At 37.4% G+C, this 72,089-nt stretch overlaps 1 protein-coding gene and 1 pseudogene across 4 annotated transcripts; both read right to left on the bottom strand.

Annotated features, from left to right (window-relative positions):
• Positions 1-19,939: 19,939 nt before the first annotated feature.
• CPSF6 (cleavage and polyadenylation specific factor 6) lies at positions 19,940-53,596 on the bottom strand. 4 transcript variants are annotated; one of them, XM_043564961.1, is made up of 11 exons: positions 53,313-53,450; positions 45,143-45,352; positions 42,946-43,049; positions 39,679-39,824; positions 38,597-38,770; positions 38,356-38,466; positions 37,404-37,908; positions 35,061-35,176; positions 34,398-34,551; positions 31,459-31,648; positions 19,940-24,794 (listed from the first exon to the last, which is right to left on the bottom strand). In XM_043564961.1, the coding sequence occupies exons 1-10, from the start codon at positions 53,370-53,372 to the stop codon at positions 31,462-31,464; spliced, it is 1,767 nt and encodes a 588-aa protein (XP_043420896.1). In that variant the 5' UTR covers positions 53,373-53,450; the 3' UTR covers positions 19,940-24,794; positions 31,459-31,461. The 4 variants fall into 4 exon arrangements, with proteins under 4 accessions (XP_043420896.1, XP_043420895.1, XP_043420898.1 ...); XM_043564960.1 differs by having other exon boundaries at positions 31,459-31,651; positions 53,313-53,445; XM_043564963.1 differs by lacking the exon at positions 38,356-38,466 and having other exon boundaries at positions 53,313-53,596.
• A 12,431-nt stretch (positions 53,597-66,027) lies between these two features.
• On the bottom strand, positions 66,028-66,508 carry LOC122473974 (annotated as a pseudogene).
• Between the last annotated feature and the right edge of the window lie 5,581 nt (positions 66,509-72,089).

The following is a 72,089-nucleotide window of genomic DNA, read 5'->3' as shown; positions in this document are numbered from 1 at the left end:
TAGTGGTTCACTATGAAATTAATGTTTTCCCCTTTATAATTAGTAAGTAGTTTGTGGGGAGCTTTTGAATCTATGCAAATATCCCATTCCTTATCAATTTAACCTTCAATTTATTTGTTTTCATCTGTATAGGCTCATTCTTATTTTTACAGTGTGTTAAAATCTTTTATTGTCACATTTTTTTTTGCAGTTTAAAAAATCTGGTAAAATACATAATATAAAATTTAACTAACTGTACAATTCAGTAGAGGTTAACTATATTCACATTGTTGTATAACAGATCTCTAGAATTTTTTTCCTTTTTTTTTTAAAGTAGGCTCCAATGCTCAATGTGGGGCTTGAACTTACAACCCTGAGATCAAGGGTCGCATGCTCTACCAACTGAGCCAGCCAGGCGCCCTTCTAGAATTTTTCCATGTTGCAAAACTACACAACTGAAACTCTATACCCACTGAAAAACGACTCTTCATTTCTCTCTCTTCCAAGACCCTGGCAACCACCATTCTACTTTGTTTCCACAATTTCAACTGGAAATTTGGAATCACGATTGTGATTGGGGATTACTCTAGATATCTCAAGTAAGTGGAATCATACAGTATATGTCCTTTGGTGACTGGCTTATTTCACTCAGTATAATGTCCTCATATGTTGTAGCATATAACAGGATTTCCTTCTTTTTAATATCTGAATAATAGTCCATTGTGTATCTATACCACACTTTATTCATCTGTTGATGGACATTTGGGCTGTTTCCACCTCTTGGATATTGTGAATACAGCTGCAATAAACATGGGTGTACAAATATTTCTTCAAAATCCTTCTTTCAATTTTTTGGATATATACCCAGAAGTGGGATTGCCAGATCATATGGTATTTCTATCTTCAGGTTTTTGAGGAACTTCCATGCTGATTTCCATAGTGGCCATACCATTTTACATTCCCACCAGCAGTGTACAAGGGTTCCTATTTCTCTACATCTTCACCAACACTTGTATTTTGTATTTTTTGATACTGGTCATCCTAACATGTATGAGGTGATATTCTATTATTACTTTGATTTGCATTTCTCTAATGACTGGTGATGTTGATCATCTTTTCATATGCCTGTTGTCCACGTGTATATCTTCTTTGGAGAAATGCCTATTCAGATCCTTTGCACATTCTTTTTTTTATTTTAATTTTTTGGAATGTTTATTCATTTTTGAGAGAGACAGAGTGTGAGTGCGGGGAGAAGCAGAGAGAGAGGAAGACATAGAATCTGAAGCAGCCTCCAGGCTCCAAGCTGTCAGCACAGAGCCTGATGTGGGGCTTGAACACACAAACCGTGAGATCATGACCTGAGCTTGGACGATTAACCGACTGAGCCACCCAGGCAACCCTTTTGCACATTCTTTATTAGGGTTAATTGATTTTTTGTTCTTGTTAGGATTATTTGTTCTGGATATTAACCCTTTATCAGATATATGATTTACAGTTGCCTCCCATTCTATAGGTTGCCTTTTTACTATATTGTTTTCTTTAACGTGCAGAAATTTTTAGGTTCAATGTGATCCCATTAATCTATTTTTGCTTTTGTTGCCATATCCAAGAAATCATTGCCAAATCCAATGCTATCAATTTTTTCTCCTATGTTTTCATCTAGGAGTTCTATGGTTTTAGGTATTACATTTAGGTCTTTAATCCATTTTGAGCTAAATTTTGTTATTTGGTGTAAGAGTCCAACTTGATTCTCTTGCAGGTGGATATCTAGTTTTCCTAACACCATTTGTTGAAGGGATTGTCCTTTCCCTATTGTGGTCCAGGCACCATTGTCAAAAATCATTTGACCATATATGCGAGGATTTACTTCTGATCTCTCCATTCTGTTTCATTGGTCAATTTGCCTGTACTATCACTTTTTTTATTGCCTAAACTGTCCCCAATTTGGCCAGGGTAGCACCCATTCTAGATGGCTTCTGGGTCATGTTGGTATGTCTCCATTTTTTGAGAGCTTCCTTGCTTTATGGCACAAGACATTCTGTTATTATTCACTTTGCCTGTTGCAGACTCAAAATCAGCCATTTCTCTAAGAAGCCCTAATTCCTTTAGTGGATATGGCATTTAGAAGTCAAGATCTAAATACTAGATATCTTCATTGATATTATATATACATAAAACTCCAATAAAAAACTCCTCAGGATTCATTCCATATTTCATCTTTTCTATACTTTTAACTTTCTTCTCAGACAGTGGAAAACCTATTTTCTATCTTCCTTTTTCCTGTTTAGTCAGTTCCCTCATATGTAACCCACCTCCCTTCTCCATTGCAACCCTGTTAGACACACAGATCTCTCCTCTCCCTGCTTGAGTTCTGCCACTCCATGCCAGGCCACATTCCTGCATGGATACCCTCCTCACACCTGCTCAACCTCTGACTCCCCATGTTGGGTTACTCCCATACTCAGATGCCCCCCAACCCTGGAGGCTGTGGCAACCCACAACAGGCATTCTTCAAAGACCTCACTCAGGATCTGACTCCCCATGCCAAGGTACAGCCCATCATGAACCTTTTCCTCATTTACTTTGGGGTGTAATGCTCTAAAAGGCTATTCCTTCATGTGGATACTTTGGCCTCTATTCTCCCTAACCCACCCCCCTGCACCACACACACACCCCAGCCAGGCTATTCCTTCCATACTGACACCCTGCTAACTCCATTTGGGCTCCAATAGCCTCATCACCCTGCCTGGCTCTGCACCACACACTGGGCCAGCTACCTGCACAGACTCCCTCTTCATCCTGCTCAGGTGAGGCCAGGTCACCCTTTTCTATTCTCTGGAAGGTTTTATGTAACTGGTGTTATTTCTTCCTTAAATGTTTGAAAGAATTTGGCCGGTGGCTTCTTTGTGGGAATTATGGAATTCGATTTCTTTCATAGACAAAAAGGTATACCCACTTTTCTTCTCATGTCAGTTTTGGTAAGTTGTTTTTTGCCCTGTGGAACCTCTATCAATTTCTCCTTTTTCATTCCTGATGTTGGTTATTTTTACCTTGTCTTTCTCAATCTGTATCAATCTCATTAGGGGCTTAGCTTTTAAATTATGTTTTGGAAGTACCAACTGTTGACTATGTTGATTCTCTGCTTAGTATTTTACTAATTTCTGCATTTATCTCTGTAATTGTCTTCCTTCTATTTTTTTAAAATTTCCTGTCGTTTTGGTATATCATCAAGGTAGCTCAGATTAGGGGATAGCAAACTTCTGTAAATACTTTTGGTAAATACTTCAGGCTTTGTGAGCCATAGAGTATGTTGCCACTATGCTGTTAGAGTACCAAAGCAGCCACGAACATGCCTATATGAATGAGTGTAGGTCTGTTACAATAAACCTGTATTTATAAAAACAGGCAGGGGGCAGGATTTGACCTATGTCGCTGACCCCTTGCTTAGATCATTTGATCTCTTATAGGCCTGTTTCCATTACCTGGCATTTCTGTAAACATTTGTCTGTTTCTTGTCTTCTAGTAGGTAAATCACATTATTTTTGACTGAGTGCCAGAACTGCACCTGAAGAACTGTAGATAGTTTGAAACTCTGGACGATGTTCATCTTCCTCCAGATAACTACTCTTGCTTCTACCAGGCAGGTAGACTACCACTTGCAGTACCTTTAATTCAAACAGGGATTGAGAAAATTTGAAGCTGGATGAGCCCTTTGGGGTCCCAAGTGAAAACCTGATGTGTATACTTTTTCTTTGCAGCCCTCAACTCTAGGTTGTGTCTCCTTAGCCCTGTGCATCTGTTAAAAATTGTGTTTAGCATCCAGACCTCTTGGCGTCTACTTTCAGAATTGAAATTTTAGAATACTTTTCAGAATGTCAAATGCCAGACTCGTATTTCCTTTTCTAGATTTTAACCCTGCAATTCTTCATGCATGCTTGCTTTTGATGCTTTCAAACAGATACACAATTTCTCCAGCTGTTCCAGTTGTTTTCAGTGAGAAAGTAAGGCCTCGGCCATTTATTCTGCCATTGCTGGAAACAGGACTCTCTTTGTACTAACCCAGTACACGGTGTGCCTTTTCAAAGCACAGATTTGAGTCTCCAGTTCAGAAAATTATGTTCATTTTTTAGAACTTCCATTATGAATGCTAGGCTTTTTTTTTTTTGCCTGCCTTTCTAATTCTGCAATTTAAAAATTCTTTTTTGAAAGCAATACAATAGTTCTTAAACCTTAAAAAAAACCCACTTATTGTGCTCTTCACTTTTATTTTCATTTCATTTTCATATGGTGCTTTTTCTCTTCTTTCCTCAGTCTGTCATTTCACATTTCATCCTCTTCTGCTATGTGGCCACTTATATTTTTTATCTTGACACTTTCTTCTACCATAGCAGTAACTGCTTCACTGTAGCTTTTAGTCCATGGCAAATGTTTGACAGGTTGATTCCTTTCATTTGCAGGGTATGGGGCAGGAATATAAACAGGAGCCCCAAACCGTATGTCTAAATTTAAAAGTTATTAGGTTAAACATTAAAACTGTTAAATATACTCAACTCTTCTATTTGACAAATACACCTTCAAAACATCAAAGAAAGATGTGTAAAGCTATGGTTTTAATATGAACTGAAATTCAGTAAACATCAGATAAGTAAATGTAATTATTACTGTACATGTCTAGGTGTTCTCTTGAGGGACCAGGAATTCTTGCATACAGCATAAAATAAGCACATATTTCATAAGTTCTATCACTTATCCCATGAATTTTATTTTTTGCCTTTATTTCAGCACAATCCTTAATAATGTTATGCTATTTTCACATAGTTTGTGTTCCATCGACAGTAATGATCTACAAGATCACAAATTTGAACATAACCTTATTCAAAGTATATCAAATTTGTACACACGTGTGTACACTTTGGTCATAAAGAGAAGAAAATCAATGCTTGGCACTTAGGGGGAAACAATGCTTTGTCATGGGGGAATCTTTTGCATTTGTGCGAAGGGGGAACTTGACAAGTTAAGTCTTTTCTGTGTCCCCATACTTCTGACACTCCCTGCTCTATGAAGCAATGTCAGTAGCAGCACGATCCACAACCTACACGGTATTTGGGCACACTTGTCTTTTGAAGATACTCGGCAGAGGATTTGGGAAAGCATTTCCCTAGGCCCTTAATGGGTTTATTCACAAGAACAGAAGTTTACAGTTACTAAGTGCACTGTGTTGGCACTGAGCATCAGATTCAAAGTGACAGCGCTGCCTATGTGTTCTTTAAGAAATCTGTGTGCTAATGATACGTGAGTTCCTCTAAAGTGCGGGATCCACAGCAGAGGCTCCTTTTGTCTAAGGGTGGTACTGGAATTTGGTTATAACTTTCATCTTCTCTACAAAATTTTTTTCTGGTTACTTTTTTTGTCTGATGCCAAGTTTTACCCTTCTCCTTGCATTTTTTTCTTTAGTATCTTTGTATCAGTGGAATGCCAAATACTTCACACCGTATATCCTTGCTAGTAGCTCTTTTAAAAACTTTCTACCCCTCCTCCCCCACGACTCCAATAGTCTTGTCTGTTCACACTTGTTTTCAATACCACTTACATATTTTGTCATTTATGGATTTTGATCTATAATCCAGTTTTACAGGTCAAATTTTGTGCCCTCCCCCCCTCCCCCCAAAAAACCAGGTATGTTGAAGCCCTAACTCCTAGTAACTCAGAATGTGACCTTGGAAATAGGGTCACTGCAGATGTAATTGGTTAAGACTGAGTCGAACTGGAGTAAGGTGGGCCCCTAATCCAACATCACCGGTGTCCTCATAAACAGACAATTATGAAAAGTCGGAGACACACAGAAGAATGCACGTTGTAATGAAGACAGAGATTGGAGCTATGCAACTGCAAGTCAAGGAGTGCTGAAGTCTGCCAGCAAACTGCCAGAAGCTAGGAAAAGGACCGCCCCACCGCTTTCAGAGGGAGCATGGCCCTACTTACGCCTCGATTCTGAACTTCTAGGCTCCAGAACTGTGAGTCAATAAATTTGTTGTATTGCAGGTACCTTGTTACAGCAGCGTTAGGAAAATAACATGCAGGGTGCCCTCCTGCCCACTTGTTGCTCTGGTTGGTGTCTAGCAGGTGGAGGGAACTTTGAATCTAAGCTGTCATGAAGTTCACTGCCTACCATCCTCCACATTTACAAAAAGATTCTGTCACTAGAAATGCCTACATGATTACCCCAAAAGGAATGGGCTCCTATTCCATATGCTAACCTATAAAGGATCCTGAATAATTATATATAAAGGGTATTTTCCTACGTGGAGGCAAATGAACTTCTCCATAGTATAAGTATGACTGCAATATATAAGACTTTTGACTTACCGCAAGCTAAGTGCTTGCACTGTTAGGAACAAAGGTTCTCTATAAGTAGATACACAATAAGTTCTGGTAAAAGTCATTATGTCCTCGAAGTCCCATATGAGACACAGGCTATGTGAGAGAAATGGGAAGCTCCATTGCTAGAACTGCGGAGGCCTCGGTGAGGTCACTACTCCAGACCTTTAGATACTCCTGCTACTCCCTAACCATCAGTAGCTCACTGGAAAATAGCTATTTTGCAAAACTGTGTACTTCGTGGGGGCTTCCAACTTTATATAAGGCAACAAGTGCAGAGGGCTTGGACACTCTGAATAAATCATCATGACCCCTGGTTTGTGCAACAGTCCAAACATCTACTGATTAATACAAACATCCCCTCTCAACTACTCTCCCATTTATTTGCTCTTCATAGTATTCTTTTAACGACTATTGCCTCTCTCCCCTCCCATTCCCTTCCAAATTCACTCCAATCATTTTTATGCTCACCACCCCACTAAATCATACTATTCAAAGTCACCAATGAGTTTCAGACTGTCAAATCAAATGGTCAACTCAGTCTTCATCTTGCTGAACCCCTCAGTAGCATGTGACACACTTCATGCCTCTTTTATGAAATGTAGCCTGAGACACCTTCCTATTTGTCCCTTCCTTCCTCTGTGCCTTCCTTTACCCTTCCCTTCCCTTCCCTCCCCTTCCCTTTCGCTCCCCTTCCCACCCTTCCTTTTTTTGGCTCTCTCACCTCACAGGCTATCCCCTCTTAGTATTCCATGTTGCATCATCCCATTTTCTCTATTTCTAGCCATAGAAGCACCCTATAGTTCAGTCTGCTCACCTTTTCTCTTCAGCCATCATCAACCTCTTGGTGATCTCACCTGGCCCCACTGCTTTAAATACCATTTAGACACTGAAATCTCTCACAATTGTATCTCTGGCCCTAACATTGTCCCTGAATGCCAGATAAGTATATCCAAATGACTACTTGATGTCTCCACTTAGAGACAAACTCTAAGTTTCCTCAAACTCTACCTCTCGATTCCTGTTCCCCCACCCCCTAGTCTTCTTCATCTCAGTAGAAGACAACTGTGTATCTTGTTTGTTTCTTAGGTCAAAAACTTTAGAGATCTCTGGATTTTTTTTCTCTCACATTCACTTCTTGTCCATCAACAAATGAAATTGGCTCTACCTTAAAAATATACTCAAGATCTACTGCTTCTCCACTGCTATTACCTCAGTCTAAATCACTATAATTTCTCACCTACACTAATGCAAAATCATTCCAATCGGTCAGCCTGCTTCCACAGTTGCTCCCAACGGCCTATTCTTCAGACAGCAACCAGTGATAAAATGTAAGATTATGTTGTTCTTTTGCTCATACTCTTCCACGTTTCCTGTCACACCATGAGTAAAAACTAAAAATTTTATCATTCCCTATAAAGCCCTACACAAGTCCCCAAATACCTTCCTAAATCTATTTCCTACCATTCTCTTCTTTTCTCATTTTACCAGCCTTTGCTTCCTCAGTTACCCTTCAGGGCCTGTGCACTTATTATTTCCTCTGCTACAATGGTCTTCTCCTTGATACCTTCTACCTGACTGACTTCCTATCTTCAGATCTCTCTCCAAACTGCACTTTGCAAGGGGCTTCCCTGATGAACCCCTTACAAAAATTCACTTTGTTTCACTTAATAATGCTAACACCAACTTATCTTTCCTCAACAAAAATGAACTCCAAGAGTGATGTTGTCTGTTAGTTACATTCAGTGCTGCATTTCTAGCACCTACATGGGTGCTCTGGGTGTTCTATGAACAAATGAATCCTACCTAGAGATGCTAACCATAAAATGTGCTGATTCAGACACCATATTTGACCTCACATTAATCCTCATTCTAAGACTTCCTGAGTACTGAAGCACAGCCTCTTCTGGAGCTAACCTTGAAAAGTACACATATAAAAACACCTGAAAAGTGAAATTCCTGAGCTGTATCTTCTTCAACCAAGGTATCTCCACCATAATCAACAAGAACTCAAGAATAGTAGATTGGGAGCCCTCCAAATTGATGAAAATATCCCATTGCTTCATGGAAAAATTAACTGCTCATCTCTTCACTAGTTTTGAGATGAAGGTTTTTGTTTTGTTTTAGTCTGGCTCTAAATGGTGCCTGGCATCTAGTCGGCAACTCGGTAATTCCTGTTAAGAATGAATGGACGGAACCCATTGGTAATTAAGGCCTTTCAAGTATTGCAAGACACTATTCACTACCATCCAATACTAGTTTTCCTAACCCAGCCTGGCCTGCCACCTAATGGTAGTTGCTTCTAACACTGTGCTAGGTAGGGCCCATTCTGTCCCATGAAGACTCTCGTTCTGAGACTTCCATCTTAGCCAATTTTTTTTTTTTTTTTTAGGAAGCAGACTCCAAATAATGTCAACATTCCAAGATTTGGGAGATGTTAGCACAAATAGCTATTTTTCAAAACAGTACTTGGAAAACTGGAGGCAGAGCAGAAATGGATTGGCACAGGCAGAGAATTGTCCAAGTTGGGCTGAGATACAGGCTCACCAGAGTGGCTCTAGAAAGCATAAAATTCTAAACATTCTGCTCAGTGAGGGAAGGATGGCTGTTGAGACTACATCTAAGTACATTTATCATTGCATCACATCCAAGACAATACATGCACTTTTGTGTAGCCTCATGTGCAGTTCAAAATGTTTACCTTGTTACTGACCATCATTGGTAACTGTACTTCTCCCAACACCCACTCCAGTACCCTGGACACTGGTGACCAAGCATTTGGCTTCCTTTACCCAGTAGTATGTGAAGTACCATGTGAATTTTAAGGTTGTTTCAAGGGAAAGTGGTGTCATGGACTCACTTCTGATAATATAAACCTTAGGCTCTCCTTTGATGTTATCTGAAATTTTTAAATAGAACATATCAAAGCAACCATTCTGATGAACAAATATGACACCTTAGGAGCCCCTTGAAATATCTCCCTTGATTGTATTCCTCTAGCTCCCTGCCCCCAGAACTACCATGCTGAATATTGGTAATGATTTCCTTGTATTACTTTTCTGTTGTTTCCTTAATATAGGAATCCCTAATACACTCACTCACTCACTCACTCACTCACAATTTTGCCTGTCTGGGAACTTTATATAAATGGAAGAACACTGTGTGGATTCTTCTGTGACTTGCTTCTTCCAGTAAACATAATTTTAAAATTCACTTAATGTCGCTTCATGCACCTAGATTTCTTGTATTTTTAGGCCAGGGTATTTCATTGTACAAATGTCCTATTTGTGTATTCAGTGGACATCTGAGCTGTTTCGAGGTTTTTTTGCTATTAAAAATGTTGCAAAAAACATTCTTGTAAATGCCTCCTAGTGCAAAGATACAAGTTTCCCTGGGGTATATATGCACATTTACTTTACAAAGTAATGTTAAACTGGTTTCCAAAGTGGTCATACCAATTTGCACCCCTTCCAGCAGTTATTTTTTATTGCTTCATATCCTAGCCAATACTTAGAACCAATTAAATATTTTTTGTCAATTTTGTATATATGAAATGGGACCTATAGGGGCACCTGAGTGGCTCAGTCAGTTAAGTGTCTGACTTTGGCTCAGGTCATGATCTCGTGGTTTGTGGGTTCGAGCCTGATATCGGGCTCTGTGCTGACAGCTCAGAGCCTGGATCCTGCTTCAGATTCTGTCTCCTTCTCTCTCTCTGTCCCTCCCCAGATCTGTCCCTTCTCAAAAATAAATAAATGTTAAAAAAAATTTTTTTTGCAATGACACCTATGATCTTAATATGCATTTTTTAGATTACTAATGAAGTTAGTATATCATTTCATATACTTATGGGACATTCTGTGAAATGTCAGTTCATGTCTGTTGCCCATTTTCCTGTTGGGTTTCTGTCATTCTTATAGATCTGGTATTTTATATCCTTAAAATATGGGGGGGGGGCACCTGGGTGGCTCAGTTGGTTAAATGTCCAACTCTTGGTTTTGGCTCAGGTTCTCATGATTCATGGGTTCAAGCCCCACGTTGGGCTCTATGCGGACAGAGTGGAGCCTCCTTGAGATTCTCTCTCTCCCCCTCTTACGGTCTATCTCAAAAATAAATAAATTAAAACACTTTTTTTTAATGTTTATTTTTCAGAGAGACAGAGGGTGAGTTGGGTAGGGGCAGAGAGAGGGAGGGAGACACAGAATCTGAAGCAAGCTCCAGGTCCCGAGCTATCAGCAGAGAGTCTGATGTGGGGCTCGAACTCACAAACCATGAGATCATGACCTGAGCCCAAGTTAACCAAGTTAATACTTAACCAACTGAGCCATGCACACGCCTTTTTTTTTCTAATTGTTTTTAATGGTATTTATTTTATATTCTTGATAGTTCCTTTTCCAGACTGGAGCTTCTCTTTGCACTATCTTTGTGGTATCTTCTAACAAGATGTACTTCACGTATTCACCTTCATCAATCTTTCCCCTTTGATTTATACTTTGCCCTAAGAAATTCTTCTCTAATTCAAGGTCGTGAAATTATTTCCTACAGTTTCTTATATTTTCCTACATTTTCTAGCCTTGCCTCTCCCATTCAGTCCACATTTAATCCACTTAGAACTCACATTTATGTATAGCACTAGGTAAAAATCTAGTTTTTCTCAGTATAGTCCATAGTAATTTCCATTCTAAAAATCCAGTTTATATATTTGTGGTTTTGGTCTCTCTATACTGTTCAATAGTTTATGTATTCCTGCTCTAAGACTTACTACACTGCACTATCTTACAATTTTTGACTGACAGGGCATCTTCACCTGTCTCATTCTCGTTTATCATTTGCCTTTAACTTCCACATAAAGTCTAGAAACAGACTGTCAAGTTCAATTACAAAAAGAAATCTCTTGGAATTTTAATTGAATTTGCATTAATGCTAGATCAGTTTGGAGGAACTGTTCTATTTATAATACTTTTTGTTCATGAACATGGTATATCCATTAAGTTGGAGCTATAGTAATGTTTTCCAATAATGGTTTAAAACTTTCTCCAAAGAGGACTTGCACATCTTTTATTAAATTTAATACTAGCTACTTTATATCTAATTTCTATATTGATTTTGTGTTCACAGAGCTTGCTAATCTATTAATTCTAATAATTTATCATTGGTGTTTCATTAGTCTATAATTCTTCATTAGTCTATATTATCTCCTATCATCTGTAAACAATGGCCACTAGGAAGACCCACTATCACATTCTCTAGAGTGGCTCTTCTGATTCCATAGTAAAGTGGATTACTTTACTTTGCTGCTACTGGATCTTTCTAAATTTGTTTCCCTGTGAAATGAAGTACTCCAATAAGATTGTTTTGACACCTAAATGAAATAACACATGGGAAAGTGGCCAGCATATATTAGTTTCATCAACTCTTTTCTTCCAGACAGCCCATTGCTTTCTTTCTTTGTATGCTCAAGGTATTTTGCACACTGCAATAATTTTGAGTATTCATTGAGTAGAAATTATTCTATTTCCTGGCTCCCAAAAACAGAAGAATGGGCCCATTCCTGAATCCCATACTTGGTACAGAGTTGGCATTCAAATGCTAAAAAAGATAGGCTTTCACCTAGGGTTAAAAACAAAATACAGTATTAAATAACTAAATAAAATTAAGCCCACTCTTATACCTACCATGAGAATTCTATTCAGAATAACATTAGGATACTATACACTTCTTCAAAGAAATGTTAAATATATTCTCTAATTAATGGTCTATGTATAGAATTACAAAATTTGTTAAGTACAAAATACCTTCCCTTCAAATGACATAGTGTGCATTGGGCAAATTCATATTTCAGTACCTGGGTGGCTTAGCTGGTTAAGCGTCTGACTTTGATCAGGTCATAATCTCACAGTTTGTGAGTTCGAGACCCACATCAGGCTCTCTGTCAGCACAGAGCCCACTTCAAAGCCTGTCTCCCTCTCCCTGTCTCTCAAAAATAAATTAAAAATTTTTTTCAGTCTAAAAAGGCAAGTAAAAAAGGTTTCAGTTGATTCCATAGGAAAAATAAGAGTATTATTTTTATGACTTCATTTTGGTTTGATTGTACTTCTGTGACTTAACAGGAATATTGGATCAGAAAAGAATCGTTTAGCTCTCTTTTGGATATTGGAACTTGGCTTGGATCTCTCAGTTCTTGTGTCTGCCCTTTATTGTTGTATTTGGGTATGAATGCATACAAATGAACTCAAGTATAAAATGGAATTACTGAATCATGACTTATTCTTTCCTTATATAAAGCTATCACTAGATGGCAGCACACTAACCTTTTAAAATGTTTTTAAGTTTAAAACTTAAACATTTAAAGTCACTGTAAAAATCACAAAACACTTAAAAATAAGACACCAGTTTTCACTTCCAAAATGGGTATATATTTTCAAAGCAACCATTATTGAAAAGTATGTGGAGAAATATGATTTTTCATATACAGTTGGAGTGAAGGTGATCAGAGGGCAACCTCATGTGTCAAAAAACCTCAAATGTTCATATTCACTGAATCAAGAATTCTAATAAACGACTTTCTGGAAAACAGAGATATACACTTAGATTTACTTAGGAGAGTCACTGCCATATCCTTCATACTAGTAAAGAATCAAGTGAAATAACCTGAATATCCAACCACAAGAACCGATTAAAACCATAAGTTGAAATATCAGGCAGCCAGGCATTAAAAGTTTAAAAACCCAATTTATTGATCAGTACTGTGCATAAGTCACTTAGGCATCTTGTCCAAATGCAGATTCTGATTCCCTAAGTCTGGGGTGGGGCCCGATTCAGATTTGGAACAAGTTCCCTATTCAGGTGATGCTGACATCGGTAGTCTGTAGATTACACTTTTAGACCAATTAATAAGAAAATGTTGATACTGTGAAAACACTCAAGTGACCCCATATAACCCACCTATACATTGTCTCTATAAAAGACTTATTCACAGAACACAGATGTCCAAAACCAACTACTTTTTAACTTTATTTTTTTAGTAATCTCTATACCCAATGTGGGGCTCAAACTCATGACTCCGAGATGAAGAGTAACACGTTCTTCTGACTGAGCCAGTCAGGCACTGGAGAATTTCTGCTCTTACTAATTATATGTTTACTATGAATCAGTTGTGTTCGCTTTTAGACTATGTCAATAATACTTTTTCCTGTGACTTCATGACCTTGTAATATATAAACCAATGAAATGTTGAGTGCAAATAGAATTGGTTCAATGAAAACTAAGTTTAAAATTTGGTAAGACTCAATAAAGATGAGTCACTTTAAAAACTGCAGTTGACAAAGACGCACCACTTCATACCCAGTAAGATGGCTATTATCAGAAAAACAAAAAATAACTGTTGGCCAGGATGTGGAGAAACTGAAATTCTCATGTATTGATGGTAGGACTATAAATGGTGCAGCTAGTGTGGAAGTTTTGGGGTTCAGATTCTTGTACACCAATATTCACAGCAGCATTATCCATCGTAGCCAAAAGGTGGAAAAACCCAATGTCCATCGACAGATGAATGAATAAATAAAATGTGGTATATACATACAATGGATCATTCAGCCATAGAAAGTGATGAAATTCTGATACATGCGATACAACATGGATAAAATTTGAAAACATTAAGTGAAATACGCCCGTCACACAGGACCACATAGTGTATGACTCCACTTATGTGAGGAACCTAAAATAGGCAAATTCATAGACAGAAAATATAGTAGAGGTTGTCAGGGGCTGGAATGAAGCAGGAACGAGGAGTTATCGTGTAATGGGTACACTGTTTGCTTGGGATGATGGAACAGTTCTGGGAATGGATAGTGGTGAAGCTACACTTAGTGAGTGTACTTACTATCACTGAAATGTACACTTCGAAAATGGCTAAAATGAGATTTTAAAAACTGTTCTACAATTTGAAAGATGCTGCTGAATCAGCTCTTACAACTAGTATTACAGGTTTCCCCGCTAACCAAAAATAGAGGTAAGATGGCATAAAGTGAAGGAATTACCTTTAATTTATATGGGAAACTTTTTGAGCATTCCCAGGCCCAAAAGATAACCTCAGGCTTAGGACACGTTTTGCTAGAGGATGTACAAAATAAATCAAGATGAAACACAGATGCTCACAGTTCAAAGCATTGGCAGTTCGCTGTGGAGCGTAGTTCCCCGGGAAGGAGCTTCGCAGTACCACTCAGCAGCTCAGGGTGCATGCAGCCTCTTTAATGGCTTGTAAAACAAATGCTCAACACTATTTTCACCTTTTGCCTTTTTTCACCAAAGCAAAAATCTTCAGATTTCCTTAGGTTAGCAAAAACAGGCACTAATGTAGGTCTTTCACAACAGTGAAGCAGCATAAATGCAAACTTTTGCAAACTGGGGGATACCTATTTAGGCTTTGGCTAACAAGGTAATGTGGTAGACCTACACTTGAGACATTTAATTCATTCAAACATTTATTGAACATCTATGTGCCACACACTGATCTAAGAACTTGGAACTAAAGTGAGGATTTCTGCTTTCGTGGGCTCCTATATTCTAATGAACAAACATACCATGTATTGTGTTAGGGAACATATGTTAATAAATGCTTGGGAAAATAAAGCAGAGTAAAAGAGTTATCGTTTCTGTTCTTTAATAGAAAGGTGAAAATAAACCTCATTAAGATGACACTGTTTTGCAGATATCCAAAGCATTCCAGGCAGGGGAAATGGCCCCTGCAAAAAGGCTGAGAGGCAGAAGCATGTCTGGCCTATCTGAAAAAAATGAGGCCAAAGTGGCTGGGATGCAATGAGCAGGGAGTACAGAGTAGTATTGGGAGATCTGGTCAGAGAGGTAACAGGGGTCAAATCGTGGAGAAACTTTATATAAAGACTGGAGCTTTCCTGATAAAAACGGAGACACTGTAGATTTTGAAGAGACATGATAAAAAATCGACATTTGTGCTGAGAAAAGATTGTACGGAAGCAAGAACAGAAAGCGGGAGACCTCTTGGAATTACTAAAGTAATACAGGCAAATGACGAAAGCAGTGGAAGTGGTAGTGGTCAGATTCTTGGTATCTTCTGACTATAGACAAAAGATCTCCTGATATACTGGATGTGTATATCCAGAAGACTGATTTCAAAGTTTGCACCTATGCAATGAAAATGATGGTATTGGGTGTTAACTGTTGAGAAAGACTGAGGGCTTAGCAGATGGTGGGAGAGTGGTGAGGAGTTCAGTTTTGGCATGTTGCTGGACATGCCTATTAGATATTGAAGGTGTCTAGTAGACAGTTTGGGGAAAAGGTCTGAAGTTTGAATTGGAAATCTAAATTTAGAAATTGACAGCATACTAATACCCAAAGCCAGGAGACATCAGGGAGGCTAAACATCCTCGGAGTACCCCCAATTAAACGTCTAGGGAAGAAAAACAGCAAGAGACCAGGAAGGATGTAGGGAGTAATAAAATTTAAATAAAGTCTCCATTTATGACTCCCAGCTTTATCTGCTTATTTATGCTAACAGATCAACTTCTGATAAAAGGGCATGTTCTCAGTATTTGTGTAAGCAGGGGTAACAACTGGTAGAAGGTAACTCTAGGTAGGATCACTACCAGGTATCCTCAACGGAGATGAGAAGTTGCTCCTTCCATCTCCATCCTCCCTTTAGTGTCCATTCACATACTCAGATCATTTAGAAAGCCCAGGACAGCATATAACAGGCTGCTATGGAAGCTTATAGGTAGGCAGTCTCCCAGTGGGCAGATACACACAGCATTTTCACAAGTAATGTAAAATATGAAAGAGCTTAAAGTTTACAAATCCTGGAATAATTTGAGTTGCATAAAAATAACTGCAACAGACAAGTGTTTACAATGGATATACTATTAACTGAAAACCAGCCATCACTAAATTCAGTAACAATTAGCTCTAGCCTTCACATTCTGCAAATCACCTTCTAGAAAATTGAGCACATTCTTAGATTAGATGAGTAGGAAAATTCTTTAGTTTGTATTTTCATTTAAGGTGATTCCCCACCCAACCCATCCCCTACCTGTGGAAATCCGACGAGGCAATAATGTAAAATGACTTAGTCAGTGTGGGGGATAAAAAAAACTAAAGTGATACACAATGGTACCAAAGTTTCTATACTGCACTGGGGTGAAGCCCAATTTCTTAGTCGATGCCCAAATTATACACATAACATAAATATTTAACATATATAAATATATATTTAAAGTAGGCTCCATGCTCTATGCCCAGTGTGGAGCCCAACACAGGGGTTAAACTCACAACCCTGAGATTAAGACCTGAGCTGAGATCAAGAAAGTCAGACACTTAACTGACTGAGCCACCCAGGAGCCCCTAAAGAAGTATGTTCCTAAATGTTTACAGTTCAGTTATCAATAAAGCTTTTTAAATTAGCACTAATGGCAGAACGGGGGCATAGTTTGATAGCATTCAGCAAATAACTGAAAAGTCATAAACACATCCTAACTTCGACTCACCATTCTGCTAGCAGTCAGGTAACTCTTCAGAGCCTACTGGCTCACTTGAAAAAGAATACTATCTATCTTTTACAGTGATTTAATAAACTAAGAGAATAGGTACTAGAGCCATTTCTAAAAATGCTGATGGCACCTTTCCCCCTATCAAACCAACCAACCAACTAACCATCAAGAGGGTAACTCTATTCTGCAGCTGGGTTGACAACCATTAAACAGAAAAGTGATAAAAACTATTATTAATGCCTTTCCCATCCCAGAGCTTGACCCAACTACCTACCTTATGGGTGACTGAATGTGTTATTAAGTGGACTGCCACCACAAAAATGGAGGCTGCTCTCAGCTAGACTAAGTCCCAACAAACCTATCAACATCAGTTTATTCTCCCAAACTTAAACCACAAACCCTTGCACAATGTCCTCAACTGTTTTGAAGTCACTAGACAGGTCTTAAAATCTATACCACCTACTTACACGGCCCCCAAACTTCTGTGTGTGTGTTTTAATGTTTATTTTTGAGAGAGACAGAGCACAAGCATGGGAAGGGCAGAGAGAGAGACCAGAATCCCAAGCACATAGCCTGACATGAGGCCCAAACCCACAAACCGTGAGATCATGACCTGAGCCAAAGTAGGACACTTAACCGACTGAGCCATCCAGGTGCCCCTATTTTTATCTGTTATCTTCCCTCCTGAGGAAGGAATGTTTCTCTTCTAATCCAAAGCTACTTCCTCTGGGCGCCTGGTGGGCCTCGTTCATACAGCACAGGACTCTTGATCACAGGGTCATGACTGCAGCCCCGTGCTGGGTATAGAGCTTAAATTTAACAACAACAAAAATTAGCTACTTCCTCTCCTACTGCTGATCTCAATGAACATCATTTCCTAAACCAGAAACCTGAAGTTGTATCAGACTCATCCCATCTCGATGGTTTCTTCTCTATTTAACTTACTACAAAGTTATGGCTTTAACCCATGTCTTCAAAACTCCAGAACCATGTAACAAATTACTCTTGCTATTTCTTGGATCTCAAAAGGCACTAAATTCATACTATCTCCACATCTTTTTCCAAAACTTCCTGACTTGGGCAATGACATAGCATTACATAAGCTGTCAAAGTCATTTTTCTCACCTCCTATCTAAACATCCACTAAGTATATCAATTCAGTTTCCTAAGTCTTTCACTAAATCAACTTTTCTCTATTTCTATTATCCTATCTCCCTGTAGTTGAAGATTGCTGTAATGGCTTCACTGGTTTACCTGATCTATTCTTTTACTGATTTAATTTTATAGCCAAAAAGTTTTGAAATGCTAGTGATGGGACACTTCAAACTTCAACGATTCCACGTCATTGGGGGGGGGGGCAATCTTTTCTTTTTTTAAATTTTTTAATGTTTATTTTTGAGAGAGAGACTGAGTGTGAGTGGGGGAGGGGCAGAGAGAGGGAGAGACACAGAACATGAAGCAGGCTCCAGGCTCCTAGCTGTCAGCACAGAGCCTGATGCAGGGCTCAAACCCACAAACAGCGAGATCATGACCTGAACCAATGTTGGATGCTCAACCGACGAGGGGGGGGGGGGGGGGAAGAGGGCAATCTTTACTGTGATTTACAAGCCCCATCGTCTTGGCTCTTGCCTTTTTCCTGAAACCCATACACAAGCTAATGATTCTCACTTCCCACTTGCGCCAATCTGCCATTCTTCCAATTCCTACTAATCTGCTCCCTCCTGCCAAAAGCCCTTTTGTGCAAACCTCTTGGACCAGAAGGGATCTCCTTTCCCCCTTCACCAAGTCTTATTCGTTCTTCAGGTCTCGGTGTTAACATTAAGGAAGTAAACCCTACTTTCTAAAGTTTTCGTATAAAGCTAAATATAGATTTTTGAAAGGTAAGATATATAATGTATATATCCCTTATCTGGCACTGACAACAGCAGTTGATGGGAACTGATATAAAAATCCAACCGCTCTGTTAGTGAAATATAAAAGGGAGACAAGAGGGAAACAAGAAGCACTGGAAACCATTTCTAACAATTTGTTTCATGGTAATGGTTAGGTAATAAAACTAGATTGGGAAAATTCTGTCTACAAATCCTTTAAAAGAAAAGGTCCATCTGGGGAGCCTGGGTGGGTCAATCGGTTGAATGTCTGACTCTTAGTTTTGGTTCAGGTCATGATCTCACAGTCGTGGTTGATCAAACCCCATGTCAGGTTCCACCCTTAGTGTGGAGCCCACTTAAATACTCTCCCCTCCCCTCCCCTGCTCGTTCTTTAAAAAAAAAAAAAAAAAAAAAAAAAAAAGCCACAAGTCCACCTTTCACTAAATGAAGGCTTGACTGACTGCTATGGAGTCTTATGTGGCACTGGGTTAAAAAATGTTCCTAACAATCTTTCTTTCAGTCAAATACTCTCTGCAAGAGTCTCAACTGAATGAAAGGATGATCAATGCATGCAATCTTCTTCAAAATGTAAACATGTAACAGAGTAATAGGGAAACTAACAAAACCCGAAACACAGTTTTAATGGGGGCATGGAAATGGATCCTGGTAATGGTAACTTATTTTCTCATATGGCTAGGACTGTATAGACTTACTACCTTCAACATACTTTGACGCATGCAGGTTTTCTAACCTGGGGCCTAATACCTGGCATACAAATCCTTACTGAAATCACAATTTGTTACTGTTTAAAAGTACTCTATATTGTCTCCAAGCTAGCTGGTAAAATATTTTTGCTGTGATCTAGAAACATTTTTACTTGACTTGAGTCTAGGAAGGTCAATAATCCCCTAAAACTAGACAAACGTTATCTGAATCTTAGGTTTGAGAATAAAACAGCCTAGAACTGTTTTAGGTTTCTAAATCCTAATTTTAGGTTCCTAATCCTAATCATCTGCTTTAGAGACCATCAAAATGCCAATACAGAAGAAAATAACCAACTAGGAGGCTGGCTTAAAGACAAAATACAGATGAGAGTCCAACTTCTGTCATACTGTGTATTGCCAAAAAATATGAATTATTCAAACCAGACACAATGGTTAAATTATGAATCAAACAAAAGGACAAACTGTAAAGTATTATCAAAACCGTGTTTTATTTTTAATACAAGATAAATACCATGCTTGTTACTAGTGCAGTTTAAGGCCAACAATGGCCATATAGCAAACTGCTGAACAGTCGCCTAAATGCTAAAGAAAGAAAAGACAGAAAATAAACATTAAACACAAAATTGCAATTACAAACATTTTAATAAAATGGAATGAGCTTTTTAATAGAAGCTAATATGGAAGTCTAGTTCTCATGGACACCAAAAAGATGTCTATTTGATCAAATATCACCTTACCTTTTGCACAGAAATCTTATTGTGAAGTCACCAGAGTCAATAGCTAAAATTTTAAGACTTTCTTTGGCCTTCTGGTATTAGACAAATTATTTACAAACCGTGATTTCAGTTAATTCATGGATACTGGGAATATGATACAATTTTTTTGTTAAGGGCTTTCCATTAAAAATTGTAAAACAACTATATAAGGCTGTACAAGGCTGTAAACTACTTTGCTAATATACCATGGGATGAAGAGGAAGAAGAGTAAGAATAGACCTTTTTTTAAGGCTAAAGTCATCAATGTTATAGATGCATTCCTTAGAATACATTATGATTTACCCCAAGGATCCTTTCCCATTAAATACCACCTGAGTACTACAATTTTCAAAGTAAAAAAATAAACATGAATTCACCATTGTATTTTAAAATAATATAACTTACAGAATGCTGAGAAGTGTTATGCAGTAACAGTGTGACAAAGAAAAAAAAAAAAACCACATCTTCAAAACGAAATGTTTTTACTAAATGCAGGGTCTGTCCAATTATGAAATTAATGCAAACATTTACACCCATGGCAGAGTTTTAGGATGCTCCCACATGAAAAACTTTCTGTAGTATTTACTATCTGCTAATACCATTTCAAGATTTGTGTGACTTCAGTTAAATTCTATCTAATATTTTAAAAGACTCCTATGTTAATATAGCAAGAAGTCTTTAAAACATTAAAATCTGTCTATACCTAACCAAGTGTTTGTATGTCCCATACAAAAACCACAATAGCTGCATACTCAGAGTGAATGCCAACAACCTGAAATTTTAAAGAACATCGGTTAAGACAAACCTAAATCAATCGAAACTGGATACAATTGCCTGAATATTCATAAAAATCCATATTGCTTCTTTCTAATGCCAAGAAAGAAGAGTAAAAGAACTTCCTCCCAGAAGCCTAGACATTTTAACACATTTTCTATTTCAACTTACAATGAAACTCTAATCCAGAATCTTTTGATTTCTCTAATCAAAAATCTCACATTACAAACACAAGGAATGCTATATGTAAGGCCACATCTTAAATTTATAATTTTTGGTTGAATATTTATTAAAAATTAGTCTAAGGCTTCTAAGAGTCAAGTTGCTAAAAAATGAAATAAATACTCCAGTGTTTAAACTGAAGGTTAATGTAAAAAAAACAACACACACACAGAGTAAGAACAGAAAAATAGAATGCTTTGCTACAAAAATCCCACTTAATATACTTTAGCACAAAAAATGTCTAATATGTACAATGGATAAGCGTGCATTTGAGTACATACAACTGCAGGAAACATTTACAGACAGCTATGGGATGCAAATGAACTTAATGAATAAAATTTAAAAGGCAGTTATCTGTAAAACAGTAAGACTCTCAATACTGTATTCTCAGTAAAGAATCAAAACATAAACTTCCTCTTAAAATAACAGGCTGAAGCTTAAAACACAAAATTGGAGTCACCTTATAAAATACAGAAAAATGCAATGACCATTCAGGTATGAAAACCAAAATGTTGAGAGCACTCCAACAGAAAGTTTCGTAGTAAGTAGCATTTCATTGTATAAAACAGTATGTATTTAGGTTATTGGCACATTTAAATACATGAGGGAAAGAGACGTCTTTACCCTTCCAACAATTTCCCCCTTCCACTATAAAATGTTATACAACATTCATTAAAATCCTGTGTTTGTTTTAAGAACTGACAAACTAGTAAAAAACAAAGCAATATTCTCCACAGGAGAATTAAATGAAAATAATACCTTAAGCTACAATCCATAAGTTATCTGTGAACTTCAAATTGTAGTTAACTGCTTAAGAATATTCTACGGAAAGGGGCCATTAAATGGGCTAAACTATGATCAACAGCCACTGCAACTTACTCCAAATCTTGGTTATGAAAACTGAAAAAATAAACACTTCCAAATTTACAATGGAATATCCTTTCCAAAATGTATGTCCTTTAACTAAAAGCAGCACATTCGATTGAGTGTTGCTTCAGAAGCAATACCACGGAGGTGCTGCATCAGTCATTCGTAACTTTACTGGCTGAAAGGAATGTCACTGCATAGCACTAATAAATGCCTATGGTTCAAAGTTAAACTCAAGTTTGTTTTCATATTCACTACAATTATTATTAAGAAATGAAAAGGTCTCTGAAACTCTCTTTCTCTCTGTCTTTTTTTTTTGGTGATGTATGTAATGATTTATCTCTTTGGATTGTTTTTACATGTTAAAAAAAAAAAAAGAAAGAAAGAGTTTTTGAATAACATTAGCCCAGACAACAGAAGGGATATGAAGAATAAAACAAGGCTTGCAATTTTCACCTTTACTGCTATACATTCATGTGTTACCAGGTAGAAAAAGACTAAAAATTAATGGGCCAAACCAAAGTTGTTTCCTTCTGACATCATTTAAAAACAATGGGACTAGCAGCAAACAATTCTAGTACACTCACATTGTCTGCAACAAAAGTCACGTAATGAGATCAGCCACGTAGGGAGAAGAGTGAAACAGAATGAGCAATTAAAGGGTTCCACTGATAAAAAATGAAAAGGTAAATGAAGGATTTAATTAGTACAAAATTTCCAGTTTCATCTCAAGTTCAAGCGGTTAGATTTTTATAATTCCATTTAAAAACTCAGAGAATATCTTATTCTCATGGACATTTACTTACCTTTTAAGCTTACTATTAACTAATTTCCCTTGTAATATACTTATGTCCACACTTCTTCACATTAGGGCATTGTAATTAAAATATAATAAAGCTAAGGAATGACAAAACAACACCTATGCACAAAACAAGAAAACTGATTTTGATACAACTCTCAAATAATGTTAAAAAGGCAACTGCATTTTCAACAAGATAGAACACTTGAAGAATCTGAGAGCAAACAGTTCTGATGAATGCCAGTGATCTCATGCACAAATACTCCAATCACAAAATGTTTTAAAATAAAACTAGCAATAATACGGGTAATTTTGTGAGAACTAGTGTGATAGCGGACAAAATGAACGTGAAGAACTGCAGTGCAGATCTCTGGAGGGCTTCTACAAGTTGCACATGACATCATATCTAGGGTACCTAAATACTTTAAGCACTGTCCTGAAATTTGGCTATCTTTTTAAATACCCAATGCGTATTACCAGATCTCTCAGATAATCAGATCTTAAAAACATTAAAAACAAATTAACTTGCTTAGGAATCCAACTCAAATTTCTGAAGTAATGATTCGGAATGACCTTCCTATACAAGTGTCTCATCAAGTTGACACTCTGCCTATGCTAATTTTGCAATTAAGAACACATGCTAGCCAAGTGCTTTTAATGTGGGCCTATATGCAAGGCAGATTTGAAAAAAATCTTTAAGTAACTCTAGCATGAATCAAAAGGCTGCATGAACACACACAAGACTCCTTAAACTGTGGTGACAGGGTACACCTATAATCACCCATTACACATACAGGAGAATACAACTCGAGATCAGTAAGCATCACGTCCTTCCAAAATCTATAGTAACCAGAAAATAAAACTAAATGCTCTCCTTACTCACATTTGTCTGCTGCACGGCTGTATTTACATTGCTCATGGCTTCAAAAATAAACCATAAGCACTATTAATATAAAACAGCAAATAACTGCCGCATCAAATCAGAATTGTCAAAATATTTCTCCAATGCTAGCAGTTTACAATTAAGCATTTCAGTACATCTGTGTTGTAATTAAGCTGCATTACTGTAGCAAATCATGTATGGGTTTTTACTAAAATGTTAAAACCACAAAAATTTTTTTGACCCCTAACACATCGACTGGATTGCTATGTCTGTGAAACTTTACAAGTTTACATACCATTCAGCAAAATCACAAGCTAACTAGGTAAAAACAGCTAGAAAAGCAGAATATAGAAATATTAAATATCCATGTAATTCACCTATTCTAATATCAAAATCAAGGGCAAGAGACACTTAATTAGTATGTTTAATTCACTGAACGCAAGATTAGATTGGTGCATATCCAAAACCGCTATTGCAATGCTTTTTTAAAGGACAGTATAAATGTCATAGTAACATTATCTTTAGATATTGCTGAACACAAGACTTTCCCTGAGGTGTAAACATCAAATAACTTGAACAGCTTTACACATCAGCCCCATTGAACAGTTTATTACAACACTACATCTATTGTAATCAAAGTGGTGCTGTTTACAGACATTATCATATGAACATTTTTAACAAGAACAAACTACTATAAAAACAAGCATTTACTTGACGTTTTTTCCAATTGCTTGCACATTAGAATGGCCAAATGTATATAACCAGTAATAAAGTTGCAAAAGCTATAACTTTTTTTTAAATCACACAGGTTTCCTTCAAATAAAACAGTTAAGCAACATAAAAAATAAAAGTAGAGCTACTGGTTACCATTTATGCAGATTTGCTTTATTCAGATCTATTCCTGTTCATTTTATCCATGAATCCTTACAGGTTCAGTTCAATCACAAGAAGCAAACTGCTGGACAAGCGTCATTTTTCCCCCATGAAGACTGTTTTGTCTTGGAAGGTGTTCCTCTTCCTTCAGCTGTAATGTGTCAAAATTTGTGATGTAGATTTTGCTATTCCCCATAATACACAGAAAAACGCTGGCTTAACTATACATACACAAGTCGTGCATCTACTTCACTGTTACGTATTCTAACACAATAAAAGTTAACTGAAACAGTAGCTGCCTTCATGGTGGAGAAATGCTCCCAATTTATGTGATGATTAAAACGGACACATTCTCATTTCATTCTTCTTAGTTATTACTGCCTTATTAATTTAATGACTGAAACAGAAAGGAAAATATAGCAGCTGCTGTTTCTGTGATGATGGAAACATTTATAAGTCATTTTCTAAAGTATGCATACTACAAAAATAAATGGAAATGCTCGAATGATTTTAATGTAAATATTTTTCATTCACCCACATATCAATTCTATATAACTCATTAACAATTAAATGTGAACTGAATATAAAATGCAATAAATTATTTTACAAATTAGTTGTATTTATTTGACAGCATACAGGAACTTCTGCAAATTATAAATCAAACTGTTCCATGTTACAAAATTTATAGATAAAATTTATAAATATATAGCTCAATATGCACATTTAAATAAATATGACATCCACGTACAAATCTTCAGACGTGATACAAATTTAAAACATTACTTTCACTCTAAAGTTACCTAACGTATTTAGATAAGCTAACCCAAAACACACTAAATAAGAATCTACAATGATAAATTTCATTGAAAACTCACATAAAGAAAAAAAACAATAAATTTGATAAACTGAAATTTCAAGAATACATAAATAGCAAACTTCAGGTAGAGGTTCACAAAAGCAGCATTCAATTAACTTGCATGTAAGTGATCACTGAAACACGAGGTATTTAAAATATAAATTCCAAGAGAGCATTTCAGCAAGATGATGTAGTAAAAGGTAAAAGGGCACAATATTTAGTGATATTCTTGCCATAAAAGTAATTGGAAAATACTTTCTGCTCTATAATTAAGAGTAATTAATACTGTCACAACTATAAATGTTTTATTTTATGTCCTTTCCTCCCCAACTAGGCTGTAACCATCTTAAGAGCATCAATATACATATGCATTCACATTGCCTAGGAGTGAAAACCTAAATTTTACAACTGCAAAAGAAAAAAACAACCACTAGATGTTATAATTCTGGACCTTTTCTTTTAAATAATTTCTATTTGCCCATATTTTTCAACGAGATACTTAAACCATTGCTAATGTTACCTTTTATTATACCTTTATGTTGATGAAACTTTAGGTAGAATTATTTCATGAAAAAAAAATCTAGAAAGGCAGCTTTTATAGGTTTTATTTTTATTCCTTGCAATGCATAAAAAAAACCCTGGTATTAAAGCATTAAAGAAAAGATAAGAAATATGTTCTAACCTGAAAAGATGCACTACTCTGAAATTCATAAATCTTACTACCAAAGTATGTTATCTCCCTAACCTTTTTGTTGTGATATGAGAGATATAGGAGAGAGATCTGGTCATTAAGAGGGGAAAATTATTTAAAGTCACAGTGAGCAAAACAAAAATACCCAATCCTTCCAAAAAACATATGGCATACACTGCAACTTTATCTTATTATTAATCACTCCAAAGGAGAATTTTACTACATTTTATGTAGAGAACCCTGTTCGTGAAATCGTAACACACATCTTTATGCAGGACAAATGCACTCATCTTTTGCTTGATTATACTTCATAGGTAGACCTTTACTATTAATAAGTCTCTCATTTTCACCATACAGACATAAAATCTGGGGGATAGTCTGACAGTTTTTATTTCTATTTCTAAACACTTTACATTTATCCATTTGGAAATACAAATTTTACAAACTCAAACGGAAGCAAATTTGAAGGCAATACAACCCATTTCCAATAATCCAATCCCATATTATACTCTCAAATTTCTAGGACATCTACATGAACAAAGATATCAAAAAAGAGTGACAAATACATTCAATGCTCATGTTTTCAGAATACCATTTAGTCAGATATGTTAATATCAAAGCCACACAATTACTAGTTTTAGCTATCAGTTATAAAAGGAAGATCTATGTAAACAGTTGATAAGAAATTAAGAAGACAAATGGAATCTACAGCTCTTTAATGAAGTATATAAAGTTAAGCGCTAAGTAAAATCTCAATTCAGAGAAGCACCTGTATAACGAGATAATGTAAGATAAAGCCAATACTAACAACTCAAATTATGAGCATTTCTGTTAGAAACTTATCTAAGAAAATTTGTTAGCATCAATATTCCTAAACTTGTGGCAAATTCACCTTTCTAGTAAGATTAAAATACATACTTGACACAGATCTTTCATAGATTTTCACATTAATATTGAATTAAAAGAATTAACTGAATAGAATTCTACTACAATTTTAGAGATGTGATTCTATTAACTCAGTGAAATAAAATTCACTTTTCTCTTCTGAAAACTTCTCCTTAATGCGAGGAATAGGGAAGGAGTGGGCAAAAGAAATATGAAGTATCTGAATATAAAATTCTTCTTGTGCTGACTAAAACATATTATATAAAATTCTGCTTATTGGAGATATTTACAAAAACTCCCTTACTACCACAACATTTGGTATTTCCTTCTTTCTACCTGTGGACATAGTACTTACCTCATTTTAACTAAAGTCTTTCATTACACTATATATAAAACATACAGGATTGTTGCTCTAGCCAGTTCACTATGGAAATAAACTTCGCCACAAAGAAAACTCATCTTTGCCCCCCAAATTTCACAAACAAATTTTTTCAAATTAAGCTGTTTATGTGATTTAGAATTTCCTCTGAGGATTAAAACAAGCTACCACAGAAGGCAAATTAGTAAATTTAGATACCATATATGGCACACGTCCCCCTTTTTGGTTATTAGGTTTTCTTTAAACAATGCTAACTAAATATTCATTCAAAACATTACTTATTCAAAATGATCTAGTTTACAAACTACAACAATGGTAGTATATTTCACATTGAGATGAAGGTGAGAGCAAGGTGACTCACATTGGCATTGAATTTTCTTTTAACAGGGAACATTAATCATTTGTAAACAAAACCTATTCTTAAACCACAATGAGCAAAAACCACACTACACATCCATTCAAGGGATTACTTCCTACCCTCTGTCACTTCAATTAAGATAGCCATGTAGTAAGATACTGCAAATACTAAAAGCAAGGAAACTCAGAGCAAAAGAAGAGAGAACTAGCATATCCAGATGAAGCAGAGCAGTTAGGATATATGGGAAAACACAAACACAAGGCTGGACAATATGAGGCAGATCTCAGATGACTTAAGAGTTGCAGAAATAATTTTTAAATATCATTTCCACCAGTATCATTCATTAGATAATTAAAGATAACTTAATTTTCACATTAGCCTCTAAGTAACACTACATCTTAAAGACATGAAACATCTTAGCATGTAAGAAAAAACTTTTTATCTTTTGGCTCCCCCCCCCCAATTAATGAGAAACTATCAATTAAAGACTGCGAAGCACCCTAAATCTTGTGCAATAACAACACAAACTTAAAACATAATATATATGGGAAAAAAAGCAATCTTACCAAAAATGTGGTTATTTAATTCATATCTCATACAAGATGCTTAAAATTTTTATCAAAGAAATGGATATTGATTTGAAAATATGTAAAACCTCATGGGAGGAAATGCATGAATAAAGAGTATTTTGAAAAATAATCTGGATTCATCACTCTTTGTACACAAAGAAAAACTGAATCAACAGAAATTTGCTGTGTGGCATTTTTCCAAACAAGTAATAAGAGGAATGCAGTCTAAAAGAAAATAACTCAACCATGAAAGTAAAATTATTTCTATAAGAAGTGTACAATCTTAAAACACTGAACTACTTGTGTTTTGCTCAGAGTGGTCTGAGAATAGAGGCAGCAATTACAGAATATGAAATACAGTGTATTTACATACTGAAAATTTACAATACTGATATTCCCATTAAAATATCACCTACTTGAACTTAGATACTGAATGCTTTCAGAAAAATTAATACATATTTAAATGAGAGAATGCAATTAACATTACCAACAATTCAAACACAAAAAAAAATTAAGATGGGACAGACAATAACAGCTTACCAACATCATTAAGTTTCCAGTTAAATTAAGAACTTGCCCTTTTATAGCCATTCATCAATTTAATAATAAATTACATTACTGTTTTATTTATATACACGCTTGCTTACTGACATTCACGTTAGCTTCCAAGTTACTTGTATTCCATTTAGTCCGTTTAAGATTTACATGAAAGCTCAAAAGGACTCATATTTTAAAACTTCTAAAAAGGTCAACAGACCCTATTATGGTAATAATTAAATGTGCAGGTTTGTTTGTTTAAAAGTTTTCCACTTGAATATATTTAATCCTAGACCCCACCCCTCTGATTCACAACTATATCCGCAATAAATACTGTTTGGTATTGCAAAGGTACAGTAATCCAGGATAACAGAATTTTTTGCTCTAGAAATGCTTATGTAAATTTTTGCTTGGATGAAGGCACATAACAATATTACAACTCAATTCTGATTAATGTACAAACAAAACATGGGAATTCTGGTATGGTACACATCAGTGATTAAGAAAAATGTCAACAATAGTTTGCAAGTTAGGAATTCATAGTTAATGTCTGAATGTAATGAAACTCAAGCCATGGTATAGTTAGGTGTGCCCATTACTGGAATGTAATGTTAGTTAATTCAAAGTATTTAAAATTAACAATGGACTTTTCAAGGAGTTTACTTGGCTGACTATGCTAGTTTAACTAAAACCAGGAAGAAACTAATTAACTTTGAGTCTAATCCGGTTCAGAAGTCCTTGATGGGCACATCCAATCTTGGAGAAGACTAAAGATGTATGCAGGCTTTGCTTATCATGCCTTCAGGAATTAGAAGCTTGTTGAGAACTAACAAAGTCTAAGTAAAAGCGTAACTTCTTTGTAGAAACTGTATCTTACTATAAGTGAAATGGTTGATACAATTAAGTATTTCAAGTAATAAATTGGCTATAATTCACCTTAAGCAACAGATGGACTGAGAATTTTTTCATAATATGGTATTAAGATCTATTCCGGCCAAGGGGGAAAAAAACCTACATTTTTAAAATTTAGTGTTTAGATTTACATGACACAACACTTAATCCTTACATCCAAAAGCAGTATTAATTTCAATAAGCCCAGTTTTAAAAGTGAAAGATGCTTTGGCTATTAAAGAAATGTTTCGAGATTTTATTAAGTTCTATAATACCATACATGGAAAACTATTTTAAAATTAATGTTTTGATAAATATTCAAGATGCATACTCAAAATGCTAGAAAAGTATTTAAACTGGTCTTTTCACTTCAAAAAGCCCTTAATCTGTAAATAATGTAATAGCTTACATACCATAAAGACTTACATGCTTATTTTATAAATTGTATTATTTAAAAAGGATCTCATTTGCTAAAATATATTTATTAAAGAAAATGCTATTGTCACAGAATTACATACACTTTTAGTCTTTGATTCTGCCCATAACAATGTAAATACTAACAACTGCATGAGTAAATTTTCAGTGTTTCCCATGACTATGGAAAATAATTGTGTAAAGTGCAGTTACCTATAAGGGGTTTGTTTTCACCTAATTTAATTTGGATATGCCACCAACACATAAAGAAAAAGTTTTTGTTTACAGAATAAACTGTGTCACATGCACAAACCTTATAGTGCCTTGCCCCTACTTTTCACATGAATAAATGCTGTTCACAAATATAAAAATAAAATTACACGTGAAAATGAAGTATAAACAGACAACTTCCCACTTTATGAAAAATGTACACAAGAAATAGTTTTAAAATACAGAAAAAAAGACACAATGATTATGATTTATGAATGAAACATCAAAGAAAATTATTTCAAGGTTATTCTAACCTGGGATGCATGATTTGATACAATTTAAAATTCTTAGATATGGAGTATCCTGAACCCGTTTTAATTAAGTTTCGTATCTTCTTTGCAAATTAAAGGATATGGTTTTTTTTATTTTAAAACAAAAACTATATGCCAGGAAAAATGTCTTTTCTAAGGAATACTTTTTTAAGTACAAAAGCGCTTTCAATGCTAAGAAATCATCCTTCTGTATTATAAACTATTATAGTGTTAGGTTTTCTTCAAAAGTTTTAGGGATAGAGTTAGTTCAAGAAGAGAAACTTTCAATTTAAAAGCCCAAGCACATTTTGTGTGTGTGTGTGTGTGTGTGTGTGTGTGTGTGTGTGTATGGATTAACTCCTTGTATTTTATATTTCAAATTACATGCAAACTATGTAATTATGACAATTCCCATTTTTAGATTTTAGAAGTAGACATGAGTCCTCTTGATTATTTTCTTGCTAAAGCAAGGCCATTTAACAATCTAAAAGTTTGAATTCAGCAATATTCAAGGGTAAAAGGTCAAATTTTTTTTTTTTTTTACCTGTCATTACTTACCTGTCATTTCTCTGAGAGGTTTCCAGAAGATTAAATTCAGAACAAGTAGTTGGACCATTTAAAATGTAGGTATATACTGTATAAACAATAGCCTTGGAGTTATAATTACTGTTAACAACACATATGCTACATATAACAGGAACAAGAAATACCCACCTTCTAACGATGACGATACTCGCGTTCTCGGTCACGTTCTCGGTCCCGGTCTCGGTCCCGGTCCCGGTGTCTCTCTCGTTCTCTGCTTCTCTCTCTATAATAATCATCATGACGATCTCTACTACGGGATTTATGACGCCGACTCTTTTCTCGTGATCTACTATGGTCCCTCTCTCTTGATCGTTCACGTCTTCTAAAAGAAATTACTGGATTAATGCTCTCTGTAAGTGGATAGCAGTATTTACTACCTAAAGCAAAATATTCCTTGTAAATCTAGTTTAGACTTAGGATATCCTGAACTTCCAATAATGACTTACCGACTCACCTGTAAGCATGAATGAGAAATCCCATTTTTGGAGCGCCTGGGTGGGTCAGTTGGTTAAGCAACAGACTCTTGATTTTGGCTTAGGTCATGATCTCACAATAGTGGGATCAAGCCCCACCCATGTCAGCCTCCGTGCTGAGCATGGAGCCTGCTTAAGATTCTCTCTCCCTCTCCCAAAAACAAACCAACAACCCCCCCCCCCCACCACCACACAAACAGAAATTTCAATTTTAAAAATATTCACCCCCAAGTTGGGATCCAGACACACCAGGGCAATACATCTTATCATCTATTACATCTAATAGCCTGCATCAGACATGTAGTGTTTACTGAAGGAACACAGAAAGGTAAAGGGAGAAAACAACTTCAAAGGACAACTTGTTTCAAACTAAAGACTGCATAGAAGATAGTTTTTTTAGGCATAAAATTCATGAAACTATTCAATACACAATGAGATAAGTATATAAAATTACCACCCATTAACAGGTTACCTAAACCTATATGTAGTATCAATTTTAGACTTATAACTAACCCAAATATGATTTACCATGAGTGCTACTCCACTAAGAATTTTTTTTAATATTTTAAGTTTTTATTTATTTATTTTGAGAGAGAAAGAAAGTGCAAGTGAGGAGGGGCAGAGAGAGGGAGAGAGAATTCCAAGCAGGCTCCGCACTGTCAGCACAGAGCCTGATGTAGGGCTTGAACTCAAACTGTGCGATCATGACCTGTGCCGAAATCAAGAGTCAAACACTTAACTGACTGAGCCACCAAGGTGCCCCAGAAACTTTCTAATAATATATATGTTTGCTTCAGGGGTGGAGGCGACTGGAAGGCATGGTGGGAAACAGAATTCAAAACTTAGTACTTATGACCACTAGGAAAGACTGGGAAATAATTCACATTGTTATTAAAAAGAAACGTTTTATGAGCTACCTTCGAAAAAAACCAAACAGAATAAAAATGAGGTAATTTAATCAAAGTATGTTTCCTAAAATACTTTTAGAAATTCTGCTAAGTTCTGAAATTCACAATAAGGAAATCCAACTGCCTGTAAATCGAACCATCTATTTTGTATTTTTGTAACAGACAGCTAGACTTAGCAAACATTATTAGATGCTAAGCTCCTTGATCAAGAAAGCAATTCTTACTTAGGACTTAAAAAATTAAAAAGAAGACTAGGTAAGATATGGACTTTAGCTATGACACATTTGTTCAGATACAAAGATCCTTACTTACACTGGGTCATGAAGGTAGTAATTAAGAAGTTGGGTATCATGACAAAGACAAGCTCCCTTCCTTTATCTTTTTTTTTTTTTTTCCCTTCCCTTATCTTAATGAAGACTCTAACACTGGAGTACACTAAAGACAGACCTATGAATATTACATAACGATTAAAGATCTACCTTTCAAATATATGCAAAATTTCAAGGTTAGCTGCACTGCTAAAAAAAGGAATTACCTAATTAGAAAATACGAACAGATCATTCATTAACTTCCTTGTTCAAGAAATATTTATTTAGCACCCATCTTGTACGAAACACTGTTTAGTCATTAGAAATACTGTAGTGAACAGGACAGGTAAGGCCCTTCCCTTTTCCAACATGTGTTCTAGAGAAGAGAAATGTGCAATAAAAAATAGATTACCGTAAGTACTATAAAAGAAATAAAAAGAACAACATGACAGAGTAACCTGGAGAAGATCTCTCCTGGAAGTTAGACTGAGTTGAGGCATGAAGGATAAGAAGTCAGCTTTGTGAAGAGTGAGGAAAAAGGGCTCCCAGCAGAAGGAATATCAAGTATAGAAAGTGTGGGGTGCCTGAGTGGCTCAGTGGGTTAAGTGTCTAACTCTTGATTTTTGGCTCAAGTCATGATCTCACAGTTCGTGGGTTTGAACCCTGAGCCTGGCTCAACACTGGTAGTGCAGGGCCTGCTTGGGATTCTCTCTCCCCCTCGCTGCCCCTCCCCCACTCATGCATGCTCTCTCTCTCTCTCTCTCTCTCTAAATAAATAAACTTGAAAAAAAAACGGTATAGAACAGTGACGTGGTAAAGAGCTAATGTATCAAGGAAAAGAGAAGGGAGACCATTGTGACTACAGAATAGTGAGCAAGGAGTAAAGTACACAATGAGGCTTCGAAGACAGGCAGGAATCACACAGTGCCTGAATGTTTACAGTCTTATTCTAAGAGTAACCAAAACTTCTTGAAGGGTTTTATTTTTTTTAATGTTTATTTATTTTTGAGAGAGAAACAAAACACAAGCTGGGGAAGGGGAGAGAGAAAAGGGAGACAGAATCCAAAGCAGGTTCCAGGCTCCGAGCTGTCAGCAGATAGCCCGAACTGGGGCTCAAACCCATGAAACATGAGATCATGATCTGAGCTAAAGTTGGACACATGACCAACTGAGCCACCCCAACGCCCCTTTTGAAGGGTTTTAAAAGCAAACACCTGACATTTGATTCAATATTCAAAACAAAAGAAAACAATCTAACTCTAGCTGCTATACGAACAGTAATAAGTAAAATCAAAGTCCTATTTTAAAGTTTCAAACACGGTATTTTTTCTATTTGTAACATAATAGTTTTAAATAGACATGACACAGGAAAGTTTTACCTTGATCCAGAACCATAAGACTTGGATTCAATTCCATGAAGGCAATCTTGCAAAGAGCTAATAAGAACTTTGCAGCGATCATCAGCAGATACTTTGGATTGTTTAATTAAAGAAATTGCAGTTACCAATGTCTCAATAGCACTCCCATAATCACCTATGAGGCAAAGGAGAGGGGTTGAAATGAAATAAATTTTGTTTCCAAAATACCCCCAAATCATTTGGGATAAAAGTGATAAAGCATTTTATAAAAGAAGAACACTAAAGTAACTACAGAAGACATCTTCATTTCTTTTTTTAAGGGCTTCACCATTTGTAAAAAGCTTTTATGTGAGTAAAATTAGCACAGTTTGTTTATTATTACAGACATGTGAAGCACAGGTTATTAATTTGTAAATATGAGAATCAGTTGCCTTAAGGTCCCCAACACATTACATGTCAGGACTAAAATTTAAATCCATATATAAGAATTTAAAATTATGGGTCTATTCACTGCACTGTGACTTATCACTTCCCTCAATTTCTTTTAAATAAATACAGGTAATGATCTGGAAATACGAACATAAATACTAAATATAAATTACCAGTCTTCAAGATTGCACATAGTTTTAGGTCGTTCCTAGTAACATAAATAAGAAATATTAATATAGGAAGAAATATACAAACCAGCACTGGCATCAGACACAGCTCTTGAAATAGCACTGCTTGAGATTGCCCTATTTCTATTCATGATTTCTTCAAACTCAGCTTCACTCAATGGCGTTCTTGCAGTATCCATTTCCCTTTAAAATAAAAATGAACCTTAAGTTGCACTCAACACATTTTTCAGTTAGTTGTAACAGTATAAAACAATTCATACTAGTTGCTTGGGACAAGTGTCTTAGAGCTAGTAGTTACTTTTCCAGACTGAAGCATGCTATTTACCTTACAAAGAGAGCAAGTCTAAGCAAAATTCTACAACACTACCTTTCAGCTGAAATAAAGTAGCAGCTTGGAAACCTTGTCTTTCTGGAGATCAGGGATAATGTATTTACAGATCTATAATATTTTTCAGTCATACAAAAACATACATAATAAACGGTCTTGAATGTTATAACATAAGGTAGTTACACATTATTAGCTCTTTTATTTATATATACATACATTTAAATGTTGACAGCAAAAACTACAGCCCTACACAATCAAGGAATTTGGTTACATTTCTGTTTGGATCCTCTAGGCACAGGGCCCAACTCACAATAGAAGGATAACAAATGTCTGATTAATTAAAAGAACTTCAGGCGGGGACAAGATCTTAGATCATCTTGTTTGCCACTGAATCCCCAGAAGAGTATCTGGCAAATAAAAGATAGTAAGTGTAAACATTTGTTGGAAAAAAGTGAATTAAATGCCAAAACTTTCTAAAGCTGCTGGACAACTATGAAAACTGTACATGTACATCACATGTCGACTATACTTCAAAAAAAAAAAAAAACAACTGTACATGTACAGCACAGGAAAAGGTAAGCGTTCTTCCATCTTAGTTACTAGTTACAAGGTAGGACACTGAGTTGAGGGAAGCAGCAGCAGTTCATTCCAATGCAATGAGGAAACAGCTAATCTAACTTTTTACATGCTTTTAAGGTATTATTCTCATTCCCAAAACTTTATAGACATCCTGACCAAATTATAAGTTCAAAATCCATGTATAATTTCAACTAAGTGCTGTGACTTGTGCCCATTCTATCCCTCTTAAAAAAAGAAATCTCATGTAAGAGGAGTTTTCTCCAATTTTCAATAAAAAATTAGTCATAAATAACCATCACCCTCCAATTCTTGAAAACCTAGTACTATCAAAATTCTATTATGTTAGGAAAAAGATACGAAACTCAAATTTTATAATCAAACCAAGTCACTTAACCCACACCTGTCCTCTAAAGGTGAACACTTAATATGAAGTCACTAACTGGAATTAAAGTGAACAGAAGAAGTTATACTAGCCCAGTAGTTATTTTCTAAAGAAAACAGAGCCATTTTTGGCAGTCATAAAGATGCAACCTCTATGAACAGATAATGGTTAATGTGCTTTGTTTACAACATCAAATTTATTGCCATGTGCCTGTGCAACTGCATGGAATTAGGCAGATTCTCAAATCCATTCCTTCAGGACATTTTCAGACAAAATAAAGTACAAAGTAGTTTAACAGTGATAGTTTAAAAACATAAAATCAAATGACAAACTCAAAAGTAATTAAAGTGGACAAATTCAAATGGCTCTTAGAGATTATAAATATAGCTCTCTAAATTATGTTTTGAGTATGGATAGTTTTTAAATTACTTTGGAAGGGGGCTAAGAGATCATTTACTTCAATAATGGTTTCAAAAAAAAAAAAAGAAATAATGGTTTTCACCTAGCTCTTCTCCAAGGATCACCATTAATTACTTTAATTTCCACAACTGTGTTTTACAAGTGTTTGTCTACCCAAATATACTTGTGTATCATTTAATGTTTCCATTTCAATTAAAAGTTAGTAATTTGATAGTTGGGACTCCTGATCAGCAACGAGATAATCAATAGTACCTATCCAACAAATTGATCGAATTCCTAAAACGAAGAAGGAAACTTTAGTGCTCTGAGTAGTATCATCAAAGGTAAATGAGATTCACATTAAAATCTTAAAAGTAGCTCGAGGATCCCATTTGCTCACTTAAATTATCTTTATTGTTATCTTTATTAACCTCTTTTAACTTAAATAATGGAAAGGAATCTCCATGAATTAGTGACTTGCTCTAAATCACACATCTATGTAAGTGGTGGAAGGGGATTATTCCCAACGCTGTTTAGTATGTTTTCATCATATGATACTGCCCCTTCTAAGAAGAGCAAACAATATAGAAAATTAAATATCTGGGGAAAAGCCCATAATTAAAAAACAAAAACAAAAACAAACCTCAGCAATGAAACGTAGAGTATTTTTTACCGATCAAATAACACACCAAGTCTACTGTCATAGATACATACTGACTTACCTGCCAGGAGGCCCATAGTCACCCCTATCATACGGTGGAGGTCGGCCATATGGATCTGTTGGTGGTGGACCCCGGCTATCTGATGTAGGCATGCCGCTGTTAGTCGGTGGAGGAAAGAAAGCCGGGTTCACATGTGGAGCTGGTGGTGGGGCACCTGGAGGTGGTCCAGGAAGATGCGGAGGAGGAGCAAGTGTCAGGGGTGGCCCAAGAGGGCCAGGTGGGCGAGGTGGAAAGGGGCCTGGAGGTGGAGGTGGTCCCTGTTGTGGAGGTGGTGGACCAGGAGGGGGGCCGTAGCCCGGAACTGGAGGTGGAGGGCCAGGAGGAAGCGGACCCAATGGAGGCTGCCCAAAAGGTTGTCCAGGAAAAAGAACTGGTGGTGGTGGGCGATCTCCTCGATTAGGAGGCCCAGCTAGAGGAGGAGGCAGAACCTGACCAGGAGGTGGAGGACCTGGTGGACCAGGTGGGCCTGGAGGACCTAAGGGTGGACGTGGTGGAGTCTGTCCAGCTATAGAATAGAGGAGAGAGAAGGAGAGAGAAAAAAAAACCACTTCAATAAGGTATTTTAACCTTAATGCCAAGATTATACTTTTAAAACACAACTCATAGACCAAGATTCTTTCTCTTTAAATGAAACCCATATGGTAAATGCTACACTAACAACTATGAAAGTGAAGTACATCTTTACAATTTTAGCCAGCTCAATTTATGCTTAAGAAAAATTATTGAAACAAAAAACGTTAATAAACATTACAATGCTTAGAGATAGTTTCCATCTTTCAGTGTACACACACTTCTTACAGTGAAATCACCCACCTTATATTCTACTCTGATGCCAAGCTAGAAAGTGAAACAAGGAAAAATGGTCTTGAAAGGATTTTTTAAGAGGTAAGAAAATAAGACGGATGTAAATATTCTATATATAAGTCAAGCAAGTTTGGAGAAAAATAAAGACCTTTTAGGCCAAAAATGGGTATTTCCTCTATGCTGTGCCCCATATGCCATGGAATCCTAGTTTCCAGGAACAAAGGCCGAGTTCCTTTAACAAGATGCTTGATCAAATTTCCTGGATTCCAAAAATAGCATAACAAGGAGAGTAAGTCACATTAATAATGCATTACTTGAAAAAGAGAGAAAAGGAAAAGAGGTATTAAGGTAGACACATTTTATCCATGGTAATTTAAGAAAAATTTTACCTGGAAAAGGTGGGGGTGGCCCTCCTGGTCCTGTTGGTCCAGGAAATCTGTCCCCACCGGGAACAGCCCCTGGAAAACGGCCCCGTCCTCTACCACCTTGTGGAAATGCTGCACGTGAACTGCCTCCTGGAGGACCAGCTTTACCTTCCCCAGACATTTGTCCTGATTGTGTAGCTGTAAATATCCAAATACTCATAAATAGCATTTATTAAAATAGTCCTCTGAAATGTAACCACTGTTATTTAGAAATAACTCTACTTCAAAGTTCACATATGCTATATACTAACTTGCAGATGTCTTGGGCCTGTCCAAACTACATGAGAAGTACTGGATGGAAACATTCACATCTATTTAAGTTCTTTTGAAGTCTCAAAATATCCAGAGTTAAATGTATTTCCAGTGGGCAAATATGAGTTACTTTCAAAATACCAATACTCAGCAGCAGCCAAGACTAAAATTCTCCAACAGAAATCTTAATTTCAGTAAGCACAGATTATTTAAATTTTGTATCATATTCTTCAGTTAAGTCTTAACTGCTAAAACATTAAAAGAAAAACAGCCACTTGAATTTGTTAATTACACGATTATCCACCTTATCTCTTTAAGTGAGAGCATTTCTGAGTGTTGTTAATGGCCAATCTTTTCTATATTCACTTTACCAAGTGGTGAAAGATCTTGGTGCCAAGCAGAAAATCAATGAATATTTTCTGGTTATCAGTGGTTTCTCCCCCACCATAACACACATCCACATAACTTCCCTTCAATCTAAAGATTAGAATGTAGTTTCTTCCTTTCTCTAGGATGGGAATGACAGGACAAGACTAGCAGAGCTACAGAACGTGCACACTGTTGTATAATATTGGGTCTGTGACATCTAGAGAAAAATGGGAGTAAGTTTCCAGTATATAGGACCATAGCCATAAACCAGTAATCAAATCAAATTTAAGGGATAAACTTTCTAAAATGGATTCTCCAATGAACTAAACATTAAAATGACTTCTCTAGTGTAACATCTAACAAATGCTAGCAACATTGGCTAAAAATGCACATCTTTTAATAAAGGCCTCTGAGGGATTGCTTACTTTTCCTGGACTGCATTTCAAATTGACTCAGGAACTGTTTATTGCATGGAGTTACAACAGGATTCTGACCATGAAGTTCTCTTTTAGGCAACAGATCCATTAACTTTTTTGAGGATGCTTCAGATCCAACACCAACAAGGGCAAACCTAAAAGATGTTTAAAGGGGCAAAGACAGAAAGTGAGGAGGGATTAACAAAGCTACTGTTATTAAAAAGGAAATGGTATGAATTTACCTTTAAGAAAAATGAAAATATTTTTTTAAGGTAAAACTATACAAGTTCACACTTTCATCCTTAGCTTTTTCAAAATAACAACCTACCATACAATTCACTCAATTAAAGTGTACAATAAGTGTATATTCAGAGTTTTAGAACGATCACCACAATTTTAGAGCGTTTTCATCATCTCAAAATGAAAGCCCATACTCATTAGCTGTGACTCCATTTCCTCCCAACTCCCAACTTCAGGAAAGCACTAATTCACTTTCTATCTCTATGAATTTATCGATTTTGAACATTTCATATACATGAAATTATACAATATGTGGTCCTTTATGAATAGCTTTTTTCACTTAACATAATGGCTTTAAAATTTATGCATGTTGTAGTATGTATCATTACTCAATGTCTTTTCACGGCTGAATAATATTTCACGATATGGATACAACACATTTAAAAAATCCATTCATTAGTTGATGGACATTTGGGTTGTTTCCATTTCTTGGTTATTATGAATAATGCCACTGTGCAAACATGCTCAACATCACTGACCATAAGGGTAATGTCAATCAAAAACCACAATGAGATGCCATTTCATACCCACTAGGATGGCTATAATCAATAAGATAAACAGTGCTTTTGAAGATGTAGAGAAACTGAAAATTTCATACACTACTGACGGGAATGTAAAATGGTACGGTCACTTTGACAAATAATCTGACAATTCCTTCAAAGGCTAAATATAGACTTAACATAGGGGCGCCTGGGTGGCTTAGTCGGTTAAGCGTCGACTTTGGCTCAGGTCACAATCTCACAGTTCGTGAGTTCGAGCCCCGTGTCTGGCTCTGTGCTGACAGCTTGGAGCCTGCTTCAGATTCTGTGTCTCCCTCTCTCTCTCTGCCCCTCCCCTGCTCATGTTCTGTCTCTCTCAAAAATAAAATAAACATTAAAAAAATTAAAGATATATATATATGTATTTATGTGTATTTATACATATACTTACATACATACTTATATAATACATATATACGTATATATAATATATATATACAGTTAACATATGATCCAATAATTCCACTACTGGTATATATATACACCTACCAGAATTGGAATACATATGTTCATATAAAACTGGTACAAGAATATTCACAGGGGCATTATTCCCCAAAGCAAATGTGGAAACAACCTCAATGCCCATCAGATGATGGATGGAATAAAAATGTGATATAACCATATAATGGAATAGTATTTAGCCATAAAAAGAATTAAGTACTGATACATGCTGAGACATGGCTGAATCTTGAAAACATTATGCTAAGTGAAAGAAGTCACAAAGGACCACGTATTATATTATTCTATTTATAGAAAATATTCGGAATAAGCAAACTCATAGAGACAAATTGTTTAATAGGTATGGGATTTCTTCTGAGGGTCATGAAATGTTCTGGAATTAGTGATAACTGTAAATATACTAAAAATCATAAGATTGAATATTTTTACAATTTAATGAATTTATTAATTTAACAAATATGTATTGAGCACCAACTCCTACGTGCCAGGCACAATCCAGGGCTAGGGATACAAGAGTGAACAAAACAAAATCCTTCCTCTTGTGGAGCTTACAATCTAATTGGAGACAAGACAAATAAGTAAAATACACTATAATAAAGAAAAATAAAGAAAGGAAATAAACTGGGGATAAAATTTCAATTTTATCTGCTCCTACCCTATAGTGATATGAGCAGAAGCTAATATTTTGCATAGGGTGATGAGGGAAGGGAATTCTTTCAGGAGAGTCCTTAATGAAGTGAAAGAGGGGTGCCTGGGTGGCTCAGTTGGTTAAGCATCTGACCCTTGATTTCAGTTCAGGTCATGATCTCATGGTCTTGAGACTGAGTCCTGCGTCAGGCTCTGCACTGAGTGTGGAGCCTGCTTTGGATTCTTTCTCAAAATAAGTAAACAAACATATTAAAAAAAAAAAGAAAGAAAGAGATCCATGTGGATATTTGGGGGATATAACAAACCAAAAATAAGAAACAACTGGTGTAAAACTCCTAAGCAGGAGTGTTTTTGAGGAACAGCATAGACAAACATTGCTGAAACAGCATAAGGAAGGTGAACAGTGGTAGGAATAAGGTCAGGCAGGTGGTGGGGAAACAGACCATATAGTGCCTTATAGGGCCACAGTTAAGATTCTGGCTTTTACTCTTAGTGATAGGGAGCCATTAGAAGATCTGAAAAGGCAAATATTGATGGCACTTTTTTCCAATATTTACATTTTGTAATAGCATAAGCCATAGGGGATTTGGGTGAAAGCAAGAACACAGGTAGGAGGCTATTACAAAAGTTCGAGTAAGAGATAATAATGGCTTGGGCCAGGTAAAATAATTACTGTAACACACAAGGTATGATGGAAAGAATTAAGACATAAGAGAGGATGTGCATTTATGGATAAGTACGTTTAACTCATTTTACCAAACATGTTCTAAAACCTGTGAATTGTAATCCTGTTCCTTCTTTTTCCACTAAAAATATAAGCACAAGGAAAAAAACCTGCAAGTATATTCACTAAAATGTTAAGAGTGATTATCTATGGATGGTGAGCTTGTAGCTTTTTATTTTCCTACTTCTGGGTATCTGTTTTTTATAATATTCCTATAATGATCCTATCTCATTCATATAATTTAATAAGTTTAAAAAACTGAGCAAAACATTTACGTTACATTATTTTCCAGTTGCCCATCTTCCTCCATCCCTTAATCACAGGATAATAATGCTTCTTCAAACTGTCATTTCAAAAGTCATTTCAACCACAGAGAAAACTCAGGAAAATTAAATAGACCTAATCTGTCCACACTTCCAGTTTTTTACTAGTTTTAGTGAGCTAGATCACAAGGTAAGTAAAATAAGTACATATCTCTGCCCAAGAACCCTCTGCCAATGTGGATAATAAAGCGTGTGAATGGTTAACATTAAGAATAGCTACTACCAAAATTACAATCTCTAGTTACTAACGTATTAGGAAAAAAAATGAAAACAAGATTCTTACCCTTTTGACTGGCCATTTGCCCGATTTTCAAAAAATTTTATCTCCAAAATATCATTTACTCCCAAAGAATGAACTGCTTCAGTTAAGTCTTCATCTGTTGTCCACTGCAAGATATTTCCCCCTCATTAACCATCAAAATATAACCAAGATGTTTATTGTTTCAATTTAGTTTTTAAGGGTAAACTCAGAACAAACAAAAGACCATTAACAGTGCAAATCTAAGTACAATTTTGCCAGTTGGTCTCCAATTTTTAAATGACACAAAAGTACCTGAGGACATTAACTTCATCCTTTGATAAGTTTCAGAAATTAGAAGGTATATATCCTTAGAGATAAAAGACTTTTTTTACTTTTAAAGAATTTCTGGTCTCTCCCAACTTCAAACTGCAATGACGTTACATTTTTAATAAAACCAATCTCACTTATCACTTCTCTCCCTAAAGGAAAATTACTTTGGGAAACAAAGTCCACCTTATGTTTGAGTATAAGATTAAAAAAAAAAAAAAAAAAAAAAAAAGGCACATGTATTGAGTACCTATCATGTACTTTATACCAAATATTTAACTCTTAAAACAACCCTATATTAAGTCCTGTTAGTATTCCCATTTCACACATGGTACAAAAGTTAAAAGGCTTGTCTAAGATCACAAAAGTAATAAATGGAGGAGCTAAGATTCAGTTTTATTTAGCAATCACACTCCTCACAACTACACTGCTACAGTCTCCAATATTATAAAACTGCTCAGACTGAATGATTATGGAGATGGGTTCGTTTTTTAAAAATGTGAACATTTAAAAATAAAATGCTACTTAAGAAGGGTGACAAATGTTAATTTACAGACGATTTTTGAACTTTCAAATTATGCAGTAAATGTTTCTAAGAGAGATGAGGGGAGCCTGGCTGGTTCAGGTCATGATCTCGCCATTCCCAAGTTCAAGTCCCATGTTGGGCTCTGTGCTGACAGCTCAGAGGCTGGAGCCTGTTTTCAGATTCTCTGTCTCCCTCTTTCTCTGCCCCTCCCCTGCTCACGCACACACGCACACTCTCTCAAAAATAAATAAACATTAAAAGCAGGAAAGAAACTCAACAAGCCTGAAATATAAATTAGATGCTGAAACTTTTTTTTTTTTTTAAGTAATCTCTCCACTCAACATGGGGCTCAAACTCACAACCCCAAAATCAAGAGTCGCACGCTCTTCCATCTGAGCCAACCAGGAGACCCTAATAATGAAAGCTTTTAAAAACCAGGGTCGTACTGTGCTTTTCCCTACAGTTCTGAATCCGGGTTTCAGACCTTATGTGAGTATTCTTCTTTCTAAAACTAGGATACTGTAAGTATAGTAGTAATAGGTTAAAAAGAATATTACATTTAAACTCAAGATAACTGAACTATATCTAACTGGAATCTCTACCAAAACAAGTTGAATGACCACAAAATTCAAAACTAGATCTAAAATTTATGTTCTAGGGGCACCTGGGTGGCTCAGTCAGTTGAGCATCACTTCTGCTCAGGTCACGATCTCATGGTTTGTGAGTTTGAGCCCCACATCAGGCTCACTGTTGTCAGATTGTAAGTGCAGAACCCACTTCAGATCCTCTGTCCCTCTCTCTGTGCCCCACCCCAGTCTGCATTCTCCTAAAAATAAATAAATATTAAAAAAAAAAAAATAGGGACCCCTGGGTGGCTCAGTCAGATAAGAGTCTGCCTTTGGCCCAGGTCATGATCTCACAGTTTATAAGTTTGAGCCCTGCATCAGGTTCTCTGCTGTCAGCACAGAGCCTGCTTCAGATTCTCTGTCCCCTTCTCTCCCTCTACCCCACTCCTGCTCTCTCCCTCAAAAAATAAATATTAAAAAAAATTTTTAATAAAAAAAAACAAACACCAAAAAAACCCACAAAATTTATGATGTTCTAAACATATTTGTATTTCCCTCCTCACTGCATAAACAAGTATATAGAGCAACAAATCAACAATTTATTTTATTTATTTATTAGTATTTTTTAAAATACTATGAAATTTATTGCCAAATTGGTTTCCATACAACACCCAGTGCTCATCCCAACAGGTGCCCTCCTCAATGCCATCACCCACCGTCCCCTACAAATTTTTATTTTATAAAAATGGAACAGATTAACTACGTGAACAATTCAAAACCAAATACCAATAAATTTAATTCATACATTAAGTTTACTTACCCATGTCAGATTTCCGATATACAATGCAATTCTCTTTCCAGTATACGTATAGACAACATTTGGTGCTGCTCCTTTACCCACATCATCACCAACAGTTGGTGGGAGAGTATCCATGTAATCACGGTCTTCTGGGGCATCTCCATTATTTGCAGATGGAGAGATGACATCATCATACAAATCTATCTGATCATGCCCACCATATTCAGCTTCCTGAGACACAGAAATAATGCCCTAGATTATACAACAGTCAGACTACCACTAAATAATAAGAATACAAATTCATTCAACTATTTTGTTTTAAAAATCCAGTAGAAAATAAAGCCCCAAAGATCTCTGTACAAATCTTTAGGCCATAGATGTAATCTTGAATGGTGCCTCTAAAGTGAATTTTTACACAATAAACGCTATTTTCCCACTGATATATGTTATAATACAAGAAATAACGTTCCTCAGGGAAAAGAATACGTAGACAAAATACAGTAACAATATAAAACTTTTCTTGGAAGTACAATATTCTGAAAGTAGAAATAACAATACATAAATGCAAATAGATGGACTTTAAAAAACAATACAAAAATATCACAAACAAAACTTAAATCCATTATAAATCTTTAACTGCAGAAAAATACAACTACTATTTTCTATGATACTCAGAATCTTGTTTTTCAACTCTGTGAAAGATGTTAGTTTTAGAAAAAAGCACACTGAGCTAAGCCAACAGGAAGGGATGAAGAAATGTGGGTACCCAAATTATTCCAAAATCATAACAAATCAACAAGAAAAGAGAAACTATAAATAAAATGAGTAAGACTACTCAAATTAGTATCTAGTGATAGTTCCATTATTCTCAGTCAATAAAGAGTTAATGCTTACTAGACTTCTTAGATCTGCAGTCAATTTAGCAAAAGATATCTAGTCAATTAGCAAGAGAAAAGTGATATGAACAAGGATCTAGTAAAGCTCTGCCATTGAGTGTCACCAACAGAATGCCCCTTACAAGCCTAAATGGTAAGAAAAACAAGAAACAAAAAAGAAACATATGTAAATAGCAGAAAAAGGAAAAAGGCAGGTTCTACCCTAAGTACAAGAAAAATGAAATGCAGACATTGGCAGAACACTCAACCCCACTTAAATTGCCTTTAGTAAAGGCCACAGGCTTGACTAGCCAGAATCTGAAGAAAAACTATTATCTTCCTTCCTTTCCATCGCTAAGTATCTAAATCAATGTGAACTATTTTATCTTTCTTATGAGGTAGAATATTTGAGATAATAAAAAGAGAAGCAATTACAATTATAAAACAACAAACTTGAGTTCAGATATAAGCTACATAAGCTATATGCTCTCATTAATATAACTTATTAAGGATGAAATGTTATATAAATGGCACATAATGAGAAGCTAATAGTTCTAATAGTTTTAAGGACTATTACAAGAATAGAGAATGACCCACAGACAGGATTTGTAATATGACTGTAAATAGATCAACAAAATATTGTTATCATAGGCCCCATGGGAACAGAGCTCAATAGCTGTTTTGTTATTCAGAAGGGCATCAGAATTAAGATTTTTTTTTTTAAAGAAAAAAGAAAAAGAAAAAAAACCTAAAAGGGGAAATACCAATTATATGCACAGTCAAAGGGATCTGAAATTTACAAAGTCATCTTCAGGTAACCTTCTGCATAACCGAGTTAACCAATTTACTAATTATATAACAGCATCTTTACATAACATTTTGTTATGAGGCCCAATGTCTCTAAGATTTATTTAATAAGGAATCCAAGATCTCAAGGTAAGTTAAACAACAAAGCCAACTTTAGCAATGGGCAGAAACTAAGACCACAAGTCACTAAATTATGCCATAATTTTGTTTGTACAGCAATATCAAAATAATCTTTCTTAACTGAGTTTTTCTTAAAGTAACATGTTCCAATTGCAGTGACAGTGAAAATTAGAAAAAAAGAGGATGAATTTTTGTTATCAAGTTTCAGCGTAGCTGAAGCTTCAGGCAGCTTGGTGGCAGCAGTGGTTCCATACACTTAAGATACTAAAAAGATTCCCACAAGGGGTAGTGGGCATTTTAACTCCTGCAATCCGGTTCTGTACTTTATCAAATGGAATTATTATTATTACTATTATTATTCAAAGGGAGCTGTGTTTCCATCCTCCTTAGCAGAAACTATAGTCACAATATATGGTCTGAGGGAGAGTCAAAAAGAATGCAAGGATTATTTAAAGGGTTATGAAATAGGTTAACACATTATTTGATTTTTCATTAGTTGCAAATCTTGGAAAATGTACACACACTTAAGTAGACAATAATTTATAAGCATAATCGCAGCTACGCTGACCTGGTGAATCACAATCACTTACTATTTTTGTCCATCCACAAATTGCTATGTTGACACCAACCAATTTTCCATATTGATATGATTCTATCAATATTTAGGATCAGCCATTTTGTCTGGTAGTTGGACTGCTTCCAATTGGTTGAAGTATGATGCTAATTGAGATCAGGGTCCTGGGGTTTGATACCCACGTGGAATAGTTAGCTTCACTTTGTTTTAAGGCCACAGCCTGTACTTCTAGCCCCAACAGTATGCATTTGAATGCGGTGAAAAAATATTAATGAATCTAAATACATTTGCTACCATTACTAAAAATGCAACTCAGCATATACTCTTTTAATGTCAGTAATCTTCCTTCAGCTTCAGCATATCACATCTATCCTCATTATAAAAAAAGATAACACCACATCTACTTTCTGTTCCCACTTTAAAAAGGGGGGGGCATGCATATTCTGTAACTATGCAACATAATATCACAGGTCATATAAAAAAAGGTGAGCTCTGAATGTCTACTGAACAAAAAAATAGCTTCTACTTCTTTGTCATAGAGAAATGGTCAACAGTGTCAAGTTCCACTATGGAAAGAATCTTTTCAAATTATTACCTTTAGGAAGTTTTAATGGCATTCAAAAACCAACCAACCAACCAACCAACCCAAATCAACACAACCCCTCGAAATATTTCAGATGCCAAACAATGCCCAGTCTTTATCTATTTTTCATACTAATTAATCTACTAACAGAGCTGCACATTATATATAACTTCCAGTAAAATAAAAGTTCTTCGGATTTGTTAAAAAATCCAAGTGATTTTTTCCCATTTCCTACATTCTAAATTACTACAAGCATTATAAAGGCAAGGCATCCTTTCAAGATTTTATACTTCAAGATTATAGTCTACGTGATATACAAGTAGCTGTTGCCACATCAGTGAAAACATTAAAATAACATGGATAGTAAAATAACGAAAATTCTATTAGGTCCTTTTTAAAGGCAATGTTTCTTAACTTTTTCATTACCACCATCTTCTTCCTTCCAAAGACTTATCTTTAGACATACTTTCCTTATCATCTCCCATAAAATTTTAATTTTATGTATATACTGTATATACTATTACTGGGATGACCATGGAATAACAGTATTACACTCTTCATTCTCCCTAATAAGCCCAACGTGGCCTTTGGTGATCTGAAATTGTAATAATACCTTTCCTGCATTATATAAATACCAGTCATGGTACAGTAAGAGCCACTTATTTCAAAGCCCCTCTATTAAAACAAAAACAAAAAAGGAAGGAATTTAATAGTCATTTCCATTTGGAGAAATATAAAGGAGGGAGAGGTTTACAGTTCGTATTTACAAAATGTATCCCATACCACGGAAGAAAAATACTAGCATGCAAAATCCAACAGCAGATAATCTAATACATATTTATCTTTATAAAAAATACATCATCTTCTGATTTTTATCTACTTACGGTATGAGGAGATCTGAAAATTTGTCTGTAATCCCTGTAAAAAGCTCAACTAACAGTAAGGAAGCCAACTTGGTACTAAAAATATGCCACATAAACCACAAAGTGGACAGTTCACAGGCAGCTGATAAAGCTACACTGATAAAATGGGGCGCCTGGGTGGCTCTGTTGGTTGGGTGGCCAACTTCAGCTCAGGTCATGATCTCACAGCTCAAAGACTCATGGGTTCGAGCCCCGGGTCGGGGCTCTGTGCTGACAGCTCAGAGCCTGGAGCCTGCTTCAGATTCTGTGTCCCCACACCCCCCCCCCGCCCCTCCCCTGCACATCCTCTGTCCCGCTCTCTCAAAAATAAACATTAAAAAAAATTTTTTAAATAAACTACACTGATAAATTATAAAACTAAGAGTTCTAGTTCCCCTAATATTTCTCCCATGGTTTCTCAATCTCTACCTACCTCATTCTCAACCACAGTTTTATCTCAGAGGATATTCTATTAAACATAAATTTATCAGAGACAAGATTTCACTGACATTTGTCCAATAAACTCATTTTTCAAAATGGGCTTACCAACTGGCTAAAGCAGATACACAATGATTAAATATAAAGTATAATGACTCATGAATGAAGGCAAGTTGACTTATGAGGATGTCTAGGTCCTTAACTTCTACATGAATTTTTCCCTAGCCACAACCTATATACATTTTCATTTTAAAGCTGGGTGGTCAGATTACTAAATAAGCACTGCTATCAGTGATCTACCAGCAGACAGATCAGTAACTAAATTCTATACTGAGGTTTTGATCTCCAAACAAGCAAAACACACACTTCAATGTATACAGTGTAAACTTTCCTGAGGTTCCTAGAATTTTTTTACCCGCCCCCCCCCCACCAACAAACAAGCTACAGATAAAGACACACATAAAGGAGTGGGTTTTACCATACGTGACCTGCCAGAGTGTTATAATTATGTAGAGTCCCTCACCCCCACTACAGAGCATTCTAAGGGTAGAGATTACTGAACTTTGTAACCCTCCTTGTTGGCATATAACAAATAATCAAGAAATGTATTTTGAACAACCGAGTTTAAAAATTTATTTAGTCTTGGTCAAAATAAAAAAGTCTATAATTATATTAAATAGTAGGCTAGTAACTACATTAGAACACAAATCCCAGTTCAAACTGGACTGACATATACTATAGAGACTGAAACAGAACTGCTTTCTTCTCAACTCCAGATCAAGTAATGTAGAGGTTTGGAACTAGTTCAAATTCTCTTTCCACTGGAGCAACTGTTCTCAATTTGGTTACCTCCAAAGACCTTCAATTTAAGAACTAAAGAGCACCCATAAAATAGCAAAGTCCCTTGTGCCTTCTCCCTTTCTCCAACTTTATTCTCCATTCTTAAATTCATCTGGTGAAGAAAGGAACTCGATAGTCTCACTAAACTTATTCTCAACCCCATCCCCAAATTGAAGTTTCTTCTAAGACACTTGGATGTCTCCACTTTTTGAAATATGAAAGAAAACAAGCTTCATAAAATACACCTGAAAAAGGATTCATAAGTATCACTTCAAACAGAAGAAAATGGAAAATAGACTACAGAGAATTTTAAAGTATACAAATGCAATTAAAACTGCACCTCACATGAAGAATAAAGTTTTTTTGAAAGTTTACAGCAGTTTAGAAGCCAAAATAAGATTGATTATACTTAGTAAAACACTTTACTCAGCTCTAGGAAGTCATAATTTACTTTAGCAACCAGTAGAAAGAAGGTTGCCAGCTCACAATAAAGTGAAAAATCAATCAGGAATAATTTGTATTACATCTAATTCTGATCAAATTTCAGAAAAATATTTCAACGACAGTAACATTTTAAAAAAGAGGATTAACCTTGAAAACGACCAACCATCTTTTTTGTGCAAGAATTACCACAGCAAGCAATAGATAACAAAGGCCAACGCTATGCAAAATAATAACAAAAACAAAGCCTCTATTTAATCCCATTCATGTATTCAAAAGTACTGTATAAAAATTTACTGGTAAAATTATACAACTATGTGTGAAATAAAATGCTACAAGTTCAAATCAACAAAAAGCTACATTTTTAAGAGAACCCTACAAATAGTTCCTCATCAGGGCCACAAAATTTTAATCTCTTCTTACCTCCTGCTCAGTCAGCACTAGTTACTGCACAGGGATAAACAAGTATCTATCACTCCCTCCAGCTATATGTATTAGAGAAATGCCCATCCCAAATTAAGTATGTGAAAGCCTAAAAAAAAAAAAAATCTCTGATGGAGAGGTCCTGAAGAAAGTTCAGTTTCTAAAATTGTACCCAAATTCTTTTTTTATCATAAGGAAAAAGGCAAAGCAAATGTATTTTCTTGTAGGAAAAGCTAATGAAGAAATCTTGAACATTTAATTGTTCCTTTACTTGTGGGTATGGCCTTCTTTTAGATGGAATGTTATGCCCGTTTGATAAATAAAAAGAAACTTCCTAGAGATCTTGTGTCTACTGACCTTAAAAGCATTAGAATCTGACTGTAGCACTCAAGATCATTTTCTAATTTGTCACTGACACAACTCAGGCATCACATGTCCAAAATATAAACACAATAAAAGGCACGAAGAATTTAAAACGTAACGTTTGATTACACTAACCAGTTTTTAAGGGAGTAGCACACATTTAAAGCTAGTTGAAAAAAAAATTTCTTTTCTAATACTTAAACCTGGGGCACAAAGTCATTAGTGAAAACAAGAACAGTAAGGATTTCTAGCTTTCCCTATCTTTTAAATACTCTTCAGCCCCTAGTCACAAACAATGTAGGGGCTTTTGTGTGACTCAGTCCTTAAGCCTCCGATTTAGGCTCAGGTCATGATCTCAGGTTCCTGAGTTCCAGCCCCGCATCTGGCTCTGTGCTGACAGCAGGAAGCCTGCATGGGATATTCTCTCATTCTCTCTCTCTCTCTCATTCAAAGATAAATAAGCATTAAAAAAAAAATAAGTCTCTAATGTAGGAGGAAAAAAAAAAGAAAGAAAAACACATTAACCAGTAGCACTGTATTAAGCTTCTCTTACAGACCTGGAAAGCATAAAAAAACAAGCTTTTAGGTGCACTACAGTTAGGCACAATTTAAATTTTTAAAATGTGTTACTACATAAAGGCAGCAAAGATGTGAACAGCAGGTTTAGAGCTTACACGTCACTACTCTAGTAACAAACGAGATCTTTTGCAAAGATGCCCAACATCAGACATCACAGCTCCGCGGCTAGTTCTTCTAGTCAACTGTGGCTTGTGAGATACCGGAAAAACCTTGCATTCTCACTTTCTCCTACCTTTCAAAACGTAAAGCAAATCCCTGGGAAGACATCTAACATTTTGCTTTTTGAAAATCGGGTCTTATGTACAACCCTTTATTTTTACACCGTACTAAAGAATTTCGGCTGAACGTTCTTCATTTTAGCAACTCCTCTTATCTCTTGGTGAGCAACCATCTTATTTTTCCATCCAACCACTACGCTTCCAAGTCTTCCTTTTGGTTCAGGCCACCTATCTTCACACGTATTTTCATCACAAAAGCCAAGAACAACTGGGCCTCAACGGCACTGCAAGACCTGAACCACCGAAGCACGGCCCACGCACCGATTTTTAAACACGCTCGATGGTCCAAAAGTCAAACGACGACTTGTTGCAAACGTGCCCACACCTAAGCCGCCTTCAGAAAGTGTGAAGGGAGGAGGAGGAAGGCGCCACGCCGAAACCTGTCGCAAACTCGAGCAGGAGCCCAGGAAACTGGGCGCGCGGGATACAAAGGGCCATGAATGCGGCCTTCCATGAGGCGACCGTGCGCGGCCGGGGAGACAAAATGGAGCGACGAGAGGAATCGGAGCCCGAGCTGCAGGGCCGGGGAAGAGGCGGCGGCCGGCGCGCGCCCCGCCGGGCTTCTTCCTCGACCCCGCGGCGGGGGAGGGGGCGCGGCGGCGGCCCGTTCTCCCCGCCGCGCACACGCGGCCCCGCCGCCCGGGCCTAGCGCGGCGGGAAGCGCCCGCCGGCCGCCGCCAACAATGGAGCTGGTGGCGGCGGCGAGGGAGGGGCCGGCGGCGGCTGCACGGCGGCCCGCGTCCGCGCTCCGGGCCCCGCGGCGGGCCGCAGCGCCCGCGGCCCGCGAAACGATGCGGTAGAACGAGGGGCGAGGGGGGCGCAGAGCCGGGATCGGACGGCGCGGCCCACAAGAGGCAAGGGCGCACGGTCTGCAGCCGCGCCGGCTCACAGCCCACGGCGAGCCCAGGGTCAGCGTCCGGACCGCAGCGCCGCCCGCTTCGGCGGCGTGGGCCCGGGCCCTCACGTACCTGGTTGAACTCTTCGCCTACATCCGCGTAAATGTCTATGTGGTCCACACCGTCCGCCATCTTCCCTCGGCCGAGGCCGCCGCCGCCTCCTGCAGGTCTGCCCGCCGCGGCAGCAGCAGCGGATCTAGCGGCGGGGGCGGGGCGCGCTGCGTCACTTCCGAGGCCTGAGGGACGAGGCGGGGGCGACCGGGGGCGGTCGGGGGCGGCGGTCGCCTCTGCAGCCCGCCCGCTAGGCAGCGCGGAGTAAAAGCCTGCGTCCCTGCGGGCAGACGCGGCTTCTTTTGTGTGTTAGGCCTGGGGTTTGGGGGCACGTCCCAGCTGTTTCCAGAGACTGTGTTTTCACGTTGCCTCTAGCACACTCCACCGTTTTGTAATATTTCCATTTCTCAGTTTTTCTTACAATTCTCACGGCCAAGGCTTCTAGAGAGGTGGAAGTTTTATGTCCACGATTAAATACGAAGTGTAACCCAGCATTCTGTGAGCGCCTTGAGAGTGAAAACAGCGTTCTTAACCCTGCATCCTCAGAGACCCGCAGTTTTATTTGCCTAGTAAACGTTGGATTCCCGCGGATTGTTATCTTGAGTAATTTGCAAGCCACTTAGGTTTTTTTGCACGCTGTTTATGTTTGCATCTCTATCTCCTGTCACCGGCTCCTTTCATCTCCTCGTTCCCCGCTCTTAGCCCGCCGTTTTTTCCTCCTTAGATCGCAATTGGTTTTCTAACTTGAATGCGGTCATCCTAGAGACCCCCCCCCCCCCCAAACGTGGAGGCATCTTGAGGAAAGTGGCTTCTGTCTTAGAACCATAGAATGTCTGAGCGAGAAGGGAACTGGAAAAGGTGTCATTAGGTCCAAACATCTCATCTTACAAATGTGGGAACTGAGGCCAAATACAAGGTAAGTGATTTAAACGTAATCACGTGGTCAATACCCAAAGAGCTTTTGTCATAAATACTTTAGTCGAAGATGTCTCTCCAGTTTGAAACCTTACTCCATTCTTTATTTCTTTTTCACCCAGTTCGCAGCCCACCAAATTAGAGTGTGCTTGCTAAGATACAGAAACCTTTCACGCAATGGTAAGCCAAACAATATACATTCCACCTCTACTTGGTATGGTGGAAACAGCTTAGTTGGAGTCTGATAGACCAATCTGGTGCTGTGGACACAATTACTAGTAAGACAGTTTTACCAGCTAGATGACCTCAGTCAAGTTACCTAATCTCTTTCATGGTCAATCGCAGAATCTGTAAGCTCCAGGTAATAATATTTATCTCACCAAGGTTGAAAGTTGATGGTGTTTTAAATGAGGTAATATGCAAAATGCCCTATCCTCTTCTTGACAATACTGATTTTCTTTTTTCCATGGGGCTTTATAGAAGGAAAGAGCTACTCATGATAAAGGGTGAGACCTTTTTTTAGATTAGTAATAGGGTAAGGATAATAATGGCCCATCATAGATGTCCACATCCCAATGCCTGGAACCTGTGAATATATTACTTTACGTTGGAAAAGGAATTTCACAGGTACGATTACATTAAGGATCTGGGATTATCCTTGATTTCCTGATAGGTCCAAAGTAACCACAAGGGTCCTTATAAGTGAAAGAGGGAGGTGGGTAGGGGAGATGTGATGAGAGAAGCGGTTTAGGTTCTTTCAATACACTTAAAAATTATTCCAGGGCCTGACTTCTGCTGTTGCCTACAAAAAGTCAACTGTCAGTGAGACTGTTTCTTTGAAAGGCATTGGTTTCTCCCCCCTCTCCCGCCCCCACCCCCGGCGGCTGCTTTTAAGATTTTTTATATTAGACTTTGGAACCTTATGGGGACGGATATAGTTTGGTCCTCCTTTACCTCCCAGGGTGCTGTCCTTCTGAAGACCACCTCAAAATATGGTGTACCAGAGTCACTAACAGTTCCTAAGTTCCATATTGTGTTTCCGTGCATGGCAAGAGTGCAGCTCAACCTTGCAGCCATCTCTTTTGGAATCTGAAGTGCATAAGCTCTCTGAATGTGTAGGCCTTATCCTCTTCTACTTCTTGACCAGCTAATTCCTCACTCACTCCCTGGGTAGCCTTTTTGATGATTTTAACAGGTTGTTACAGGGTACCTGCTTACTTAGCAATGTTCAAGAAATGAAATATTACTGTAGATTACAAAAGAAAATGCATAATAATAATGAAAACAATAAGCAAAAACTCTACCACTTATTGAGTACTTTTATATACCAACCTCTTTGTTAGACATTTTATAGTCATCAATGTACATAGATGAAAGATTGGAGACTTGGGTTCTCATCCCGACATTACTGACCAGCCAGGTAACTTTAGGCAAGTTCTTTACCTCAAGTCCCCCAATGAAGGTCCCTCTCAGTTTTGAAATGCTATTATTCAAATTTATACAGAATTCAAAGTCCAGAGTGCCTTGAGAGGAATTTGATAATGGTATTACCAGAAATGTAGTAGCTTGAAACTATAAAAATTCCTTATCTTATAGTTCTCGAGATCGGAAGTCCAAAATGGATCTCACTGGGCCAAAATCAAGGTGTTGGCAGGTCTGCGTTCCTCCTGGGAGCTCTGGAGGCAAATACATTTTTTTGCCTTTTCCATCTTCTAGAGGCTGTCCATGTTCTTTGTCTGTTACCCTCCCTTCCCACAATCATATCACTCCAACAATATAAACAATATAAAATCAAAATATTTTCAAAGAGTAAGAAAGAGGTTGGAAAGGAGGTAACTAATGTTCTAAGGTTTTCTGTACATCGGTTTCTTCTCTATACAGAACTTTCCATCCTTTTCCATACACACATCTATGCAGCAATGGCAACCTCAGTTCCAGCGTTCAAATAAGCACCATTCAAGAAAATGGCTATCTGTCTTAGTTTCAATTACAAAATCTAAAGAGAAAGCAACTGATTAGCTCAGGTTTTATAGGAGTCTACTTTTAGTCCAGTCAAGTTTGTCTAAGTGGGTGGAGTCACAGAGTAAGACATAGCTTACAAAATCTACTCTGTGAATTAGGAAAAGGTGGAGAATTATCAGTGAAAGATGATTGCTTTGAACTAATGTGATACCCCAAAGGTAGTCTAACACATTCCACCTGTTGGATGACAACACATAGACAAAGACCTTATGGTTGGAGAAGGCAAATCCAAATCCATAAATACTAACAGTTAATATTGTCATTTTGATTACTTCATTCAAGTCAGTCAATGCCGTAATCTCTGTAGGAATGTGAGTTTGATTCTAACATACTGCAGGTCATAGTTTAGCCCTATGCTCCCCAAACTTTTAAAAAATATTCCTGGCATTTTATTTTATTTTATTTTTTTTTTAACAAATCCTTTTTTTTTTTTTTTTTTTAGTTTATTTGTTTTGAGAGAGAAAGAGAGCATGACCCGGGAGGGGCAGAGAGAGAGAGTGAGAATACTGAACAGGCTCCTCAGCATCAGCAAAGAGCCCTATGTAGGGCTCAGTCCCACAACCTGTGAGATCATGATCTGAGCCAAAATCAAGAGTCGGATGCTCACCTGATTGAGCCACTTAGGTGCCCCTATACCCCTAACACTTAAAAAATGCAGCCATAGTATACATAAATGCAAATATTATTTCATGTTAACATTTTAATACCATGAACACACATAAAATATATCATTTTGAAGGATGAAATAAAGATTTTTTAAATGTCTGGCTATGATATCATTATAATGATATCATAAAATGCCTCATTTTATCATTAGTGGATATAAATCCATATTTCAAATAGTCTTGAAATTTTTGGTCCTGCTCTTGTCAAATCTGATTACATCATCCTTATTTTCATCCCTTATGGGACTGACAAGAATTTATACTAGAAATACATAGGTGTTGGCTCAGACACTTTCTTGTCTATCACTTTCATTATTAGTATTAACTATGAGCCATAGTTTCTTAGAATCTCCTTTTTAAGACTCAGGCACTTTGGGCACCTGGGTGGCTCAGTTGTTAAACATCTGGCTTCAGCTCAGGTCATGATCTCATGGTTTGTGAGTTCGAGTCCCACATTGAGTGAGCATGAGTCCTGCTTCTCCCTCCCCCTCTCTTTCTTTCTCTCTCTTTCTCCCTCTGCTCCTCCTGGAATTCTTTTTCTCTGCCCCTTGCACTAAATCAATCAATCAATCAATCAATCAATCTGACATACTTCTAAAAAAAAAGACTCTTGGGCATTTTGTGATGGTTAAAGTGAGAAAGTGTAATCTGTAAGTCGATATAACTGGGCTCTCATAAACAGTATCGTAATACACTACACATGAAGTGTAGTAAGTAAGTGCCTGTGTGGAGGAATCCCTTTAGAATCCTCTGTATCAGGGGCGCCTGGGTGCCTCAGTTGGTTAAGCATCTAACTTCAGCTCAGGTCATGATCTCACAGTTCATGGGTTCGCGCCCTGCGTCAGGCTCTGTGCTGACAGCTCAGAGCCTGGAGCCTGCTTCAAATTCTTTGTCTCCCTCTCTCTCTCTCTGCCCCTCCCCCGCTTGTGCTCAGTCTGTCTCTTTATCTCTCTCAAAAATGAATAAACATTAAAAATAATAATAATAAAAAGAATCCTCTGCATTGTCCCCCTCTTTCCTCAGGACTGCCCCCAATAGGGGCAATTATGTGAGAAGCAAAAAAAGTTAATGGTTCAAAGTCCCTCTCATTCATGGGCTCTTTCCATAACTTGTTTAAGGCCATCATTCCTTTCCACTCCTCTCTCCTGTCTGTCATACATCCCCCACTTTGTGTTGGATAGGTGTGTGTGGTGTGGCAGCAGCCATCTTTTTGGATCTAACGAGAAGCTGAATGAGGGGGATTACATTGAATTTGGATTTAGTGGAAAATATTTATGTATAAGTTATTGGTAACCATCCTGACATAGGAATGCTTTCCAGAAACATTTTTACTGCCACTATGCCAACTCATCCAGCTTCTGTGACGTGAAAATGCAAAGCCAGAGGTCATATTGTGATCTGAGTGTGTCCAGTTGTGCTAGGCACTAGAAGTATGTGGGTTGGAAGAGAAACAAAGTTTGAAATGTATGAAGTCAGGTATTATTCTTTAGAAAATTAGTCTAAAGAGACATGCAAAATTACATGTGAAAGATTTGGTTCTCATTAATGCCTAGCCAAAATGGAAGTCTCTCCTGACAGGAATACACTAAATAATGAGGCATTTAGAATTATCAACTCACCATGTATTCTCTTAATGAGAAAATCACATGAAATTGAAATCCCTGTGTCTTTTGTCCTCGATAACAATTTGCTTTCATACCTTATTTTGTATTCATAATTTTTTGTTATTTTTATTTAAGAAAGCTTTCAAAATATGGGTATATCAATCCCTGGAAAGCCTAGATTTATGCCTGCCACATACCTTAGTAACTTGAAATCATTTGACATATGAATTGAGTGAGGACACTAGGGTCAATTCATGTAATAAGTATTAGTTAACCTTAATTTTTCAACTTTTTAAACAAAAAAATAGAATAATACTATGCTCTATCATCTTTTCATATGCCTATATATATATTTGCACACTCCAGAAACAGTTGGTTAAACCAATTGCGATGCTGAATAAGAAAGACTTATTTCAACCCCAGAGAAGTGAGGCATCACACTGTCTGCTTGTCCCTCCTTGAATCAGGTAGTTCCACATTTTTTTGTTTATTAAGAAGGCTCCATGCTTGACGTGAGGCTTGCTCTCATAACCCTGAGATCAAGAGTCGCATGCTCTATGACTGAGCCAGCCAAGCGCCCCCAGTTCCACACTTCAAGCACTGCATTTCCTATTACCAAATTTTGTTAGACTGAACCATATCAAGGTGTAGGTTTTATAGTTCATAAATGGTCTAACATTGGCAAATTCATAGAGTCACCCTAATATATCATTTAGAACGTGTTTGGCTTCAAGTAAGAGAAACAAAACTCAAATTGACCTAAACAATAAGGAAATGTATTCTGAGGATATCCGTGAACTCATACAATTGACTGAAGGCCTGAGAACCACGTTTGGAAAACAGGCAGAAACCAAAGATGGCAAAATCGAGTCAGGATCACGCTACAGAGATCAACTGCCTCGGAAGCTACTGCTGGCATTGTTGCCACTAGACAGTTGCTGTCACTCTGCTGAACTCCACCATTAATGGTTGCTTAGCTCATTGCTAGACTGCCACACCTTTGGATCACCTTCAGTCGCCTCATAACCAAATCTAAGTGTTCTCTTGTGCATTCCCTCAAGGTTCAAAGTCCAGAGCTGCAAAATAAAACTTACAGCACATGGTCAGGTGCACCCTGCCAGGGTGATCAGCTACTGACCTAAAAAAAGTTCACCTCAGCTACATATAGACTTTTGTCTCTATTCTATTGCGTAGAAACATGTTCTAATGTTAATATTTTGGGGCAGTGGAATTATGAATATTTTTAGTTTCTAATTCATACATTTTTTGTGTGTTTTTTAATATTGCTCCCACCTGTATTTATTCACCTTATAATCAAGAAAAAATTTCAACTTCATTTTTAAATAGAAAAGCATAGGGGCACCTGGCTGGCTCAGTTGGTAGAGAATGGGACTCTTGATCTTAGGGTCATGAGTTCAAACCCCACGTTGGGCATAGCGCTTACTTAAAAAAAATAAAAATAAAATGTTAAAAAATAGAAAAGCATAGAATTAAGATTTTTTTATGCAGTATAGCCATACCTTGCACTCAGGAAGGAGCGTGACATTTTTTAAAAATTTTATTAAATGTTTATTTCTTTTGAGACAAAGAGAGCACACACATGAGAGCAAGGGAGAGGCAGAGGGGGAGAGAGCGAGAGAGAGCGAGACAGAGAGAAAGAGAGAGAGAGAGAGAGGGAGAGAGAGAATCCCAAGCAGGCTCTGCTCTGTCAGTGCAGCCTGACACAGGACTCAATCTCATGAACTGTGTGATCATGACCTGAGCTGAACCAAGAATCAGACATTTAACCGACTAAGCCACCCAGGTGCCCCAACATTTAGAAACATGTAATAATAACGAATCACATACCTGATTGGAAAATAGAAACACATTGGGGCACCTGGGTGGCTCAATTGGTTAAGCATCTGACTCTTGGTTTCAGCTCAGGTCATGAGCTCACAGTTCGTGAGTTCGAGCCCCGGATCGGGCTCTGCACTGACAGAGAGGAACCTGCTTGGAATTCTCTCTGTCCTTCTCTCTCTTCCCCTCTCCTTCTGGTGCATTCTCTCTCTCTCTCTCTCTCTCTCTCTCTCTCTCTCTCTTTCTCTCTCTCTCTCTCTCTCTCTCTGTCTCTTTCTCTCCTCTCTCTCTCTCTGTTTCTCAGAAATAAATAAACTTAAAAAAAATAAAAACATATGAAGGCTACGTTGTAGTTTGCCATGAACTACTTTTTTCAGCACTTGTGTGAAAATGTGTTTTAAAAACAGACATTTCTCACCATGGTTTTAAAGTGTATTGTTTGATACAAGTGGTCTTCTTTTGTGCTTTGTAAAATGCATTAGTCTTTGTGTTTTGAATGATTTATTTCTGGAAATTACTGAAAGTGAAACGAATGTAAAATCCATATTAAGAGCTGGACTTGAGCAAAATACAATAACATTAATATGAGTGAAAGTATTTTTCAACATCAAAAACCACTTTTTATGGAGCTAATGGGACTCAAAATTAGTAATCATACAGGTTTTTTTTCCTACAACTTCTACAATAGCTAAATAAATGTATAAGTGATGACAAAATTTATTCATTCTACTATCCAACAAGTATTTTTAATGCAACTGCTGAAGGCAGCCACTGTAATAAGTAGGAATGAATGATACAAATGTAAATAAGATTTCACTACCGTGAAAAGTGAGAAGTGAGAAGTGAGTAGTGAGAAGTGGCATGGTAAGGTGTAATGTGACAGATCTTGGTTTGAGACCCACTTCTTTCGGTTGAGACTCAATTGTGTCATTTTGGGCAAGAGTTATTGAACTTCAATGGGACCTGTTGCAAAAAATAGAGATAATAATATCCACCTAAAATAGAAGAATGGAAAGAATCCAACAATTACTGTGCACATAGTATTATGTGCCAGTCCCTGAGATATATACTTTATATACATCAACTCAAATTAGAAAGTATAGGTACAGTGTGAGAGATGGGTGAGCTGATAATCCTTAGACGTACAGATATCACGTTGGAGTCTCTGGGAATATGTGTCAGTCACAACCTGGCAGGAAAGAGATGGCACACACAACGGGGAAATGGAGTAGGATGTGATGGAATAACCATTTATGACAGTTTGGACAAGGTTGAGAGAAACTAATGGAAGATGATGAAGCACTGTAGGGCAAGCCCGAAGGGATAAAGGGAACAATCAGTTACTCAAACTCAGAGAGAGAGATCTGTAGCTGTTGGTGAAGGCTGCCTGAATCAGCTGTAGCCTTCAGGCATACAGGGGAGAGTCTGGAAAATAAGTCCTGACATTACATCTCCCTTGACCTTAGATTTGGTAGGGCCTCCCACTGGTTGAACTCAACTGGAAGTCAGAGAGTAAGAGGTACCCTTGGTATGGTCAAAAAAGGTCACCCACTGGAGCAGACAGCAGGGTAGAAAGGGTGGAAAGTAGATCTGGAGAAGCAAAGGAGGGCATCTAGCACAGAAAGTATAGAAATGAGGGGCGGCTGGGTGGCTCAGTCAGTTAAGTGTCGAACTTCTGCTCAGGTCATGATCTCGTGGTTCGTGGGTTCGAGCCCCATATTGGGCTTGCTGCTATCAGTGCAGAGCCTGCTTCGGATCCTCTGTCTCCCTCTCTCTCTGCCCCTATCCCACTTGCACACTCTCTCAAAAATAAAACATTAAAAAAGAAAGTATAGAAATAAGTAAATGTTGCTTCCCACGTATGTTCACTTATGGTATCAGAAAGCTGTAATCCACCTTATTGAAGAGCAGGAACTTCAGAGAAGGCATCTTGCCAGGCCAGTCTTACTTCAGAGCCAGCCTTGTTGTAAATTCTGGGTCAAAAGTGATGAGATTTAAGTGTATTAGTCAACTCTGGGTAAGCTTTCCACATGGCCAATTCAGTGATTAAATTGTTCAGTGGTGAGCATAACCAGTTTCTTAAAATGCCTCTTCTTCACTCAGAGTCAAGAAGAAATGTTTCATCTCGTTTACCCCTAATAACTAGGTAAGCTATTATGGAGCATGGGTTCTGACTATCAAGCTATTGTATCCCCAACTCCATCTCATTTTCCTAGACCCTCCCAAAATGAAGTTAATTCTGCCACTCACTCCTTTTTCTGTAGGCTGTCTTCCTTCAGCAAGAAACAAACCCAACTGCTCAGGTCATGATCTCACAGTTCATGAGTTTGAGCCCTGCATTGGGCTCTCTGCTGTCAGCACAGAGCCCTCTTGGGGATCTTCTGTTTCCTCCCTCCCCTGCTTGAATGCACGCATGCACACTCTCTCGAAAATAAATAAACATTAAAAAAAAATCCACAACAACCCCAATTACATGCATCCAAGAACAGAAATACCTATGGTAGAGTTACAAACTGTCTCTGCTCTAGGCTCCAATAGTGTTAAGATTGACCTTGGAAGAAGCAGGCCTGAAGAAAGAGAACATAGGTGGTTATGATGGTAATAGTGATGATAATGATGATAAATCCTTATATCACACTTTTACTGTGAATTCCTTGAGGTCAGGGGATACATTTTTCTCGTCTTTATTTTCCCATGGCATTTGGAAGAATGCCTTAGTTGAATAAAGTATTTAATAAATGCTGACTGAATTGAATTGTTAAAAAGAATCAACAAATTTCAGAGCTAACAAAGATGTATGAATCCAAGTCCTCTCCCCCCCCACCTTTTTTTTTTTTTTTTTTTTTTTTTTTTACAAAAGAGGAAACCTAATCCTAAACAGGTTGGTGGTAAAACAGTGCCACCACACAAATCTTTGAATAAACAAGTAAAAGCAGTTGGAACTGAGATATAGGGGTTTACTAGATGGTGTCGACAGAAAATGAAACAGTGCGAATTGTTGAAAAGCCTAGGTTCAGTCAATCTCAGACTTGTTGAATTTTCCTTTAAATATTTCTTAAATACTTCCTATGCTGCTATTATTATCCTGATCCAGACCGTCACCCCTACAAATAATCAACAGAGATAATCTAATCCAATGTGCTAATTTTACAGTGTAGGAAAGTGACTTGCTCTAGACCATGGTGTAAGGGATGCATCTCCTTCCCTCTTTAAGAGCCATTTTCAAGTTTTGCCTAAAGTAAGAATAGAATCCTGATCTATGGGCAAACACTTTGTTGCCCTAGTTTTCCCAGCTTCCTTTGCAGCTAAGATAGCATCATGGGTTGGATAGCAATACAACTTAGTTGAAATTTAGCTGGTAGAATATGGGAAAATTTTTGCTCTCTTAACACATAGGATAGATAAGACCGTTTTCTTCCTCTCCTTTTTTTCTGCCTTGAATGTAAACTTGATACCTAGTGGAGTTATGGCAGTCATATTGCAACCATGAGGAAATAACCATGTGGGGAAAAGCTTGCATGATAAAGATGCAAAAATAGAAATAGCCCATGCTAAGGTTCTGTTCTGGAGTATGATAGAACTATTGAATAACTTCAGACTCTGTCAGAGAAAAAAATTAAATTGTTATATATGTTAAATATGTTATTAAAAAAAATTAAAGGTAGCCTCCAAAATCAGAAAAACAATGTATAGCCTTCACACCAGGGAGAAGAAGGTAGTGGGGAGATGGAAAGCTTTTGCTAATCTAACAGGAGCCAGGAAAGGAGGAAAGAAAGAAAAACAGAAGTATAAAAAGAAAACACAAATTAAGATAGTAGTTTATATCGGGACGGTTTACATCAGGACACAACCATTGTATATCAAACTACACTCATCAGTTAAAAGATCTAGATTATGAGTCAATATGATTTTGAGAATGCATAGGAGATACACCTAAACAAAGACTCACAGAGAGATTCAAAATAAAGGGATACCAAAAAGTGTGACAAGCACATAGCAGAAAAAAGTTGGCATAGTTATATTAATATCAGATCAAAGAATTTAAGAGAATTTAGCCATTAATAAAAATAATGGTAGCAATGTCTTTTTTTTTTACCAGTTTTATTGAGATACAATTGACATGCAGCATTGTATAAGTTTAAGGTGGACAGCATAATACCTTGACTTCTATATATCGTGAAAGAATTACCACAATAAATTTAGTTAACATTCATCATCTCATATAGATACTAATAAAAGAGAAGAAGTATTTGTTTCTTGTGACAAGAACTCTTAGGATCTCCTCTCTTAACAACTTGCAAATATACCATACGGCAGTGTTAAGTATAGTCATCATGTTGTACATTACATCTTCAGTACTTACTTATAACCGGAAGTTTGTACCTAACAATGAATCTTCTTTAAAGTAATGTTGAAATGAGGAAAAAAGTAAAGGGTAAAAATAATAATAATAATAATAATAATAATAATAATAACAGGTAAAAGAAAAAATAACTGTGTAGAGGCAACTGCTATTTGCATATTGAGTATTTTCTTTGAATATTTTCCTTTGCTTCTTTCCCTGACTGGAAGTGACTGTGTATTTTTTTATATGCCATAGGAAATTGATATATGATAATTATAGAAAAATTTAGACAATGCTTAAAAGTAAAAAGGGGAAAATAAAAATTAGCATTATAACTAGAGATAATCCTATTACCATTTCATGTGTATCTTTCCAGAGGTTTTGATGCACATGTAGAAATACACATTTTTGTTTTAAAGAATGGTGTCATGATGGGGTTCCTGGGAGGCTCAGTCGGTTAAGCACCTGACTCTCGATTTCAGGTCAGGTCACAATCTCATGGTTCAGGGGTTTGAGCCTCACATTGGGCTCTGTGCAGACAGTGCAAAGCCTTCTTGGGATTCTCTCTTTTCCTCTCTCTCTGCCCCTCCCCCATTGGTGTGTGCGTGCGCGCTCTCTCTCTCTCTCTCTCTGTCTCTTAAAAATAAATAAACATAGGGGCACTTGGGTGGTGTAGTCCGTTAAGCATCTGACTCTTGGTCTTGGCTCAGGTCATGATCTCACCGTTCATGAGTTTGAGCCCCACATCGGGCTCTGCATTGATGGCGTGGAGCCTGCCTGGGATTCTGTCTCTCCTTCTCTCTGCCTCTCACCCCCCTTGTGCTCTCTCTCTCTCTCTCTCTCTCTCTCCAAATAAATACATAAATAAATAAATAAATAAATAAATAAATAAATAAATAAGTTTTTTAATAAAATAAAAATAAAAGTAATAAATACATTTAAAAAATGGTGTCATGATGTGTGCCCCCTTTTTTTGCCCAATGATATTATGTAAATGTCTTTTTATATCAAATATTCTTGTGTATCACTTTCATGCATATATATTATCCTTGTGTGACTTCACCCTATTTCTCAATGCATATTTTCATAAAGTTGAAGCAATACTATGTATCATTTTCCATCTTGCTTTTCTCACTTCTATAAATTAAGCAACTTTGCATGTTACTAAGATTTCTTTCTAAAGATAAATTTGAATGATCAAATGATATTTTATAGCTGTGGGTAACTAAATTAGCTATTGCTCTCTTGTTGAATATATAAGTTGCTCACAACACTGTAAGTTTCACTTACAGATATTGCAACAGTACTTATTTTTCAGAGTAATTTTTTTAAATTTGTAGCTTTGAGGCATTGTATTAGAAAAAGCTGGCACTCATATATGTAAACTAACAAAGTTTATCGCACAAGTACTTCATTTCTTAGCATGACCTAGTAAATCTTTAGCTTCATTGATTTTGGCTGCCATATAAGGAGACCCTCCCTTGCCTGGGTGATTTAAAAGCTTCATTCATTGATAAGCATCTCTTATTTTCCCTTTATTGGCAGTAGGGTTTACACCTAGCATTAATGCTGCTTCTCATTTTATCATTTTGGGTTCAAACCCACCTCTGTGAGAGCCACCCCTGAAGACAGATTTTGGTAGACTTTGAAAAACTTTTTTTTGTTGTTTTTTTGAGGCTCCATTTGGAGTTTCACGGCTTGTAAGAGAAAACGGCTTGCAGCTCCTGCAGCAGCAGTGGTCAGTCCAACTGCTACCATCATACTGGCCATGGCTCTGGCTCAGCTCCCTGGTCTCCACCGAGAGTGCAGTGCATCCCAACCCAAAGGTGGCAGCCACCAACTCCACACCTCTCCAGAAGAATTTTTAATGACACTTGGATCCCCTAGATTTTCCCTCAAAGTTATTATAAATACAAGGAAGGCACCAGCAAGGCATTAATTGAATGTCTAATTAACTATTAATATGTATATAATTAGCATATTTGCCCTGGGTAAGTCAAATACATGAATTAATAATGAATAATGAATTTAATGCGCTGATTATATTCTCTATAGTGTCAGTCTTCTTAAGAACTCTATGCAGATAGGACATTTATTTCTCTTTTATAAGACCTGAGCAGCTTATTACAAGGTGCCACAGACTTTTCCAGTGTCTTATGTGTCTTTTTGGTATTTGATGGGTCAAATTTGTGATTTGACGCGAAGTCTTTCGTAACATGATTGTCCCATTACAACATTGTTTCTCCCTGAATCCCTGCCTCCCCAAGTCACAAGGACCAGCTGGGCTGGTGGGGAGATCTGTGGCCTGAAACTGTAAATGTCACTGGCATTGAGGGAGCAGGCTAAGCACACAGCTGAGCTGAGAGAGCTGCAGAAGAGCATTCTGGATCTTTGGACTGAGGGTGAGGGGCAGAGACAGGTATTAGAAGTCAGAATTGTGCCAGGAATTGAAAAGCCAGAGATAGAAGAATGGAGAAAAAACGTCTGGTGAAGAGTGTGCGGTCTGGGCCTGTCCACGAACCTGGTTGGAGGCTGTTCCCGCTAGTTTTATTGCATTTAACCTCCCTATGGCACAAGAGGGTGCGTTCCCAGGGTCAGGAGAGGTGTCACCAACATGCCCGGCCCTGCCTCTTGAGCTTCTAGTCTTCTTTAGGTTAAGTAGTGTCCCAGCTTCATGAAGGTGCACGTAGTAGTTCCTGTGGCTGCTGTAACAAATTACTACAAACCCAGTGGCTTAAAACAACACGAATTTGTTATCTTAGCATTCTGGAGATCAGAAGTCTGAAATGGGTCTCACTAGCCTAAAATCAGGGTGTTGGCAGAACAAGGGATTCTTCTGAGGCTTTAGGGAAGAGTCTATTTCCATGCCTTGTCCATAAAAGATCAGTCTTCAGACTTAAACACATGTCTACAGGAAACCTTTGTTCGATTACTGCACAAAGGCCCCCAAGCCTGTACACAGAAGTTCCTTTTGAAAACTAAGCAGCCCTATGTAGGGCACATTCTGCAAAGTCGAGTTCAGATGTGGCTATGGAGACAAATGGACGAGAAGAACCACCCCACCCCGCATAGGACAAAATCTGGGATCACGGAGAGGAAGGGACAAGGGTTCAGGAGAGAGGTCTCCACTGCCCCCACCCCCCGACCCCCAGACATCAAGAATACCAACTGCCAGATGGGAAAACCTAGGCACTTATTTCTCTACCAGGTCAGGGAGTCTTTGCAATTACCCCTCTGCAGGGTCTGATGATTGCTGTGAACGAGAGGCTGCTGTTTTCTTCCCATTTTCCCTTTTTTCAAATAGATTGTGGAAGTTTGTGTGTATATTGGTTACCCCCTTCCTGCTCTGCAATTTATAACAGGAAGGTTGGAGGACAGATTTGTCTTTTTAGTTTATAGGCTATCAGACCATGAGAAATTATATGTGGATGTTACCAATAGGACTGAGAATTAGCCAGAGATTGTGAACTTTGAGCTGGAAGCAGAAACTGAATGGAACTTTGGTGGTTTCTCTCCCCAGAGAGGAAAAAAATGTGTGGGAATAAGGGTGTACATGGATATTTGGATGACTCGGGGGAAAATGGGCCAGAGACTGCTAGTTGCTTCCCATTTTGTCTTCTCTTCCTTCTTCATATTAGAAGTCTTTAGTTTGGCACATGGCCACCCAGAAAGACAATATATTTCCCAGCCTTGCTTGCAGCGCAATTATTCATATGATTAAGTCCTGGGCAATAGGATCTGAGGGGGAGTGACGTTTGTGACTTCTGGGTTGCACTATTTTTTTTAAGTTTATTTATTTTATTTTGAGAGAGAGAGAGAAAGTGGGAGGAGGGGCAGAGAGAGGGAGAAAGAGAATCCTAAGTAGGCTCCATGCTGTCAGCACAGAGCCCAACTCGGGGTTCAATCTCAGAAACTGTGAGATCATGACCTGAGCCAAAATCAAGAGTGGGCCGCTTAACCAACTGAGCCACCCAGGCACCCCCTGGGTCTCACTCTTAAAGGGAGTGGCATACTCCCTTCCTCTTTTCCTTCTTGCTGCTCAAAAGGTGATGATATTGAGCCACCTGAGATCATGGAGACCAAAAGAACACCATACAGATAATAGAGCAACGAAGAAGAAGGAACTTGGGTCCCTGACACTATGGAGTGATATACCAGACTTTTACATGAAAGAGAAAAATCCTTTCTCCTGTAGGCCAGTATTATTTTCAGTCTCTATTTGTGTGGCTGAAACTATATCTTAACTTTCACAAGCATGTTGAGTTTGAGGTACCACTGGGAAGGTTCTTATAAAAAGTATCAAACATACTTGAAAGTAGAAAGAATAGTATAATAATTTCACGCATGCTCACCTTTAGCTTCAACAACTACCATTTCATCTATCTTGTTTCAGCCCAACCCACATTTCCTCCTCTCTCCACTGGAGGACGTTGACACAAATCCCAAATGTCGTATCACTTCTTCCGTAACTATTTTAGCATGGATCTCTAAAAGATAAGGATTCTTTTTTTTTTTTTTTAAAGAGTTTCAAGTGTTTTTGAGTAAAAACATATTGAACGTACCTCTTTAACATTCAGGAGATAGCTCCTGGCCTGAAGGTACTGCTCTGAGAGGCATCTCTCACGTGGAAGATATTTAAGGCCTTGGCAGCGGCTGAGATAACCCAGGGAGAGTGGTCACCTGAGCTGAAAACAGAAAAATTACATCAGTTCAGATGAGCAAAGGTTTCTTTCACTGGTGTCTTGTAGTATAGGGAGTTATGGAAGACGGAGTAAATGCTCATGTACAGGAAACTTTTATGGACACTGTTTCCATTACCCCCAGATCCATTCCTCATCTTGATTTCTTTCATCAGCTCTAATCTCATTTCCTAGATGTTATTTGTGCAGGGTTGGTCATTATTTTAGTCACAGCTGAGGAGACCCAAGGAATGTTTATAGGTTACTGATTGTTGCAATTTCTAGGAAAGCCTCTCAGTTTTTCAGGAACAACTGGCATCTGCCTGGACGGTGTAGTGTGATGGAATGTGCTGGAACTGCTGCAGTCATTTTGTTATCATGAGAGGATTCTAGAATTACTGTAGAGACTCGGTGTAGAGACAGAAAAAGAAGGCAACACTGAGTGAAGACATGGAGAGAAACCTAGTCCTTAGTGACAAGGTTTGGACTGCAGGGCCAACCCTCTTTTAAAGCCATCACTCTGGACCTCTGAGTTACGTGAGTTAGGAGCTTAACAATTTGCCCATGTTGCTTAAATCATTTAAATCATTTTAAATGTTTCAGTCATCTTAAATCATTTCCATCATTTTCCATTACTTGCAATACAAAGCATTCTTACTGATAAGAGCAGGCCAGGAGGTCAATGTTTCTCAAGACCTGGAGGAACCCTGATGCTGGTCATCTCAGTTTTAGCTGAGCGGGTGATATATTTGCATAAGAAAACGAACTAGATGCTGTCCTCCCCTGAACACATTTCTTTGGTGTTCATTAGCAGTAAACAAATATTGCTTTTTGGCAGATAGGTAAATTTCCTTCAAGCTTCTCTTAATGGCTTCTACAGGTACCCACCAGTTGGCTGGGGGTGGGCAGGGGACAGTGGTAATGGTCGTGCTTACAGGTAGGAGTTAATAGCAGATGTGGAACCAGCTTCTGTGAAGGAATGTGTTCTGGGTAGATAAATGCAGTGAGTTGTATATAAAATGTGCCTTGGGGGGCGCCTGGGTGGCTCAGTCGGCTGAGTGTCCGACTTCAGCTCAGGTCATGATCTCGTGGTTTGTGGGTTCGAGCCCCACGTCAGGCTCTGTGCTGGCAGCTCAGAGCCTGGAGCCTGCTTCGGATACTGTGTCTCCTTCCCTCTCTGCCTCTCCCCCACTTGTGCTGTGTCTCCCTCTGTCTCTCAAAAAAAAAAAAAAAAATAAATGTAAAAAAAAATGTGCCTTGGTTATGAGACAGACCTAGTTATTCTCTGCAGAACCACAGCATGGAGGTATTGCTTTAAGACTTACTTAATACATATGACCAGGTGGACAGGAGAATGTAAAATAATGTCTTTTCAAACCGTATTCTTCAAAACAGCAGCCAAACTGGTATGAATGGTTCTTAAAGGTAGATATTTCTTTGCCATAATTTTGGAGGGAAAGGAGGGTAGATGGTGTTAATGGGAAGGTTAGAGCAGGATGAAATATTCCGTATTGATGAGAGATGACTTCAACCTTCAAGGTTTTGTGTTGAAGTCATGGGGCCATCATCACCTAAATGTGATTTCATTCTGCAGCTGACTCTTCAAGTTGCCATTAAGCAAAGAGTGCTCAGTGGCCGATGATGCAGATGATTACTAAAGGCACCCCTAAATGATTTTTTTATATGTAGAAGGGGGAATCTTTTTTCCTTTTTCCTTTCCACTGAGGAAAAAAAAAAAAAAGGCAGCCATGAAGACTATTTGCCAGAAAGAGTACTCACTTTTTGACAAGCAATTTGCTTGGGAAATTAGCTGAGGTCATATATCTTTCATTAGGTAAATGGAAGACAGCACATGAATATTTCAAAAAAGCAAATTTTACCTATTTAAATTTAGCTCAGAGTACCATAGTTTGTTTAAACTTCATAGATAAGGACCTATAGAAATACAGGCTTATTTTCATTTTGAAGTACCCAGCACTGGAGTTTCAAGAAGCCAGAAGGGATTTATTATTTAATCATAAAGAATTTATAAATATTTGTGTTAGCAAATCAAGCATCTTCTTTGGAGTCTAGATTCCATGGTAATAGGATTAGTAACCACATTTGCCAATGTTGGGATGGGGAGAGGCAGCTCTCTTAGAAAAAGCCAGCAAAGGGTCGCCTGGTGGCTCAGTCCATTATGCTTCCAACTTCAGCTCAGGTCATGGTCTGGTGGTTCACAAGTTGGAGCCCACCAGGCTCTGTGCCAACAGCTCAGAGTCTGGAGCCTGCTTCAGATTCTGTGTCTCCCTCTCTCTCTCTGCCCCTCCCCTGCTCATGCTGTTTCTCTCTCTCTCTCTGTCTCTCTGTCTCTCTCTCTCAAAAAATAAATAAGCATTAAAAAAAATTAAAAAGAAAAAAAAAGAAAAAAAGCAAAATATCCCAAGTGGTAGGACTCCCGCAGATGAGAGTAGAGAGCCCCCTGCTGGCAAGAAAGGACAGAGACCAAAATAGAGGCATTCACCTAAAGGCTGTCAGAAATAATGAGGGGGGTCAAACTGAAGATTTAAGGTCGATGAGGCAGATCACATTTATTGCCATCCTTGGCAGGAGAATCTGGAATTTGCAGAGTTGGAGTCCCTTGGTCTGTCCTGAGAGACAAGTGTAAAGGTTTGCCCACCTGGTACAAAGATTGATGACCTGAGTAGGAGTGAAGAGAATTAGGAAAGAAATGCAACTAGCTGCTGAGT

The sequence above is a fragment of the Prionailurus bengalensis genome, chromosome B4 (genome assembly GCF_016509475.1).
Source record: "Prionailurus bengalensis isolate Pbe53 chromosome B4, Fcat_Pben_1.1_paternal_pri, whole genome shotgun sequence".
Lineage (NCBI taxonomy): Eukaryota > Metazoa > Chordata > Mammalia > Carnivora > Felidae > Prionailurus > Prionailurus bengalensis.
This window is presented reverse-complemented; position numbering and strand designations above follow the sequence as displayed.

What these genes read in the sequence shown, in the direction of transcription:
- CPSF6 (XM_043564960.1), bottom strand. Translation starts at nt 53,372, where the DNA reads ATGGCGGACGGTGTGGACCACATAGACATTTACGCGGATGTAGGCGAA. An exon ending in ACCCATTTTTGGCCTAAAAG is followed by an intron (nt 37,909 to 38,355) that starts GTCTTTATTTTT and finishes TCTATTCTATAG; the next exon opens with CTGGACAGACTCCACCACGT. An exon ending in TGTGTCTGATGCCAGTGCTG is followed by an intron (nt 34,552 to 35,060) that starts GTTTGTATATTT and finishes TTTGCCTCATAG; the next exon opens with GTGATTATGGGAGTGCTATT.